Genomic DNA, 72089 nt, shown 5'->3' with positions numbered 1-72089 from the left:
AAAGTAATATAGACATCTGGGTCGATGTGCAAACGCCTCCAGTTCTACCATTATGTGAGTTTTTCTCAACCATGCATGCATATGTTTATGTCTTTGATACAGTTTATTCAAAAATAGTTGACAACTAATTTGTATTGTCAGCTTATTTCGGTTCAAGCAAACATGTCCGGCGCTTGGTAGACAGGACCTACTACTGCCCCGGGGCTCAACTAAACTGCGAGGAGATAAGTCATTATGTTTCATGGCTTGAGGATCTTAATACTGTCAAGACAAATATTTTTCCTGAACTTAGAAATGTTAGTACTCAAAACGTGCGACCAATGGTGATCGTATTGAACTACGGTCACATCTATAATCGAAAGATGGTAAGATTTTAACTATTTGTCCTTAATTAGTGCATCTTTTGCATACATTATTTTTGAAGCTAAACTTTCATTGCTTAGTATATTAATTACTATACGATGTTCTTCAACAGGGACTTCCGATGACAGTTGTGCCTCAGTGGATCGAGACTAAAGGTGACATGTCAATGGTTAGTTTACGGCCAAGATATCCTACATTGCACATGAGTGCATTCAGGATTTCTGAAAGCGAAGAATGCTTAATAGTGAAAGAGTGGAGCAAAATTGTTAACGATCGTAGAGAAGTACTAGGGGGCAGCAAGGAGAAGCGCAACCCAAGATTAGGAGACAGATTCATCTGCATGCTCCAGTATGATGAATCAGGAGAGCTATACATGTTCTATGCTATTCTACCTGAGAGGGAGCAGCAGGAGTAGCTAGCTACTAGTTCATGCTCTTAATTAGTACTTGTCTCATGTCCGTGTCCTGAACTTCGATGTTGGTGATGATTATGTTGAACTCGATGATATCTTTGCTTCTGTTACAAAGTGAATGTTTCCTCTTTAAGCTAGCCAGTGTTGGTGATGATTAGATAGTTAGCGGTAATGACTATGATGATTAAATAGTGGTATAATTAGACGACTACGATGATTTTTAGCTAGCTAGAGTTTATTTATTTATTAATATGCGATGATGATGATGATGATGATGATGATGACGACGACTACAACTCATTATAACATAAAATATTCCTAAATTAAATTGATAACACAAATTTAATTGAAAAATAAAAAATAAAACAAAAACATTTAGTACCGGTTGGTGTTACCAACCGGTACTAAAGGGCTCCCGCCCCCCGGAGCTGGCTTGTGCCATGTGGTTTCCCTGAACCGGTGCTAAAGGGGGGAGGGGCTTTAGTGCCGGTTACGGAACCGGCACTAAAGGGCCTTATGAACCAGTGCTATTGCCCGGTTCTGCACTAGTGGCGGACATCCTGACCAAATCACTTGGCCGTGTCCGGTTCCAGGAGCTACGCGACAAAGTCGGGATCAACGACATCAAGCTCCTTTGACAAGGTTGAGGGGGAGATTGTTGAGTCAACCATGGTCTTCGGACACATGCATGTTGCACCAACCGGCGGTAGCTTCCTTGACATGTAAGGAAGTAGTAATTACCTAGTAGTTTCCAGGAATGTGATGTGCATGTACGTAGTAGTTTCCTAGCAGTTTTCTAGACGTTTACTTGACTTGACCCGGGCTGACCTGTGGCCTATAAAAGGAGATGATCCCATCGGTTGTAGGCAGGCCATTCCAGTGCAATAACAATCAGCCACAAGAGCTCTTCCATATGCGTGTGTTCAGTGTAGAAGCATTGTTCAGCCACTAGTACTAGTAGTCTAGTACGTGAGCTCCGCTCCAACTCGATTGTGTGTGTGTAGCACCCAGTTCGTGTCCTCCTGTGCTAGTATAGCTAGACATCCGGCAGTAGCTCATCTCTAGACTGTAGTTGGGCTAACATTTTAGAAGCATCCTAGCGATATTCCAAACCTTGTAAGCCTCGGCAATCTTTTCATAAATACACATGCGGCCCGAGCAAAGGGTTTAATACTTCTCATCAAATCTTACACGGAGGAGTGGGTTGGCCCGCAGCAGCAGCAGCAGCAGCAGGGTCGTCGTCGTCGGGGAGCGGGATGGGGAACAGCTCCAGGAACTCTTCTTCTTGGAACTGTGACCACGGCTGGCCGCCGTCCTCCTCCAACTGCCTCCACCAGCCGTCATCGGAGAAAGGGAACGGCTCTTCGGGCTGCGGCCCCATGACGACCAGCTCGTCGTAGGAGTAGGGCCACGGCTCCGCCGGCTCCATGATCAGCTCGTCGTAGGGGTAGGGCTCCCGCGCCATGGACGCCGATGGAGATCGATCTCGCGCGCTTCTTCGAGTTGGATTGGATGGTGTGGTTCCTCGATCGATCTCCGGCCCTTTGGCTTCGCGTGGGGCTGCTGTATATATAAGCGGTGAGTCCGAGTCTGGCAAGGAGTCCAACTCAACCAGAAAAAAGGCCCAATATGTGGGCATGTTGCAGATTGAGTGGAGGACGTGCAGAGCCTAAAGCAGAATTTGCAAATTCTTCTCCGTGTCATGACTCATGAGGCTGGGCTTCCATACTATTTGCTACCTCAGCAATACTTACAGGGAATGGCTACAAATCAGTCAGCTGAATTTTTGGTTTGAGGTCAGTCAATTTTTGCACCGTTGGATGGAAAATCAATGGCCCACAGTCTTCTCCAACCTCTGGACACATCTCCTTCCTTCATTCATTCAGAAATCGATTGACGCTGAATTCGCATCAGCTGACTGATGTGTAGCTAAACTGATACTTACACTCTTTGCTAAAAAAAAGCAATACTTAAACTCGGCAAGTTTCTCAAAAAAAGAAAACTTACATTCGGCATATTTCTGAAACAACAAAAAAACTATATTCTGCATTCTTATATTAATAGTATTTTTTTACCTTGCATATATTACCATGTATATGACTCTTTTATTTTACCAAATCACTCCATGATTATAAGACGTGCATTGCACGTACTAGTATTAGTTTAGTTTATTACAGAGGGAGTAACATCAAAACTAATACCACATAAATAAAATATCCCAGACCAAATTTCTCTTCAACTTAAATGTTATTGTTCATATAAATTTTGAGCATCTATATGACTTTAAAGCACACACAACATAACCATAAATCCTTTTAAAGCAGAGAAAAGTGTTTGAAATTCGGGATAGCCCCAAAAAAGACAAAACCCAGTAAGTCGGACAGAGCCTAGCCCATTCTCACCGGCGGCAGAAGAGAGAATGGATGTTCACCATAAACCCTGGCGTCTGGCCAGTTTGCCGGTGCGCATCGATGGGACAGTGCATGTGACTCTGTCAAACTCGTCGACCATGTCGCGACCATGGTGCGCACTGGCCAGGGGCGTGAGGGAGAGATGACTTGCCGAGCATGAGGGGGCGATGGCGACACACATGACAGGAAGGCCCAACTCCTTTATGTAAGTCCCCAATCTCCTTTCTTTAGGTTTTCAGTAGTAATTCTAGGCAAAGGGCAGGGAACACGTATATGCTAGTAGCAGGTTAGTAGGTATATATGAGTTATCGACGACAAAATAATCGTCGTCGTTCCACATGACAGATTTATCCACGACCAAATTACTTATGGACCCGTTAGTGTAGACTAGTTTTGGAGTAGTGCATTGTCTCTTCGAACAATGATACAATAGTACATGTTTGCTTTTTTTTTACAGCAGTACATGTTTGCTAGTTCCATATACACCATAATATGTTACCTTTCATGTCAGTTATAGAGGAAACAACACTTTTTAACCAAGTAGCTAGGTAGGTAGCAGAGAAGAAACCACATGATACAAATTAATTATCCATAGCCACATGCACTACATCACAGGAAAGGTGATGCCGGCGTGCAAATAATCAACACGATCTTCACAAGCTTTAATCGTAGATAGCTCGTCGCTGGCACGTCGCGCCGTTGGTCTGCGGGATGGAAGCGGCTCCAGGCACTGAACTGCGACACTGAGCATGCAGTATATTTCTATGGCGGATTCAGCATCCGGGAGGGCAAGCCTGGAGTCCAACAGATCCCGCATGCACACAAAATTGTTCTTGGTGGCCAACGAGAGGGATGAGAGCAAATCGCCTGGATGAGATCCCATAAATAGCTCCAAAACGAGCACTCCGAAGCTGTATACATCACATTTCTCCGTCACGTTTTCTGTATATGCCAGCTCTGCAATTAATACAAATAAATTAGTGCATATGTTACAACTGAGAAGTTCAAAGTCCATCGTAGTCATTAGATTACATCAATCTTTCCATCTATGTACACATTTTGGCCAAAACTGCAAAAAATGGTAGATAAGGTTTTTAGTTTTGTTTACCTGGGGCAAGGTAGCCTTTCGTCCCAGCTAGCCTTGTGAGATTTTGGCCATAAATATTGAGTATTTTAGCCGTACCAAAGTCAGAGATGCATGCTCTAAATTCTTGATCAAGCAAAATATTGTTGCTTGTTATGTCTCTATGGACTATTGTTGATGAACAATCATGGTGCATGTATGCCAAAGCATGAACCACATCCAATACAATACATATCCGCCTTCTCCAATCCAATTCAATTGCCTTTTCATTGTCCTTCAACATTTTTGCCAAGTCTCCTCTCTTCATATATTCATAGATAAGGAACCTGCCTTGGCTAGAGGAACAATAACCGAAAAGTTGTACGATGTTTCGATGACGAATCTGCACCAATGCCTCAACTTCACGATTGAACAACTGCTCATTTACACAACACTCATCTTCTATCATGTGTATCTTCTTCACTGCAAATATTTCACCTGTTGCAAGTATAGCTTTATAGACAGATCCATATCCCCCGGTTCCTATGCAATGCATGTCGCTAAAATAGTTGGTTGCTTCAACTATTTGCTTGAACACATTTGCCCCATCAAAACTCCAAATAGAGAAGACTTTTTCTTGTGTTACTTTATCATTGTTGGTTTCCTTGGTTTTCTTTCTTTCATGCGAGAACATCAATATCATCACAATAAGAATAAGACATATCAGACCCAGAACAGGAGCTAGTACAAGTATTTTGTATCCTTTCCACTTGCCTCTTACACTATTACAAGGGGGTAATCCATTCACCACACCACATAGCTTCTTATTATGCATGAACCATTGGTTTGGAGCTCGTTGGAAGAGCTTACTATTCGGGACTGGCCCTTCCAATTCATTACAAGATACATCAATGGATGTCAAGCTTTCCATACTTTGAAATGATGATGGGATGGAGCCATTTAGTTCATTATGTGAAAGATTCAGACTTTCTAGCATGCTCAAACCACTAAGTTGGCTTGGTATTGCCCCAATAAATGAATTGTCACTTAAATCCAATTCGTATAAATTGCGCAATGACCCTAGCTCGGCATGGATGTCTCCTATGAAGTTATTGTGATTCAGCTTTAAAAGGCGAAGTTTCAAACAATGCTCAATTGAATATTGTACCGAACCATTTAGGTTATTTGATGACAAATCCAGTAACTCCAGACTGGACAGTGCTCCAATTTCTTGCGGAATACTTCCATGCAACAAATTGTTCGCGAGGCTCAAGTTGAACAATTTTTTCAGATTGCCTAGTGCACTTGGAATCTCTCCTTCAAGCTTGTTTGATGAAAGATCAAGTAACCCTAGTTGAGATAGTTGCCCCATACTTGCGGGTATTTCCCCCGTAAGGTTGTTGTTTGAGATTCGTAGCATCTGAAGATTATGACAATCCCCCCAGAGAAACGATAGTTGACCAAATAGATTGTTTGATCTCATATCCATGTAGACAAGATTTGGATACACCCCCATCTTGGAAATATCTCCTTCTATCTGATTCCTTTCAAGACGAACTCTAACTAGGCTTTTGCAGTTTATCAAACTTGACGGCAAAGGCCCATTGAGATTGTTGTCAAATGCGATTAATGTCTTGAGCATGCCGCCAACACACAAGCTTGGCGGCAAGGGACCAGAGAGATTGTTACCCTCAAATTGTATATGGTTGAGATTCATTAAGGTGCCAATTTCTTGTGGAACATGTCCGGAGAATTGGTTATCATCAAGGAATAATGTATTGAGCTTTGTCATATTTCCGAAGGTATTGGGGATGCAACCCATGAGTTTGTTTTTGTCAAGTTCCAAGTCTTCTAGATTCACCAAGTAACCTAGTTCTCGAGGAATACCCCCTGAAAGTTGGTTCCCCCCTAGGTTCAAGGTAGTAAGCTTTGTCAAGTTTCCCAAGGCATTGGGGATGGAACCAAAGAGTTTGTTTCTATGAAGTTCCAAGTCTTCTAGATTCACCAAGGACCCTAGTTCTCGGGGAACATGCCCGGAAAGTAGGTTATCATATAGGTACAACGTAGTGAGCTTGGTCAAATTTCCAAAGGTATTGGGGATGGAACCCAAGAGTTTGTTTTTGTAAAGTTGCAAGTCTTCTAAACTCACCAAGGAACCTAATTCTTTAGGAACATCTCCGGAGATTTGGTTACGGAAAAGGTACAAGGTAGTGAGCTTGTTCAAATTTCCAAACGTATCGGGGATGGAACCTGTGACTTGGTTGTTTTGAAGCAACAAATGTTCAAAATTCACCAAGAAACCTATTTCTCGCGAAACATGTCCAGAGAGTTGGTTGTCATATAGGGACAAGGTAGTGATATTGGTCAAATTTACAAAGGTATTGGGGATGGATCCCATGAGTGTGTTGTTGCTAAGATCCAACAATTCTAGATTTACCAGGGAACCTAGTTCTTGAGGAATATGCCCGGACAATTGGTTATTATATAGGGACAAGGCAGTGATATTGGTCAAGTTTCCAAAGGTATTGGGGATGGAACCCACTAATTGGTTGTTGTGAAGCAACAACACTTGCAAATTCACAAGATAACCTAGTTCTCGAGGAACATGTCCAGAGAATTGGTTACGATGAAGATACAAGGTAGTGAGCTTGGTCAAATTTCCAAAGGAACCGGGAATGGAACCCGTGAGTCTGTTTGTGGAAAGTTCCAAGTCTTCCAGATTCACCAAGGAACTTAGTTCTGGAGGAACATGTCCGGATAGTTGGTTATCCCATAGGTACAATCCAGTGATGTTAATCAAACTCCCAAAGGTATTGGGGATGGAACCCATGAGTTTGTTGCTGCTAAGTGCTAACTCCTCTAGTTTCACGATGTAACCTAGTTCTCGAGGAATATGTCCAGATAACTGATTACCATCAAGGTACAAGATGGTGAGCTCAGTGCAATTCCCTAGACTTGTTGGAATGGGGCCTGTGAGGTTGTTGGTGGAAAGATCTAACATTTTCAACTTGTTTAGGTAGCCTAGTTCAACGGGTATAGGACCAGACAAGTGGTTGTTTGACAAGTCCAACCCAACGAGACTCTCTAGGTGTTTTATTTGTCTCGGTATTGGACTGGAGAGTCCATTCCCATGGAGCAGGAGGTGGCGGAGGTTTGGCAAGGATGATGCTAAAGCAGGTGGAAAGGGGCCTCTTATCTGATTGTAGGGTAGTCGGATACTCGTGAGAGTATGCAACGCCGTGAAGTTGAGGGCCTTCAGCTCCGCTCTCAGCCGCAACCCCCGTAGAGAGATCTCGGTGATGGTTGCTTGATGCTCGCCACACCTGATGCCGTACCAGCCGCATGGCCGTGTCGTGGTGTTTCCCCAGGATTGGAGCTGGGCTGGGGGGGTCTGTATGGTGGCTTTCCAGGCGAGGAGGGCTCCTGCCTGTTCTTCCAGGAGGGATGGGAGTGGCGCTGCCATGGCCCGGGGAAAGGGAAACGAGGCTAGTAGGAGAGCCAGCGAGACAAGCTTTAGGTGAGGGGAGGTCTCCATGGCGGCTAGTCGTCGCATGGCAGCTGGAGTAGGTTATTGGTTTTGTGCCTGTGAGACTGATCCGTGGAGTGTTCTTATATATTCGTGGAAGAAGAGGCACCAAGAAAGGCTGGGCTCTCGTACTGTCCATGCATTATACACACAGACGTGGAAATTCTGTCCACGCAAAATGAATTCTGGATCTCTGTGAGCTGCGGCGCAGATTTTTTGGACTGGTATTAAATCCCGATGGAGACGGACAAGTCGCTGTTAGTGTAGATCGAGATCGAGAAAAGTCAATTCCCTGCTGAAAAATACACCGCCGATTTATATGACTAGTGACTAGCTAGTGAGTGATATGGTTGGACTCTGACTCGAGGCTAGAATGCCGACGTGCCGACATGCTTCTCGATCGAGTTCATCACCAATGATGGATACGATTGTATTGTACTTTCTCTGTCCTGATTTATTAGTCTCCTTTGTATTTTATGTCAAAATTTGACCAAATATTTAACTAACAAAATGTTAATGCATGTCATCAAAAATTATATCGCTGGATTCGTATTTGAACATAGTTTTTAACGACATTATTTTTTATAAGATGCATTAACATTTTACAGTTAAATCTATGATCAAAATTTGGCACAAAATACAATGAAGACCAATAAACTAGCCCGAAGGTAGTACTACCATGCCCTTATACTATCTGTGTGCTTGAAGACTGTTATTATTACAAGAAAAATAAAGTAGAGTCATATACTATCGGCGTTTCGAAGGGTGCCCGTATCTAAGCTTTCTTTAATTATGTGCTTGAAGCTTTGCTACGTGGCAATTAGTTGACCCACTTTATCACCTATTTTTTTGATATGCGATAATAATAATAATAATAATAATAATAATAATAATAATAATAATAATAATAATAATACAGAACACTCGAGTCCAATCATTTCTCTCTAAGTGGAATATTACAGGGAAAGGGAAAACCTTGAGTTCCAGACCAGTGATGGGGTAAAATAATTATGTTCCTGCTTGTTCCAATACATTCGGTAAAAGTTTGTTTATTTAGGTGTTTTTCACAACCCTCTGGATGATGTGATCACAACCTAATCTATCACGTTGTTCATAAACCGATATAGAAGACATAGGTGGCGTCAAGCAACATGATACTAAAGATTTCATTTCTCCAATGATGTTGTGTGCGCAGTCGGTGCTAATGAGGTGGAGCTGGCCAAAAAATACTAAATTTAAATGGATTATTTGGAAAAAGACAATTTTTTGAAATAATTGAAATTGTTCTATGAAAACAATTGAAATCATCTTTGAAAATTAATGAAACCATTAATTTGAAAAAAGACTAAATATTTATTTATAATAAATTATAATTGGTCTTTTCAAACAAATATAAATCAATCTTTTGGAAAAAATTGAATTGGTAATTGGAAAATAAGTCATTGAAATTAGTCTTTTGAAACAACTGCAATCGGCCTTTTCAAACAACTGGGCTGTCTATTAAGATAATTGAAAGCAGTGAAATAATTCAAATTGATCTCTTGTATAATTTACCGGATTATTCCCTGGGGTTGCATCTGATTCTTTGAGTAATCTCAGGTTCAATTCAATGTGTGGAACACCAGAGCCTCGAATGACCTTTTCCGGCTAGGCTGTCTCGTGACGAATTAGAGCAACCACTCCTGTTATCCGAGTGGACATCCTGGTCTTTGCTCGGTGAATTGAGGGAAGAGCCATAAAACATGAGATGTTCCAGGTTCTCTATAGGAGGTGTTTCGCGGCGTGACACTAATCTTTGTTTCTACAAACACTGCAATATGTAAATAAAAATTATAATAATTAAAAAAATGCGGAAAATGATTTTAACGCTAACCCAACATACCTCACCATTGGTTGTTGGGGGCATTGAGAACGAGCGGCTCTGTCGGGGAGGAAAATTGGTCGGAAAGCCAATGGCGAGGCGGTCGACAACATACATGACGCAACCAGGGCAGGGCGACGCTGAACCGGCGAGGTCAGCGGTCCTAAGGAAGCATCCGGGAAGGACAATGTCGCATTGGAGTCGTAACCGGGGTCGAGAAAGCGTCAGAAGCGGGGCACTCCGGCATCGACGAAGTCGGCGGTGACAGCATGTCGCCGGTGTGGCGGCGGGATGACGTTACAGAATCGGCGGCGAATGGGCGTGTGCTTGTAGGCGGTCTGAGTGTCAGAGTGCCGGCGTGAGGAAGGAAAGGTGGAGGAGAGGCATGGCGGGGGAAGGGCTCTCTCTCTCTCTCTCTCTCTGACCTACTCGCTGATGTGATCACCCAGGAAGTTATTGACGCAGAAGCCGACCCATTGGTTTGGGACGAGCGTCGGCAGAGGCAACTTGTCCACCATCACCTTCTTGTTCTTCCGGTCGGCAGGTTCCTCCTGCGTGTCCGACGTATACCCGCCGCCGGGGGTGCCTTCGGCGCTTGTGCGAGAGAGGGACGAAGGCTCAAGGTTGGCGTCGACAATGACGACGGCGGTGGCGACGCACTAGGGTTGAATGGGGACATTTTATTTTGAGCAATAATAAAGTTTATTAATTGCAAATAACGGTTACATCGACTATAAGGAGAGATACAATCTCATTCAAGGGATCCTAAAACCAATCCCTTCTCTTTGAAAATTTTGCTAACGTAGCAAGTTCGTTGGCAACCGTATTCACTTTCCTATTACAATGTTCAAAGTTAGTAAAAGGAAAACCACAAGCCAAAAAAAGCAGTCATCGAAAACTGCCTCCTGTAGACAGTCCTCCATTCTTCGTTGTATCAATGACTTTCGTATTATCTGAATTAATAACAAGGCGATTGAAGCCCACTTTTGGTGCAAGAGATAGGCCAAATCTTAGAGCCAGTGCTTCAGCTGTGAGAACGTCAGCACACCAACCGATCTTTTAATTTCCACCAACAATAAATTTTTCTTTGTCATCTCTGAGTACATCGCCTGCAGTTCCCCTAAGCAAATCCTCATCAAAAGAAGCGTCCACATTCAACTTGACAAAACCCGTAGGAGGTCTGCCCAATCCCCCTTTTTTACTGGTAGTATTAGGGGACTGAGCATTGACAAAATTTGCTGTTATAGCACAAACCCTCGTAGACGTTTGGATTGCATCTTGAAACTTTCCTTCATGAACCAATTTACGTCTATCCTATCATAAGTACCCGTGGTTATGGCAATCAATTCAGAAATGTTCTCTTGCGAAGCACGTCACGGGAGGAGGCCTCGCTACCACTGGAGACCCCGCCTCCTCCCCTCCACAGGTGGCGCGGGGCGAAGCATCTAGACGGAGGCGCGACGCGTGTGGGGGGCATGGCATCGTGGCGAATGCCATCGGGCAACGCCGCCTGGTCGCGGTGGTTGCGCAGACGGCTCCATGTCCGCGAGGGTGGGTGGGGGGCGTGGGCGGCCATGGCTGGGCGTGCCTAGATCTGGCTCCTGGTATGCCTCCGGGAGGCTCGGGCTCGATGGCCGCCGAGCTGGTTCGGCTCGCGTGGGAGTTCGGCTGGCGGTGGATTTGGTTTCTGCTAGGCCTGTTCTGCGGGAGATGGTTTGGCACCGGATCTGGCACGTGGATCCAGGCGGATGGTGCGGGTGGGGCAATTGTCGGCGTGGTGGCTACTCTGGCCGTGAGCGGCGGCAGGTCGGTGGGTCTGGCTTCGCGGAAACCTTCCCGTGACGCGTCGGCTACACGGTGGTTCTGCGGTCTCGGCTGCAGTGACGGCCGGTCTCTGCTCCAGCGTCGACTCGTCTGCGGGCGGATCGCTTGGCAGATCGACTACGGCGGCGACTAGCTTGTTCCGGTGTCGGCTCGTCCGTAGGAGACCTGTGTCAGCCTTCGATCCCTCTCGGACGCTACTTTCGTCAAAGGGTTGGCCCTCTCCCAGTAGCTTGTGAATTGTAACCCTATTATTTTGGAATACAACTTTCCATTTCCTCGCAAGAAATAAAAACTATGTGTGCGTGCATGTGTTTGAGGTATGCATGTGCCACTGATACACATAGTATGTTGCGTGTTCAAGGAATGAATTAGTGGCATTAGTATAACCTTTCTTTAAAAGAAATAAAGAAGTAAGAAAATAATGATAAAATTTTCACACAATGTACACATAATTGTTTTTTATATAATATGCAAGAATAAACATGTAATTGTAGGTTTTTCTCACAAAAAGAAAGTTGGGATGGGTCTCTTGTGTTGTGATTCTGATGGAATATAATCACTCCGTTCTCAAATATTAGTTTTTCTAGAGATTCCACCAAGTGACTACATACGAAGCAAAATGAGTGAATTTACACTTTAAAATATGTCTACATACATCCGTATGTTGTAGTTCATTTGAAATGTCTAAAAAGACTTATATTTAAGAACGGAGGGAGTACTCATCAAAGATTATGCCAGAACCTGTTATATATATGTTGTGGATGCATGTTGTGTACCCTCATATATGTTTTTTCTTTGAAACCGTGTACCGTCATATATGTTTTTCCACAATGCAATCTGTTTATCGTCGTGGCCTTTTAGCAGGGTGGAATATAACTTCAGACCCGAGCCACCTAATCTGACGCTTCGAAAACCACCTAGGGTTCTATCTCCCTCACTCATACACCTCTCCAATTAATCTACCTAGAAGATGCCACATAAGATGAAAGTTCGAGAAAAACTAGCCTTGTGATTGTTCGTTTTCACGCAAATTAACCAGTTTTAAGAGATTCAAGCAATGTGAAATCAATAGAAGATCGGATGCATCATCCCAAAACAACGATGAAGTATGCTAAGGAATAATGATAATTGCAACTAATTGACTAATTACATCTATCACTTTAGATGCATGCTGAAGGATAATTTTGGACTAGAAGCGATATATTAAAGCCAGATCTCTCGGGTAGTTAGGTGCCGGCATGGTCACCGTCGCCGAACAGTTCTTAGAACTCTTCTTCGTGGGACTACGACCACGGCTGGCCGCCGTCCAACTGCATCCACGGGTCATCCGGCGGGGCCAAGAACAGCTGCGGCCAAGGCACGCCGTCGTCGCCATCATGCATCCACTGTTCCTTGATGACAACACCCTGTTAGATCTGTGGATCGGGTAGGGTAGATTAATCCGGTGAACCTACCTTCTCCTTGCGGCTCGAGGAGCTCTGGTTGCCGGCTATGGAGCCGGCGCCGGTGATGGCAGAGTAGTGGTGGCGGTGCTTCCCGTCAGCACTGCACTAACCCTAGATCGGTAGGGGATGTAGGTGGGGTGTACGGCGTCGCAATGAACCTTGTGATGCGAGCCGCCGGCCCCAACCTCTTTATATAGTGCAGGTGACAGGGGCCCATCACCCATAGTGGGTTTAGCGCCCCCGATCAGGGCGTGGATCTAAGGGCCCGGTGGGCCGTTGGGCTCACACGGTGGAGATCATCCTAACATTCTCCCCCTTGATCTCAACTTTTACTTTTGATCTTATACTTTTACTTTACTCGTTTCATAACAGATCAATACATAGAACATGTTTCATCGTCACAGCTCAATTGCCGATAGAATCATACAGCCACAACGTACCTCTCTGTTTTGACACAAATTCTTTAACCTTGGGCCCTTTATTGTCCGGAAATTTTAGACTATACCATAAAACCCATGTCGACTGTGTGTTCTCCGAACACACTGGGCATAAGCCTTTAATAAGCAGATCTGCAAACACTTGTCTGTTGCTTTTATGCTCCAAGCATTTCAACATAATTCTGGACTTTCTCCTTAACAACGTACAACTTTGTGTCAATGTGTTTGGCACCACACTTGACTCGTTGTCATAGGAGTGAATTACTTAACATGGTTATCGCTGTTGTCAACCATTATCAACTCCGGGTACAGGTCTCCTTAACCATTTTGCCTGTCCCTCAGCCTCATATCAAGCTTTAAAATATCTTTGCATCACATTGATGATAATTGTTTCATTCTTTGGAGCTTTTCCACACAAAAACCTCCAAGTATGAAAGTTAGCGACTATTGTGGATTTCGCTATACTTTCACAAGTCATGTCTTTATACTCACAATCTTTTGAGAGCACTTATTTCTTTCAGCATGAGGCCGATATCTTTGACTCCATTCCAGTGATCTATATATGGACTGGACATTGCCAAAACAACCCGGATATGTGAACTGTGTCAGGGCAATATATTGAGCTTCCAACAGCTGAAGCATATGGTACCATATCCGTTTTCAATCTTTTCTCATCAACTTTTGGAACACCATAGTTTCTAGTTCTATTACCCTTGACTATAAGAACAGGCGTAGGTTTTCTCGCATGCATACTTTAGAGACATTTCTTAGCATGTCCATGTGACATTCCTAATACCCCCTTTTATTCTTTTCTTGGTGAATCTCGATAATTATAATGAGAGACACTCTACCGAGAACATTCTTTTGAACTTTGAGGACAAGAACTTCTTTTCTCCTCATGCAGTAGGTTGACATCACCACTAGCAAGTAGGATGTCATCCACATGCACAGGATTAGGAAATGAATTTCCCATTCTATAACTTTGCACGAATACAATTGTCCTCTCATTTTCTTGAACCCAAAACAACATTTGATTGCTTTAGTCCATAAAAGACTTCTTCAGGCAGTATCCCCTGTGTTCTTTACTTTCATCTGATGTAACTTAGATCATGATATCTTTCATCTGATGTAACTCAGATTATGACGTGCTACCAACACTCATTGTAATCTATTCAGTGCAAAACGCGCAAAAACCTTTCGATTTAAGTCATGTTTTACACCTTTACATATTTCCTTTGGAGTCACATTGTCCTTGTAGACTCTTTACAGCCTACTGTTTTGGCTCCATTGGAAATTACTCATCAGTCCCAAACATCGTTGGGATTCACCAATTTCATTTCATCTCACATAGTCTCTTATCATTTAGAAAAGCAGACACTTCTCAAAGCTCGAATGAGCGCTTGAAATGAGGTGGGATCAACCTCCATTTGAATTTCACTAACATAGACTTTATAGTAATCAGAAGTATCTGATTTTCTCATTCCTTGAGACCATCAGTTTCTCATATGGGGATGTGTTGTATAGGTCATACAACATGCTCCCCCAGATTACTCCATCTTCACTAAAAATGGCGTATCTTTAAACTTTATAATTTGGGTTTATTCTGTTAAAACTTTCTTCTTTATGGCACTTTAAGCACCGTCTTAGTATTCCTTACTCTGCTTTCGGAACTGTAAAAGATCCAGAAATACAACTATTTCTTTTCTTTAGGGGTATTAATATGACCGTCGTACTCCCCCAGACGATCACATTCTTCATCACATTATCTAAAGTATAGGGGAGTTTCATCATTCTTAATTTATCTCATATATCTTTCTCCCCCTCGAAATGTGGCAAGAACTTTTCCGCCACAATTTCGAAAACCATTGATAACTCTTGTGAATTGAGGAAACTTTGATTATCTACTTCATTCATCAGATTACTTCATACGAAATGAAGTTATCTCTTCATACAAAATGAAGTTATTTCTTTATCATTAGTACTTTTGCAAGTCACACTTGCATATCATTCTTATCTTTAGTTTCGTCTGTAACTTTTATTCTCTTCGAATTTATTGAGTGCTTAATGACCGTTACACATAAGATGTACGGTTGATACTAGGAAAGCATAATAGCTACTCCATACTTTTCTCCCAGAGTGGGACACATTAAAAGCACATGAGTCATCATGTCTTTCTCCTGTCATACAGGATAAGTCTGAGAAAATTGCTGCCGCCATACGGGTTACGCAGGGATTTTTCCAGACTTATCCTGCCATGCGGGTTTTATCATAATCATATTTTCCCGCCATGCGGGTAATTCCCTGTAAGGGACATAAATGCCAGAATTGGCTCTTTTGACTGCATATTCAATCATCAAATTTATAAATAAATCCGAATGCTCTTTAACACACATGCTTGATCCGACGTTGGTCAAATTAAACACGCATGTTGCTTGTTGCATCTCAAATTATAGAGAGTACATGAAAGACATTCGTCAACCAAGACTCTCAATGATCTATCTCTTTTCTTTTGAAACCATTCTTTAGAGAGAACATACTATCTCACGTTATGACCTTTCTTGGTCATCTTTCGGGTCACAAGTACCCAACCATTCGCTTTCATGAATGAAAGCATGGATAACTTTTAGTCTGAGAAACTTAGCCAATAATCAACAATAATGAGCATAAAAATAACCCTACGTTGGTCCGGTTAAAAAATATGCACATTAAACTTTTGTAGAACTTCCTTTTTATACTCTAAATCATCGTTGTGGTAGAATTAGAATAAAACTCATTCTTCTACATTAATTCCATATCACCGTTGGACTGAAATGGAAATAATGCATATAACTCATAAACAATGTGATGATAATATTTCTATTAAACAACTTTGCTAAGAAAATAATAATCATTATCAACTTTATTGCAGCGGAAAACTAGCAATATATAGTTCTCAATCTTTATCAAATTTTCTGAAAATTGGTCACTTTGATACAAAATTTATCAGAGATTTGAACTTTTAACTATAAGACTCATTGAATTATAATATTGTCATCATCAACGTTGGTCAGAAAATAACAATACCATAATTAAACTTTAATCAAATATCTTTCTACTGTCATAGCAGAAGCTATCTGAATCTGATTTCACCCACAAGTGAAAAAAACTTCTCTCAAAAAACTGTTCATCCAATTAAATTTTCCCGTTGGTTCCAATTTAATTGGAGGATAATACTTTTTCTTTGCAGCGGAAACTTTCTGAATCTATTCAGAAACAATTCTATACTCTTTTACTCTCTAAGCAATTTCAACCGATTGGTTCAAAAATGCATCAGAGAAGCAACAATTTAATCTTTTACTTTAATTCTATTATATTTTTAAAAAAGCACTTTATTTTTATTTGCAGCGGCAAACACGAATAAGAATTCATGAACTTTTTATTCTTTATAGAAACTTTTCTTTGACCAAATAAAAAATTCATGAACTTCTTTTTTTTTATTTGTAAAATTCATGAACATTTCTTTTTCTGAAAATTTTCTCTTTTTTTTAGAAACTTTTTCTGTTTAATTTTCTATTTACTAAGACAAAATTTTCGTTGGAAAAATTGGCATAGAAAAACTATTTGAAAAACTGCCCAAAAACTGGACTAAAACTATTAAAAATAATAATAATAAATGGCAGCTGGCCCGGCGTGCGGCTGCGGCGTCGACCCAGCGGCCCGCGCGCGCGCCCACGGCGGCTGGCCACGGCCCGGCAGCGGCTGGCCTGGTCCGGCTCCTGCGCCCAAGCTGCCGAGGCCGGCCTCTGCCACTTTCGGTCCAAAAAGGCCCGTGGCACCGGCTAGGGTTAATCGCAGCCACCAGTTGCCATCCGACGGCCACGCGTGCAGATCGGGTGAACAAAAATCGGGCAGCACCCGTCGGGGGAAACCCTAGCCCATTTCCGCTTCGCTCGCGCCGCTCGCCTCCTCTGTTCATTCGAACACGGCGATGGCGGGCCACCTGCAGCGCTCAGCCGGGCCGCCGGCGACGGGGTCGAAGACCACCGCGCCGCGCGGGCCTCGCGCTCGCTTCTCCTTCCTCCCGTTCCCCTTCTCTTTCCTGTTGCAGAGAGGGCGGGGCCGAACTGTCTCCGCGGCCAGGGCCCGAGGCCACCGGCAAGCTATTTCTAGCCGCCGCCGACGACGAACTGAAGCCACCGCGCTGCGCGCGTGACCCTCTGTTTTATCCTTTCCCTTTCCCGTTCCCCTTCTTTCAACCCTCTGTCCGTCTCCACCTCTCATCAGAGTAAATGACGACGGCGAGATGCAGCGCCGTGGCCATCCCCCTCGCCAGCTGCGCGTTCCCCTTGCGGTGAGCGCGCCGCCGTCGAGCGGTTTGGCTGCGGTGTACTTTGCCCCTCGCGGGGTTGTTCTTCGTCCGAACGGCTCGGCTTGCCGATGCTCGTTCGGATCGAGAGGAACCGGCGCGGCCTTGCGGCGGCGCATCTTTGCCGGCGAGCCCAAGGCCCTTCTCCGGTGGAAATTTGCTTTGCTCTGTTCTAGGGTTCCAGAGGAGGTGATAACTTTCTGTGATTACTTTTAAACCCAGAAAATCTAACCCAATCTGGCTGATACCATTGTTAGATCTGTGGATCGGGTAGGGTAGATTAATCCGGTGAACCTACCTTCTCCTTGCGGCTCGAGGAGCTCTGGTTGCCGGCTATGGAGCCGGCGCCGGTGATGGCAGAGTAGCGGTGGCGGTGCTTTCCGTCAGCACTGCACTAACCCTAGATCGGTAGGGGATGTAGGTGGGGTGTACGGCGTCGCAATGAACCTTGTGATGCGAGCCGCCGGCCCCAACCACTTTATATAGTGCAGGTGACAGGGGGCCGTCACCCATAGTGGGTTTAGCGCCCCCGATCAGGGCGCGGATCTAAGGGCCCAGTGGGCTGTTGGACTCACACGGTGGAGATCATCCTAACACACCCCCCTCCTCCGTCTCGGGAGAAACCCACCTCCACAGTGGCACATCGTAACTTGCCTCCTCTAGCGGCGGCTGCAGGAGCTGGTGGCCATCCACCGCAGCCGGCGGCAGAGGAACCCACGCTCCCAGCGGGTCCAAGACAAAGACATCATGACCCTCCTCCGGCGGCAGAGGAGCCCACCATGCCGGTGGCGGAGGAGCAGCGAAGAGATCATAACCCTCCTCCCCCAGCGGCAGCGGCTGGAGTTGGTGGGAATCCGCCGCAGCCGGCGGCAGAGGAACCCACCACGCCGTCGGTGGAGGAGCGGCACGACCCGCAGCAGCAGCAGCAGCATCGTCGTCGTGAAGCGGCCGGACGGGGAACAGGTCCAACAACTCTTTGCGGTTGTCGCGCGGCTGGCCGTCGTCGTGAAGCGGCCGGACGGGGAACAACTCCAGCAACTCTATGGGCTTGTCAGAAGGCTGGCCGCCGTCTTCCAACTGCCTGGGGAATGGCTCTTCTGGCTGCCGCCACAGCTCCGGCTCCGTGATCAGCTCGTCGTAGGGCTCGTGGTATGGCAGGGGACCGCGCCATGGAACGGGATGGTTCTCCTCGGCCGCCATGGACGCCGAGATCGATCTCGCGCGCGGAGTTGGATATGTTGGTTCCTCGATCTCCGGCTCTTTTGGTTTCGTTGGGCTGCTATTGCTTAAATTCATATATGTATGCTGGGCCTGGTCCCTGGATGAGTCCAAGTCCAGCAAGAAGTCCAATGTTTCCCAAACAAAAAAAAAAGTCCAACTCATCAACACATCTTGGCTATGACGAAATAGGCTTTGCCCTGCTATATAGATATAACAACCACCCAATACAACAATGAGTCCAATGCTGAGGCAAACAACACAAACACGCACAAAAGAAACAAAAAGAGAAAGAAGAGAGAAACTAATGTCTACAACGTCCGACCGACGAAAGCGATGATGACCCGCAACCGTTGCACCCACTGGAGAGTTTCCACCTAACTCCCAGCACCTTGAACCTCTACATACTACGCAACACCTTCAGGAAGGATGGCCATGACGACGCTACTGTCCGAACTGGTCCTAGGTTTTCCTCCGGTACGCGGATGGGCGTGGGGAAGGGAAATACCCGACGCCCTTCAGGAAGGAACGGCTGCGCTCACGGGCGTCACCGCGTCGGTGCCGACAAGCTGGCAGGGATTTCTCACGTCCGCCAAACACCCACAACCCTGAACGGTCCGACGTGTTCCACCAATCTAGCCGCCCACCAACATGCGCCACCACGGTCTTGCCATCATTACTGCCGCCTCACCATGGTCAACAAAGCGAGACCAACGAAGCCGATAGGGAGTAGTCAGGAACAAGAGCGGCAGCTTCAGCAGCCACGCAGGAGGGGACAACCTCCACCGCCCTCGGCGGTCACCGACCGGAGGCAACAATAGGAGCATACCAGGCCATTTAGGCCCGGACGAGCCCGAAAGGGGCTCGTGAAGCTCCCGTCCCCGCGCTATAGTAGGTGCGCCGCCATCTCCGCAACCCCCGCACAAGCCACTCCTTCGCTCGCTAGAGCCATCATAGGTGAGATTGGGCTAGGCCCGCCTAGACCCAGATCTGGGCCGGGAGGGCGCCGCCATCAACCACCACGCCAGCCCGTCGCCAAGTAGCCGCGCTGCCGCCTCCTGACCACCCGGAGCAGCGCCGCCTGGGGCAGCCGTCGTCGCTGGAACCACCACAGACCGAATAGCACCGTTGCCAGTGGCCACCACCCGAGCTGGGGCGCCACACACGGGGAATGACGAGGCCGCTGGCGCCGCCGACACCACGCGGGCAGGGCCCGAGGCGCAGGCCAGCGGCGGCGGGAGGAGGGTTAGGGGGAGGGGGCGCTGGGTGGAGGGGAGAGGAGCCCCCGGTCGCCTCGCTTGGGGAGGGGCGACGCGGGGGACAATTAAGATCCTTTCTGGGCGTTGTTCATCCACACATCTTCGTTGTTGCTTTGTATAGTCAGATTTGCTAGCTCTCACCAAAGTCTCATCAAGCTCCTATACCATTTAATTAATAATCAAGAAATAAATGAAGGAATGACCCCCACGTAAAATCAAATGCTCTAGAAATTAGATGAGACTTAGTTAATTCCCATCTAGATAAGAGTTAGTCACACCCTTTTACAATTTGTGATAGCTTCTTGTGCCATCTTTGTGAATTTCAATTTCTGTACCCTCTTTTTGTAACTTTGCCATGGTGTTTATCCCGTTTAGAATGTGCTACCACATTTTACTCCAAGGTTGTTTTTTTTTGAGCATTAGTACAGACACAAGCGCTCATATACACGCGCATACACTCACCGCTATGAACGCACACACGCACACCCTACCCCTATGAGCACCTCCGAAAGACTGAGCCGGCACATCATCTTGAGATTTACGAAGTCGCCGTAGGCGCCTCGTCGTCGACGGAAACGTCTCCTCCCACTGAAAGCGCATCGCCGGAAATCCTGAAATAAATCCATGGTGTTGGATTTTGCCTTGTTTACATATTTTCAAACAAGTTGTCGTCGCCACTGGCATATGCTAACGCGGAGTGTAAATTCAACTAGACATGTTTTTTTTCCCTACCTTCTCGTACGACCGACCTAACTCGACCCGCATCCCGTCCGGCTTGATCACTTGACTTCACCTCTTCGGCGGTTTTGCAAAGATACACACCCACTCACCGAGTAGCACAGATATTAAAGCAACATAGAAGGGTAAGAATAAGAGGTGTCTGAAAGCCTGAGCTTCAAAAATCCACATCCCTCTTGCTGCTTTGCCAGCCAAGTGAACAATCAATCAGCGACCTCTCCTTGATCATTACTGCTTCACATTCTGACTCAGAGTAGAACGTAGACGGTAGATTGAGGAAGGATCATAGGACCTGCCTGGAGTCTTTTACTGCTGCTTGAGCAGCTCCGGTTACACATTCCCAGCCCTTGTACCGCCCGAGGACCGACCGACCCCAAGTAGTGCCCTGTGTGTGTAGTCGAACACACCCACCAGTGCCACCACGCTCAACAGGCCGCACCTGCAAGCGCCACATTGCACAACATTCAGTTAACGATGGTCTCATCGACCATGGGAAACATCATCGCCGCAGCAGAGATGATCGATTGGCCTACCTCTATAGTTCAGCATTTGTAATATGCACCAACCTTCTTGGAAAAGTGCCTTGCTTATGTTCTTGGCACAGTTTACCGACTGCCACGTAGCCCTAGCTGCCTTCAAACACCTCGTCTATTGCAGCAGGATTAAGCCATTCTTCAGCTAGCTGCGGAGAATCTTTAACACATGAATCAGTATATATATTTTGGAAAAGGATGAATCAGTATATGTGAGGACCATCACAAAGTCAACAGCTAGCACGCACGCTCCCCAAATTATAATGGAAAGGGTGTGCCTCAAGATCACCGCACACCTGTCTTTACATCACTTCTGATTGCATCAAGTATTCCCTGCTGCCTATACATCGGGTAAGCTGCTGTACCAGCAAGTTGGCGCTTCCCAGCCAAAGGGAGGCCAACTGAGAAAAACCACTCTCATTCATTAGAGACCTCGCGACCTACAGAGATGCGCACGCAAAGATGTGTGTGGTCATACTATTGTACTGTTGGAACACAACTTCCTCCACGTCCTCCACGCCACCCGCACGCCCGAATCCTGCGCCCACGACTGGCTCGTCCCGCACGTAGCTCACGTCTCCTTAGGACTAGCTAGATCAGTTGTAACCTTATCCTGCCGTTGCACTTCATGTATATATATGTGTAACTTGTGAAGTCATAATCAATACAGAGAGTTTAATCCTTCAACTTGGTATCAGACGCGAGTTCTCCCTGAGACCTCACCATGTCCTCCTCGGCGCCCACCCTTCCCGTGGCCATCAACGCTGCTCCTCCTCCGCAGGGCACCACAGTGCCCCTCCCCGTCGCCTCAGCGCCGCTGCCCGATACCACGGGGCCTCCTGCCCCAGCGCCCCTGCTACGACTCCTGCTGCCACGACGTCCCTGCCCGTGGCCACGGCGCCCCCTGCGACGGCGCCGCTCGCGGTCACCCTCCTGTTCACGCGTCCTCCGTCCGCCGATGCCTCGTCTTCCTACGGCATCCCCAACATGCACCAGCTCAACATCGGCCACTTCCTCGACTTCAAGCTGGACTTCACCGCCGGCAACTTCTCCAAATGGCGACAGATCTTCAGGTGCGTGCTCTCCATGTACGATGCCGAGGGGCACGTCGACCACTTCTCCGAGCCTCTCCAGCAAACCGTGGCGTGGCGCCACGCCGACGTCACCATCCTGCTCTGGATCTACGGGTCCATCTCCGACGACCTCTACGATGTCATCAAGTCGCTGGACAAAACGGCGCACCGCGCTTGGAGCCAGCTGACTCACTTCTTCCACGACAATCAGCCGGCCCGCGCGATCCACATCGGGGCCGAGTTCCGCTCCACCACCCAGGGCGACCTCCGCGTCGGCGAGTACTGCCGTCGCCTGAAGGCCCTTGCTGACGCCCTCGCCGATGTGGACGAACCGGTCACCGACCGGTCCCTTACTCTGCAGCTCATCCGCGGGCTCTCGCGCCGCTTCCACGTCCTCGCCTCGGTGCTCCCCCTCAAGGTACCCTTCCCCACCTTCATCCAGGCGCCCTCGCGCCTCCTTCTCGAAGAGATCTCCCTCGACGCCCGTGATCGCACCGAGGGGGCCACCGCCCTCACCATCAGCACCAACGCCGGCGGCCTCCCCGGCAACTCCTCTGGCGATCGCGCTCGGCCCACCGGCGAGGGCAACCCTGGCCGCGGCGGCTCCTCTGATCGCGCCCGTGGCAATGGCCGCGGTCGTGGCCGCCGTCTTGGTCGCGGCAACGGCGACCGCCACCCACAGCAGCAGCAGTTCCCCGGCGGGCAAACGCCGTGGATGGGGTACTTCGCGCCCTGGGGCGCGCCTTTTCCTCCTCCTGGGCGTGCTCCGTGGGTGCCCCCGCACGCCGCCGGCATCCTCGGGCCCTGCCCCGCTGCCCCGACGCAGGCATACCCCGTCTTCTACCCTGGCGCGCCGTCCTCCTCGCATGCGCCACCACCACCGTCGCCCGCTCCTGGCTCGTGGGACAACTTCAGCATGCTCAACTCCGCCATGAGCAACATGTCCCTGCAGCAGCCCGGCGCCGCCGACTGGTACCTGGACTCTAGTGCCTCCTCACATATCTCCGGGAACGCAGGTATACTCACTCGGCTTTATGATGTTTCAGCTCATCATCTTCCTCCCATTATAGTAGGCAACGGCACCATCATGACTCCCTCTTCCCTCGGCTATGCCTCTCTCCCTCCCACACCCTTTCATCTCAACCACGTCCTAGTCTCTGCCAACGTGGTCAAAAACCTAATCTCTGTTCGTAAATTCACTACTGATAACTCATGCTCAATCGAATTTGACCCCTATGGCTTTTCTGTGAAGGACCTGCTCACTCGGAGGCTAATCATGAGGTCCAGTAGCTCCGGCCCGCTCTACCCGTTCCTAGGCTCCGGCGCCACCGTCCTCACCAGCACCACCGCCGGTGATATTTGGCACCCCCGCCTCGGTCATCCCAGCCGGGCTACTCAGACCTCGTTGCAGTCTTTTATTTCCCCTTCATGTAATAACGTGCCCGCACCATCTCCTACATGTGATGCATGCCAACGAGGGCGCCACACTAGATTACCTTTTTCAGCATCGCTTTCCTTTACTAGTTTCCCGTTTCAGTTAATTCACTGCGACCTCTAGACGTCGCCTATATCCAGCTTTTTTGGTTTTAAATATTATCTTATAATAATGGATGACTACACTCATTTCTCCTGGTCTTTTCCTTTACGTAACAAGTCTGAAACGGCCTCCGTTCTTGTACGATTTTGTCGCTACATCCTCACGTAGTACCACTCCCTTGTCCATTGCATTCAAAGCGACAATGGGGGCGAGTTCGTCAACACCGCCCTTCTCACTTTTCTCTCCGACCGAGGCATTGTACTCCGTCTCTCGTGTCCGCACACTTCTCCGCAAAATGGGAAGGCCGAACGTGCCATTCGCTCCACTAACGACATTCTTCGCACTCTCCTAGCTCAGGCTCACACGCCACCACCATATTGGGTCGAGGCTCTCCACACGGCTACCCATCTCCTCAACCGACGACCATCTCGTGTAGTTCACAACCTCACGCCTTACTTTCTCCTACATGGCGTTCACCCTAGCTACACCGACCTACGCACCTTTGGGTGCCTCTGCTACCCTAACCTTGCTCCATACGCCGCCCACAAACTCTCACCCCGATCCACCCCGTGTGTGCTTCTCGGTAGCCCTCCCGCGCATAAAGGCTACCGCTGCCTCGACCTAACCACTCGGCGTGTTTACACCTCTCGGCACGTAACATTTGATGAGACAATTTTTCCCTTCCAATCCACGCTTTCCGCACCCGATCCCACCACAGAAAATCCCAGCGCCCGTCCACCTCGTCCGCCGCCCTTCCACACCTCGGGATCGCCCCCACCTACCTCGTTTCCCACCAGCTCCAGATCCTCCTCGGATCACGCGCCTATCCACAATAGCCCACCTGTCTCCCCCGCCCCCGCCGCGTCCCATCCTCCCACCGGCCCGCCCCCAGCGCCAGCTCCGCGGACCCCACCCTCGCATGCCGCTCCCACCTCGCCCCCTTCCCTTCCGCCACGCGGCTCCACCCCACGCGCCGTGCCCCACGACCGCATGCAATCCTTCCCTCGCTGCCTTTTTCCCACGTCCAGCACCGCTCCATGCAGCACCTCGCCATGCAGCACCTTGCTCCCACCGCGCGCCGTCGCCATCGCACCCCCACAAAGCCCTCATCCTATGCGCACGCGCGGCAAGTCTGGCTTTGCCCTTCCTAAAACTCATACTAATCTCATCGTAGATATCCTCTCCCCCATCCCTCCAACCTACCGCACTGCCCTAAAAGACCCCCGCTGGTATGCCGCTATGCGTGAGGAACATGATGCACTGATTCATAATAAAACCTGGTGTTTAGTGCCGCGTCCTGCAGGTGTGAACGTCGTCAGCGGCAAATGGATCTACAGGCACAAGTTCAACGCCGACGGCTCTCTGGCATGCCACAAGGCTCGCTGGTCCTGCGTGGGTTCACCCAGCGTGAGGGCGTCGACTACACCGAGACCTTCAGCCCCGTTGTCAAGCGATCCACCATCCGGGTCGTCCTCAGCCTCGCCGTCAGCAGCTCGTGGCCAATCCACACCAATTGGACGTGAAGAACGCATTTCTTCACGGCCGGCTCGACGAGGTTGTCTACAGCGAGCAGCCTTTCGGCTTCCTCGACGCCGACCGCCCGGATCATGTCTGCCGTCTCCAGCGCTCCCTGTACGGCCTAAAGCAGGCCCCCCGCGCCTGGTTCTCGCGGTTCACGGCGCACCTCGTCGCCCTTGGCTTCGTCGCCTCCCGCAGCGACAGCTTGCTGTTCATCCTCCACCGCGGCGACTCCATGGCGTATCTGCTCTTATACGTGGACGACATCATCCTCACCGCCAGCAGCAACGCTCTCCTTCGCCACGTCATCGACTCTCTGCACCAAGCCTTCGCCATGACCGACCTCGGCGAGCTGCATCACTTCCTCGGCGTCAACATGCAGCGCTCTGCTTCCGGCCTCTTCCTCTCGCAGCAGCAGTACGCGCTCGAGGTCATCGATCGGGCGGGCATGCTCACCTGCAAGCCGATCAGCACGCCCCTCGACGCCCGCGCCAAGCTGTCTGCCTCAGAGGGCGCGCCCGTCGCCGACCCTACCCTCTACCGGAGCCTCGCCGGCGCGCTCCAGTACCTGACTCCGACGAGGCCGGACATCACTCATGCGGTGCAGCAGGCCTGTCTCTTCATGCACGATCCACGTGAGCCGCACCTCCAGCTCGTCAAGCGGATCCTGCGGTACGTGCATGGCACCTCCCACCTCGGTCTGCGCATCCACAGCTCTGCCCCGACACACGACCTCGTCGCCTACTCCGACGCCGACTGGGCCGGGTGCCCGGACACCCGCCGCTCGACATCCGGGTTCTGCGTCTTCATCGGGCCCAACCTCGTCTCTTGGTCCTTGAAGCGTCAGAACACGGTGTCCCGGTCCAGTGCGGAGGCCGAGTACCGCGCGGTCGCTAACGTCGTCGCCGAATCGTGCTGGCTTCGCCAACTCCTCACCGAGCTCCGTCGACCGCCACGCCGCGCCACCGTTGTCTTCTGTGACAACGTGAGTGCCGTGTACCTCTCGAGCAACCCGGTGCAGCACCAGCGAACAAAGCATGTGGAAATCGACCTGCATTTCGTCCGCGAACGGGTCAGCATCGGCAACGTCAAGGTTCTGCATGTTCCCACTTCATCTCAGTTCGCAGACATCTTCACTAAAGGACTGCCAACGGCCATCTTCAACGAGTTCCGGGACAGCCTCAACGTCCTCAGCGACCCCGTTTCGACTGCGGGGGGGGGGGGGGGGGGGGGGGGTGTTGGAACACAACTTCCTTCACGTCCTCCACGCCACCCGCACGCCCGAGTCCTGCGCCCACGACTGGCGCACGTAGCTCACGTCTCCTTAGGACTAGCTAGATCAGTTGTAACCTTATCCTGCCGTTGCACTCCATGTATATATATGTGTAACTTGTGAAGTCATAATCAATACAGAGAGTTTAATCCTCCAACTTGTACAATACTGAACCAAGGTTAAAAAATCTGGCTAAAGATATTAGATATTCCTGTAATCCGCTGGAACTAAGATACAGACCTGCAAATCAAAACGACATTGTCTCCATTATAAGTGCAGACTGAAAGCAGTTTAGGAAGCCCATAGCTGTTCAGGAAATAACCATTTCCACTGAAGAGCTTTCGGCAATTCAATCGCATCCTGCTTATTAATAGGGAGAAGTACCAGCGTTATTGACAGAACATATAAACTGAGAAATGCATGGCTAGGCCATGCATGGCCAGTCCTAATTCTAAGCTGTCACTGGACTGGACAGTTTGTGAGCTTGCATGTTCCAATCGAGCTAAAATGAATGGATTGAACGAGTGCACTTTCAGGCAAAAGACAGCAAACATGACTGAAACTATGGCGAGCATAAGAAAGACGTTCGAGCTATGGCGCCAAGCAGGAGCAGTTCACCTTGAGCACCCTTTCTGGGACCCTCCATGAGAGATTAACATGCTAGTCTAGCCTTCCGCTAGTTTCTTTGCTGATCTTTTCAGCTTTCTCTTTTTTTCTTCCTTGATCGCTAGATCGAACACCACCTTTGTTTTTCCCGCCTGCTTCCTGCTATGATTTCAATATATGCCAGCCATCAGCTGGTCCGTTCAAAAAAAAGAATGGGGAAATTTGAAGCTCAGGTTTTGGTTGACAACAACAAGAGATAAAGATGAATTGATGAAAGTGGAAGGATCCGCTTGCACAATCAGTATAGACCAGTAAACGAGTACATTAATTATTGAAGGCATTACAATCAGACTAGAATAGTCTGTTTACAGAACAAGACATCTTATAAAATTGATGGAACATTTCATTCGATTCAATCCATACAATATATTGTTCTACGGTACATTAAGTACCTTTACAGATAACTAATAATACCACCAGAAACTAGTATATAGTCACAGTAGTACACACTACACACACCAAAGCACAATTTATTCTCCAAATTATGAAGTACTAACATACAGATCTTGAGCAGTTCAATTGCACATGAAGCGGGCTCCTCACGCTGCATCGTCATTGTTCTTCTTCATGAGGCGAGCCCAAGCTATAGCCACCCGCACATAAACCTTGTCATACAGCTTGTCAATGATCTGAAAGTAGGCAATCGCACAGGTTCTCCTCAGTAACATGGCGCAAAACACCACCCAAAGGCCGACCACAAATCCTATGCCCATCCCAAGGTAGAGATAGGAGATATGATCTGCATCTTCATGATCTGCACTTTGCTTTGCATCAGTTGTACTAGTAGAGCAGTTCTTGGATAGAGGGTAGCCACATAGACCGGGGTTGCCGATGTAGGTAAAGTTCAGGTTGTCGAGAACCTGCAGCTGTTGCCCGGATGGTATCACGCCTGATAAGTTGTTGTATGACAAGTTCAAGTGGCTCAGAGAGGTTAGATCCGACAAACTTGATGGGATTCCACCAGATAACTCATTGTAGGATAGGTCCAAGGACTCCAACTGCTTCAGATTCCCGATCTGGTCTGGGATTTTGCCGATAATGTTACATGACAGATCAAGATTCACCAGTTGCATGTAGATTCCATAGGTATAGTCACGTGTTTGGTCTTTTGTGGTGACTGTTATGCTCTCCTCCAAATCGTACTTCGCATCTTTCTGAGATACGACTATCATTGCTTTCAAGTTTGACAATGACCATGGTATGCTTCCTGATATATTGTTACGGGCCAAGTCCAAATAATTAAGACTTTCAAGGCAAGTAAGGTTCTTTGGAATACGACCACTAAACATGTTTGATCTCACCCTCAAGATTTGCAACAGTGGCATTTTTTCTGGTAACCACTTTGGCAATATTCCAAAGAACCTATTGAATGAAAGATCAAGGAATACCAAATTTTTGGCACTCTGAAGAAATTTAGGGAATTCACCAGAGAGATCATTGTTGCTCAAGTCAAGACTAACCATGACAGAACCAAATTGACCCGCAGAGTTTGTGTTGGATACTGAGGAATTGCTATCTGACTCCATCCAGCACTGCATAACATCTCCTGTTAAATTGTTTCCTGATAGTTCCAACCGTCGCAGTTCAGTCAATTGGCATATAGATGATGGAATGGTGCCTGTAATTTGATTATTTGCCAGCAACAACTGCTCAAGCAGTGGAGCTTTTAGCTTTGATGGCAATGACCCTGAGAAAGAGTTTGAGGACAGATTCAAATATGATATATTTACAGGGAGCCCTGGAATTTGACCTATAAGCATATTGGACCCAAGATATAACATTCTCACTGACATGTGTTGTAGATTTGCCGGTAAGGAACCACGCAACTTGTTTCCCGATGCATCCAAGAATTTAGTTCGGAAAAATGTCACCCAAAACCACTCAGGAATGACATCATCCAAATTTGCATTTCGAAGACAAAGAGAATAAACATCAGTCTGCCATCTAATCCACTCCGGAAAACGGGGCCCCACTAGGCATGACCCTAAGTCTATGGACTTTAGTCCAAATGGAGGAACCCAGTTTTGTTCGATGTCTATTTTCAAGGAGTTGCCTCCCAATTCCAGATATTCTAATTTAAATAAGCTTGAAAAATGCTCCTTCATAAGCACACCATCAAGTTTATTGTTGCTGAGATCCAACACTGTCAAGTTACCAAGTGCTCCAACTCCCATTGGTACAGTACCAGTTATCATGTTTTGACTGGCTGAAATAACACTAAGACTGGTCATGTTCCCAATCCAGATTGGTAGTTTTCCGGTTAGATTTGTATTATACATTGACAAGACTTGTATTTTACTCCATGAGCACCTTGGAAGTCGATCCATGAATTCTCCTATGCTTGCATTAATGTTGTTATAATCTAAATTCAGCACTTCCAAATTGCACAAATTTTCTAAGTTGCTCGGTATCAAACCCACAAGACCATTCCCACTGAAATCAATGACTTGAAGGGCTGTCATGTTTCCTAGTTTTTCAGGAATAGGTCCATGCCACTCGCAATAGGAGAGGTGAAGCTCCTTAAGGCTTTTCATATCCCAGAAGAACCAGTTTTGCTCTAGTGATGTGTTAAACCAGTTGTATGATAGATCAAGGACTTGAAGATGTGTGAGGTTTGATTTTGAACTAGCAGGCACTGTATTGGTAAGGCTAAGACCACAATATTGTAAGTAAAGCACCTTGAGAGAAGAAAGCGGGTTTACCACGTGAACCCAATCCCGCACATCGCTAAGGTCCGCATAGCTCAAGTCAAGATAAGTCAACAATGAAAGACGTGACAACCATGCAAGATCTACTGCTTGCAAAGAATTGTTATCCCCACCAACATCAAGATATTTCAAATTTGAGAGATTACCGAGTTGGGAAGGTATTGTCCCACTAAAATCTGACATCGAGAGGTTGAGATACCTTAGATTCTCCAGAGAGCCCATGGACGCAGGTATGCTTGCGCCATTGAAGTCATTCCAACTCAGATCAAGATACCTCAACTGTTGCAAAGCAGCCAAAGAGGAGCTCATCTCATCTCTTTCCAGTTTCAGGCTGTTGTACTTGTAGCCATTTTCGTAGGTGTTGCGGAGGTTGAGCTTCATGACATGACCTGTTCTGCTGCTGCACTGGACTCCCTCCCACTGACAACAATCTTCGCCATGCCATGACGAGAGACGGCCAGTGGGGTCGAGAAGGTCTGCCTTGAAGGACAGAAGCGCATCCCGCTCCCTGGTGATGCAGGTTCCAGTCCCACCTGATACCCTCGCTTTAGCAAGGGAATCAGACGGTGTAACATGGAAAATCAACAGGCAAAGTATTGCTGCGGCTGCTCGGGCGAGATGCCCAAGCTCAACAGCCATATTGTTTGGACGAGCTAGAGAACAACTAGTGTATGTGAATGGCAACGGGATGGGAGAGGAGCTGATCTTGAGTTCACCAACAAGCGCAATATATGTATGGTCTATGGTATTTTCCAAGTCTTGGTCTTGGTCTTGGCGTGCATACTTTTTCTTATACGGGAAGCTGTGGCTAGAGTTTCTACTGAGTAGGACAATCAACCATGCAATGCACGGCAAAGGAATAAATAAGGACCTAAAAAATTAGGCACCAGAGTCGTTCAAGGAACAGACCGTGTTCCTTTTTGTATTCCTGGGATCAGGAATGGAGTAATTTCCACTTGGTGGGTTTATCATTTATTAGTGAGCCATGTGATTCTCTTTTTATATATTAAATTTCCCTGAGTTATAAGTTTGACAAGAAACTCTAAAACTGCATACACCACATGAGAAAGCACAATTGAACAAACTTTACTGAAACTATTGAGCTGATGCGTGACCTTTCACTAAACTGTGATGCTCAGAAAATGAACAGGCACATCATGCAACTGATTAGGAGCGTGTGATTATATGTATGGTCCACAGTGTGTTTCAAGTCTTGGTCTGGGTATTTGTCTTGGCATGCATACTTTTCATTCACCGAAGCACAGAAGTTGTGGCTGTAGATTCTTATGATTGGGACAATCGACCGTGCAATGCACACCAGAGGAACAAATGAGGTGCTCAAAAATTAGGCACGAATGAATGGATGCCAGTGGGATCAGGACACCGCCATTCCTATCGAAGACTGACTCAAGAAACAAAAATGGAGTGCCATGGTTGTATCACCTATTTTAGCATTATGAAGATTTCTCAAGCGCTTGGCTGTGTTGGAAACTTTTTTACAAATAAATCTATAGGCTACATATAAGACCGTTCCTTGCTTTTTTCAGAAAGAAAGTAACTCGAGAGCAGATGTCGTGCAAAACCGGTAAAACCAAATGGTAAATATGTATTCTACGCACAAAAAAGGTATACCATCTCATCATTCGGCATTTCCTTTGTAAATAAGGTCCAGAACAATCAGGTTGCCTCAACCAACAAGGTGAAACATACTTATAAGATGATGATGATTAGGACAAAGTATGTTCCAAGTCTTGGTCTTGGTCTTGGCATGCATACTTTTCTTACACAGAAGTTGTGGCAGTAACATCCTCTTGCAGTTGCACCACTCCACGATCCAGCACTCTATATCTACTGCAGCACGAGCGCTTACTAATTGCAAGATTATTAATAGCTAGAAATTACCAATTTTCAGTAGCATCTTTCAGATTAACACCTCGCCTTGAGAAACTGAACCCAAGTAGTCAAGTAGCACCGCTAGTTACCACGCTCGGCGGCAGCATCATTTCTTGTCAGACCTTGTTTCCCACCAACTAATTAAAGGAATCTCTCATTCAGGAGTTAATTGATTTTTTTTTTTTGAAAAGGGGGACTCCCCGGCATCTGCATTAGAGTGATGCATACGGCCATCTTATTAACCAAATAAAGCAGTGCGAACATGGTTTCAAGGTCTCCAAAAGTAATGAAAAAGTAAAGAAAGCTCACACAGAGCCAAAACGGGCTAGAAACACCAACTAGCCATGAAAAGATGCCACAACCGGCTGGCTAAAATTAGGTAGGTAAACTAAATGCCTATCCTATTACATGACCGCCATCCAAACCGGTTGAAGATATACCGAGCTACCATCTCCCAGCGGAAAGATCCAGTAACCAAATGCTCCCTGGCCTCCGTCGGGGTGAGTAGCGACCACGAATGGATCAGTGCCGTAGTTCGGAATATAACCTGCAAAAAGTGGATACATGATATTCTGTTAAAAACCAAATCATTTCTGCAAGTCTAGATAGTCCACATCAAAGCGCAAACACCAACCCGAATGTGTCTCGCTAAGTCAGACTCAATCCCATTAAGCCATGTCTCAAATAATGCGTTAACAGAATTCGATGGATTGATATTAAAAGCAATGTGGACCGTCTGCCAAAGTACTTTGGCCAACGGGCAATCAAAAAAAAGGTGTTTGATTGTCTCATCCTGATCACAGAAACTACACCTAGTAGGTCCTGTCCAATTATGCTTTATCAAGTTGTCCTTGGTTAAAATAACTTGTTTATGGACAAACCACATAAACACTTTTATTTTCAAAGGAACTTTGACATCCCAAACATGCTTGGAGGTAGGAATGGAGTTCGAATTTATAACATCAATATACATTGATTTAACTGTGAATACTCCAGACTTAGTCAGTTTCCAGCGTAATTCATCGGGTTGTTGAGAAAGCTGGACCTCCATCAGTCTCCTAACTAGACGGAGCCATTCTTCCACTACCGGAACAGGGTGCTACCCCGACGGCCAAAACAATGCCGACGGCCACCGTCGGGTTCCTCGGAGATATGCCGACAGCCTGGTCCTGGCCGTCGGCGTATCCAGGCCGTCGGGTTAGACGGAGCTAAGCCGACGGCACCCGTCGGCATAGAACGGTCGTCGGCCTATCTGCAAGTACGCCGACAGCTGCCGTCGGCTTACAAGGGCCGTCGGCATAGTGGTGGGCCCGGCGACTCCGCTGTTGACGGGCGGCTAACGTCGTCAGAGCTATGCCGACGGCCGAGGCGGGGGGCCGTCGGCATAGGTCCGCACGCCACGTCACCGATCCGGGCCGCACCGTCCAAAACATATGCCGACGGCTGCCGTCGGCATACCTGCCACGTCAGCGATCCGCGGCACGCCGCCCGCCGCCTAAAACCTGGCCGTCTCTATGCCGACGGCATACTTTTTTTCATATATATTTTTTAAGCTTTTTTATGTATTATTATATCAACTAACATGTAGCATGTTAAATATAAACATACATATGAATATATATGTAGTTTGTATTTTTTTCATATATTATGAATATATATATAGTTTGTATTTTTTTCGAGCACGTTAATAATGTGCGGTCATGTTCTTTTGAATATAGATCATTATATTTTATTAAAATCAAAAACAGCTATGCCGACAAAAGTTTTGTGGCGGTTGCAAACGCCCGACACCCGTCTCCAGAGTGTGACCCCCCTCACGTCCGCGGTGTGCCCCCCTCATGGACGGCGCCGGCACCTGGAGGGGGGAAATGGACGCGTCGGGTCTACACGGTGGATGTAGCTGTGGGTTTGGCCCGGATGTTGCTCCCGGGTGTCCCTATGGGCCGACCTGACACAACCAGGTGCAGAGGTCCACTGGTCAAAGCCCGTCCGTGGGAAGTAAAAAAGGCTAGATCTCGTGGTCAACCGCTCCACGGTTAGGCGGGACGGGGGCCCTGGGGGGGGGGGTAGCAATGCCACCGGAGCATCGTACCGGACCCTCATACATGCGAGGTGGTGTTGTTGCATGTTCAAAGAGGCGACACGCATCTCAGGGGCGTGGCCCCCCTAACGGACGGCGCCGCCGCCGGCACCTGGAGGGGGGAAACGGACGCATCGGGTCTACACGGAGGGGATGTAGCTGTCGGTTTGGCCCGGATGTTGCTCCCAGGTGTCCCTCTGAGCTGACCTGACACAACCGGGTGGAGAGGTCCACTGTTCAAAGCCTGTCCGTGGAAAGTCAAAGGACTAGATCTCGTGGTCAACCGCTCTAGGGTTAGGCAGGACAGGGGCCCTGGGGGTAGCAATGCCACCGGAGCGTCGCACTGGCCCCTCATACATGCGGGGTGGTGTGGTGGCATGTCCGAAGAGGCGGCACGCGTCTCTGGGGTTTGGCCTCCCTCACGGACGGCGCCACCGCCGGCACCTGGAGGGGGAAAACGGACGCGTTGGGTCTACACGGAGGGGATCTTGCTGTGGGTCTGGCCCGGATGTTGCTCCAAAGTGTTCCTATGGGATGACCTAACACAACCGGGTGGAGAGGTCCACTGGTCAAATCCCGTCCGTGCAAAGTCAAAGGGATAGATCCCGTGGTCAAACTCTACAGGGTTAGGCGGGACGGGGGCCCTGGGGGGTAGCAATGTCACCGGAGCGTCGCACCGGGCCCTCATACATGCGGGGTGGTGTGGTGGCATGTCCGAAGAGGCGGCACGCATCTCCGGGGCGTGGCCCCCCCTAACGGACGGCGATGACACGGTAGTAGCCATTCTGCGGTAACGATGCGGCGTGAATATTATTAAATACTCAGAGCACGATAAAATCATGAGTTTTTTTGCACGACGTGGGCACATGTGCTATAGGAACGATAATATTTTTTTCATAATTTTTGGTGATGGAGAAGTATCCGAAAAATTCCCTCCACGCGGATTGCCCTTCGCGCGTCTACGGCTGTGGCCGGCGGCCTCCGGGGGCTAGCATGCCGCCAAATCTTGCGTAGGCGGCCTCTCATAAGTTTGGAAGTGTTGTGGTGGTTGCAAACGCCTGGCACGCGTGTCTGGGGTGTGCCCCCCCTCACGGACGGCGCCGCCGCTGGCACCTGGAGGGGGGAAACGGACGCGTCGGGTCTACACAGAGGGGATCTTGTTGTGGGTCTGGCCCGGATGTTGCTCCAAAGTGTTCCTATGGGCTGACCTAACACAACCGGTGGGGAGGTCCACTGGTCAAAGCCCGTCCGTGCAAAGTCAAAGGGCTAGATCCCGTGGTCAAACGCTACAGGGCTAGGCGGGACGGGGGCCCTGGCGGTAGCAATGCCACCGGAGCGTCGCACCGGGCCCTCATACATGCGGGGTGGTGTGCTGGCATGTCCGAAGAGGCGGCACGCGTCTCCGGGGTGTGCCCCCCTCACGGACGGCGCCGCCGCCGGCAGCTGGAGGGGGGAAACGGACGCGTCGGGTCTACACGGAGGGGATCTTGCTGTGGGTCTGGCCCGGATGTTGCTCAAAAGTGTTCCTATGGGCTGACCTAACACAACCGGGTGGAGAGGTCCGCTGGTCAAATCCCGTCCGTGCAAAGTCAAAGGGCTAGATCCCGTGGTCAAACGCTACAGGGTTAGGCGGGACGGAGGCCCTGGGGGGTAGCAATGCCACCGGAGCGTCGCACCGGGCCCTCATACATGCGGGGTGGTGTGGTGGCATGTACGAAGAGGCGGCACGCATCTCCGGGGGCGTGGCCCCCCCCTAACGGACGGCGATGACACGATAGTAGCCATTCTGCGGTAACGATGCGGCGTGAATATTATTAAATACTCGGAGCGCGATAAAATCATGAGTTTTTTTTTGCACGACGTGGGCACATGTGCTATAGGAACGATAATATTTTTTTCATAATTTTTGGTGATGGAGAAGTATCCGAAAAATTTCCTCTACGCGGATTGCCCTTCCGCGTCTACGGCTGTGGCCGGCGGCCTCCGGGGGCTAGCATGCCGCCAAATCTTGCGTAGGCGGCCTCTCACAAGTTTGGAAGTGTTGTGGTGGTTGCAAACGCCCGGCACGCGTGTCCGGGGTGTGCCCCCCCTCACGGACGGCGCCGCCGCCGGCACCTGGAGGGGGGAAACGGACGCGTCGGGTCTACACGGAGGGGATCTTGTTGTGGGTCTGGCCCGGATGTTGCTCCAAAGTGTTCCTATGGGCTGACCTAACACAACCGGTGGGGAGGTCCACTGGTCAAAGCCCGTCCGTGCAAAGTCAAAGGGCTAGATCCCGTGGTCAAACGCTACAGGGCTAGGCGGGATGGGGGCCCTGGGAGTAGCAATGCCACCGGAGCGTCGCACCGGGCCCTCATACATGCGGGGTGGTGTGCTGGCATATCCGAAGAGGCGGCACGCGTCTCCGGGGTGTGCCCCCCCTCACGCCTCACGGACGGTGCCGCCGCCGGCACCTGGAGGGGGGAAACGGACGCGTCGGGTCTACACGGAGGGGATCTTGCTGTGATTTTATAAAAAGACTGCAGCGCCTTTTCATCACCGAGGAGTCTGCCAAAATGATGAAGTGGCACAAGGAAGGGAAAAGGTACAATCCAAAAAAAAATTGTACATCCATCAGGAGGTGAAGCATGGAAGTCATTCGATATAGAGTACCCGGAGGAAGCAGCCGAGGCTGGGAATGTCAGAATTGCTATAACAGGTGATGGGTTCAATCCATATGGTATGTCGTCTAATCCATAGAGTTGTTGGCCCGTATTTGTTATTCCGCTCAATCTCCCTCCCGGCGCCATAATGCAACGCAAGACCATGTTCCTGTCGCTTATAATTCCGGGGCCTGAATATCCGGGGAAGAATTTGAGTGTGTTTATGCAGCCGTTGGTGGATGATTTGCACCATTCTTGGTACTTCCCGAGGTTGACATACGACCGGCATCTGCAGAAAAATTTCTTGATGAAAGTTTGGCTACAATATTGCATGCATGACTTTCCCGGTTATGCCTTGTTCTGCGGATGGTGTACAAGTGGAAAGATGCCTTGCCCAGTGTGCATGCAGGCCTTGATTTTCATTTGGCTGAAGAAGGGTGGCAAGTATGTTGCATTTGACCTGCATCGACAGTTCCTCCCTCCAGACCATCCTGATAGGGAAGACAAGAAGAACTTCACAAAAGGCAAAGTTGTCCATGAAGTAAACGAGATTCCTACGTTTTCTGGTGCGGATGTGCTTGCTCAGCTGAAAGCTCTTAAGCCTGCCGGTGAAGGGAAAGGCAAAGGCAAAGGCAAAGGCAAAGGCAAAGGCAAAGCCACAGGCGAATACGAGGGCGAGGGCAAAGGAAAAGGTAAAGGGAAATTTTTTGAAGGATATGGTGAGACGCACAACTGGACTCACATTACCCCCTTCGCGCAGCTTCCCTATTTTAAGGACCTCAAACTTCCATACAACATAGACGTGATGCACACCGAAAAGAATGTCGCAGAGTCCCTTTTTCGCACGATCCTCAACATTCCTGATAAGACAAAGGATAATGTTAATGCTAGAGTTGATCAACAGAATATTTGTGATAGACCACGTCTACACATGCAGCCTCCCACAGGCAGTCGAAAATCTTGGTTCAAGCCAGATGCTGACTTCATACTTAAAAAGGATCATAAGATGGAGGCATTCAAGTGGCTGAAACACGTCGTGAAGTTCATTGATGGTTATGCGTCGAATATAAGTAAGGGGGTCAATCTTTCAATGGGCAGAGTGACCGGGCTCAAGAGTCATGACTATCATGTATGGATTGAGCGGATTATGCCGGTGATGGTTCGGGGCTATGTTCCCGAGCGTGTCTGGCGTGTGCTTGCGGAGTTAAGCCATTTCTTCCGCACGCTTTGTGCTAAAGAAGTATGTCCTGGGAAGATAAAAGAAATGCATAAGAAGGCGCCGGAGTTGATATGCAAGCTAGAGAAGATCTTCCCGCCAGGCTTCTTTACTCCGATGACACATCTCATTTTGCACCTCCCGAACGAGGTATTGTTGGGGGGCCCTATGCAGAATCGTTGGCAGTACGGCCCTGAGAGACAGAACAAGCATCTGAGATAGAAATGTGGAAACAAAGCTAAGATTGAAGCTTCCATAGCTGAGGCAGTTATCCTAGAGGAGGTGGCAGACCTCAGGACAGCCTACTATCTGGACCATGTTCCCACGTTGCACAATAAGGTGTCTCGATACAATACAGAAGAACCCAAGTATAAACCCAAGTTGCCTCTATTCATCGGGCAAGGTGGTAGGGCTGGATGCTCGAAACCTTATCTCATGCCACGAGATGAGTGGGAGGATGTCATGTTCTATATCTTGCACAACATCAAGGAAGTTGAGGATGAGTGGATGAGGTAATACCTTAGCACCATTCTTTGAGTCAATTCGTTATGTTCACTTTGCCTAGTTCTTATACTGCTTTTCTTATTGTAGTTGATTCGTTGAAGAAGAATGGACGGGAATGCTGCCTCCTACTGAAGCGGAGGCACTTGCTCTTCTCCAAAAGGGTGCTGATGGAAGGAAAAATTTTGTTGCGTGGTTCATGGAGAAAGTAATTTTTCACACTTTCAATTAAACTCATGCACCCTATAATTTCAATTAAACTTGTAGGGAAATGATCCGACCGAATCAATGGATGAAGAATTGAGATGGGTTTCTATGGGTTTTGATCCTGTCGTCATGACATGCGAAAAGTATGATGTGAATGGGTATTGCTTCCATACAGAGGAGCACCAGAACAGTCGGCCTGATCCCAAAACCATAAATACCGGAGTCTTCACTGAAGGAGATAATAAAGTAGATTACTACGGAAGGGTAGGAAAAATATACGAGCTTACATTCAAACGTGGCCGCGAACACCTAAGTCTCACTGTGTTCAAATGCCGATGGTTCGACCCCAAAAAGGGTCTGAGACATACGCCTTCTGTTGGTTTAGTTGAAGTTAAACCATCAACCGTCTATGCCGGAGCTGATCTCTTTATCGCCGCTACCCAGGCCACACAAGTATATTATCTGCCTTACCCATGCCAGAAAGAGTACCTAAAGGGTTGGGAAGTTGTGTTCAAGGTGTCGTCGCATGGTAAGCTACCGGACTCGAACGATGATGATTACTACAACATAAACCCCATGACATACGAGGGAGTGTTATATCAAGAGGAACATGATGACGTGGTCCGAAACAACGAGGATGATGACTTGGGTTATGTTGACCTGGACCCAAACGACGACGACGCACAGATTGATGGTGAGGCAGTTGTGAATCAAAGAGACATAATTATGCTTGAAAAGTTAAATGAAGATGCCGACGATGAGGAAGAGCCTCCACCTCCGTCAGACAACGAAGAAGATATGTGTGATAGTGATGATGAGACCGGTCCACAAATAGATTACAATAGTGATGATTCATATGGGTTCTAGAAAATGTAAGTTCTTTTAATGATCATTACAATAGTATGCTTAATGTGCTCTTCTGGTATTAATGTTTTTCCTGTATGCTTGTTTAATTGATATCCTTACTAATTGTTTATTCTCTTCTCAATGCAGGTTTGCTAATCATGGGCAAGTCCAGTGGCGCCAGTTTCCTTAGTAAATTTAAAGGACTTACTCGGAGTGGACGAGCCCACAAGGTTCCCTCCCGACTACGCGAGGATGACACCTCACAGGAAGGTGGAGGGGTCGGGAGAGGAGACCCTAGAGGAGGAGGCGGTGGGGGGAGAGCCCTAGAGGAGGAGGAGGTGGGGGGAGAGGCAACCAGGGCAAAAAACTCCGGGCCGTGTCCGAAATAGGAGGGTCTTCTTCGATGCCCTCCTATACACAGGCACCTTCTGAGTCTGAGGAGGAGGAGTATGTTCCTGATGGCGAGGAGGAGGGTGAGGAGGAGGAGGCCGAGGAGGAGGGTGAGGAGGAGGCCGAGGAGGGTGGAGGGGAGGTCGATCCCGAGTTTGTTGGGTTTCGTAGTAATTTCAAAAAAATTCCTACGCACACGCAAGATCATGTGATGCATAGCAACGAGGGGAGAGTGTTGTCTACGTACCCAACGCAGACCGACTGCGGAAGCAATGACACGACGTAGAGGAAGTAGTCGTACGTCTTCACGATCCAACCGATCAAGCACCGAAACTACGGCACCTCCGAGTTCGAGCACACGTTCAGCTCGATGACGATCCCCGGACTCCGATCCAGCAAAGTGTCGGGGTAGAGTTTCGTCAGCACGACGTCGTGGTGACGATCTTGATGAACTACAGCAGCAGGGCTTCGCCTAAACTCCGCTACAGTATTATCGAGGTATATGGTGGCAGGGGGCACCGCACACGGCTAAGGAATAGATCACGTGGATCAACTTGTGTGTTCTATGGTGCCTCTACCTCAGTATATAAAGGAGCCAAGGGGGGAGGGGGGCGCCGGCCAAGGGAGAGGGCGCAGGAGGAGTCCTACTCCTTCCGGGAGTAGGACTCCCCCCCAATCCTATTCCAACTAGGATTCCCCGAGGGGGAAAGAGGGAGAGGGAGGCCGGCCACCTCTCCTAGTCCTAATAGGACTAGGGGAGGGGGGAGGTGCGCAGCCCCCTTGGGCTGCCCCTTTCTCCTTTCCACTAAGGCCCATGTAGGCCCATATGGCTCCCGGGGGGTTCCGGTAACCTCCCGGTAATCCGGTAAAATCCCGATTTCACCCGGAACACTTCCGATGTCCAAACATAGGCTTCCAATATATCAATATTTACGTCTCGACCATTTCGAGACTCCTCGTCATGTCCGTGATCACATCCGGGACTCCGAACAACCTTCGGTACATCAAAATGCATAAACTCATAATGTAACTGTCATCGTAACCTTAAGCATGCGGACCCTACGGGTTCGAGAACAATGTAGACATGATCGAGACACGTCGCCGGTCAATAACCAATAGCGGGACCTGGATGCCCATATTGGCTCCTACATATTCTACGGAGATCTTTATCGGTCAGACCGCATAACAACATACGTTGTTCCCTTTGTCATCGGTATGTTACTTGCCCGAGATTCGATCGTCGGTATCCAATACCTAGTTCAATCTCGTTACCGGCAAGTCTCTTTACTCGTTCCGTAATACATCATCTCACAACTAACATATTAGTTGTAATGCTTGCAAGGCTTATGTGATGTGTATTACCGAGAGGGCCCAGAGATACCTCTCCGACAATCGGAGTGACAAATCCTAATCTCGAAATACGCCAACCCAACATCTACCTTTGGAGACACCTGTAATGCTCCTTTATAATCACCCAGTTACGTTGTGACGTTTGGTAGCACCCAAAGTGTTCCTCCGGCAAACGGGAGTTGCATAATCTCATAGTCATAGGAACATGTATAAGTCATGAAGGAAGCAATAGCAACATACTAAACGATCGGGTGCTAAGCTAATGGAATGGGTCATGTCAATCAGATCATTCAACTAATGATGTGACCTCGTTAATCAAATAACAACTCTTTGTCTATGGTTAGGAAACATAACCATCTTTGATTAACGAGCTAGTCAAGTAGAGGCATACTAGTGACACTCTGTTTGTCTATGTATTCACACATGTATTATGTTTCCGGTTAATACAACTCTAGCATGAATAATAAACATTTATCATGAAATAAGGAAATAAATAATAACTTTATTATTGCCTCTAGGGCATATTTCCTTCAGTCTCCCACTTGCACTAGAGTCAATAATCTAGATCACATCACCATGTGATTAACATCGATAGTTTACATCATCATGTGATTAACACCCATAGTTCACATCGCCATGTGACCAACACCCAAAGGGTTTACTAGATTCAGTAATCTAGTTCACATCGCTATGTGATTAACACCCAAGGAGTACTAAGGTGTGATCATGTTTTGCTTGTGAGAGAATCTTAGTCAACGGGTCTGCTACATTCAGATCCGCATGTATTTTGCAAATTTCTATGTCAACAATGCTCTGCATGGAGCTACTCTAGCTAATTGCTCCCACTTTCAATATGTATCTAGACCGAGACTTAGAGTCATCTAGATTAGTGTCAAAACTTGCATCGGCGTAACCCTTTACGACGAACCCTTTTTTTTCACTTCCATCATCGAGAAACATATCCTTATTCCACTAAGGATAATTTTGACCGCTGTCCAGTGATCTACTCCTAGATCACTATCGTACTCCCTTGCCAAACTCAGTGGTAGGGCATAAATAGACCTGGCATACAGCATGGCATACTTTATAGAACCTATGACTGAGGCATAGGGAATGACTTTCATTCTCTTTCTATCTTCTGCCGTGGTCGGGCTTTGAGTCTTACTCAACTTCACACCTTGTAATACAGGCAAGAACTCTTTCTTTGACTGCTCCATTTTGAACTACTTCAAAATCTTGTCAAGGTATGTACTCATTGAAAAAACTTATCAAGCGTCTTGATCTATCTCTATAGATCTTGAAGCTCAATATATAAGCAGCTTCACCGAAGTCTTTCTTTGAAAAACTCCTTTCAAACACTCTTTTATGCTTTACAGAATAATTCTACATTACTTCCGATCAACAATATGTCATTCACATATACTTATCAGAAATGTTGTAGTGCTCCCACTCACTTTCTTGTAAATACAGGCTTCACCGCAAGTCTGTATAAAACTATATGCTTTGATCAACTTATCAAAGTGTATATTCCAACTCCGAGATTCTTGCACCAGTCCATAGATGGATCGCTGGAGCTTGCATATTTAGTTAACACCTTTAGGATCGACAAAACCTTCTAGTTGCATCGTATACAACTCTTCTTTAGTAAATCCATTAAGGAATGCAGTTTTGTTTATCCATTTGCCAGATTTCATAAAATGCGGCAATTGCTAACATGATTCGGACAGACTTAAGCATAGATACGAGTGAGAAACTCTCATCGTAGTCAACACTTTGAACTTGTCGAAAACCTTTTGCGACAATTATAGCTTTGTAGATAGCAACACTACTATCAGCGTCCGTCTTCCTCTTGAAGATCCATTTATTTTCTATGGCTTGCCGATCATCGGGCAAATCCATCAAAGTCCATACTTTGTTCTCATACATGGATCCCATCTCAGATTTCATGGCTTCAAGCCACTTTGCGGAATCTGGGCTCATCATCGCTTCCTCATAGTCCGTAGGTTCATCATGATCTAGTAGCATGACTTCCAGAAAAGGATTACCGTACCACTCTGGCGCGGATCTTACTCTGGTTGATCTACGAGGTTCAGTAGTATCTTGTTCTGAAGTTTCATGATCATCATCATTAGCTTCCTCACTAACTGGTGTAGGTGTCACAGAAACAGTTTTCTGTGATGTACTACTTTCCAATAAGGGAGCAGGTACAGTTACCTCGTCAAGTTCTACTTTCCTCCCACTCACTTCTTTCGAGAGAAACTCCTTCTCCAGAAAGTTTCCGAATTTAGCAACAAAAGTCTTGCCTTCGGATCTGTGATAGAAGGTGTATCCAATAGTTTCCTTTGGATATCCTATGAAGACGCACTTCTCCGATTTGAGTTTGAGCTTATCAGGATGAAACTTTTTCATATAAGCATCGCAACCCCAAACTTTAAGAAATGACAGCTTAGGTTTCTTGCCAAACCGTAGTTCACACGGTGTCATCTCAACGGATTTAGATGGTGCCCTATTTAACGTGAATGCAGCTGTCTCTAATGCATAACCCCAAAACGATAGTGGTAGATCGGTAAGAGACATCATAGATTGCACTATATCCAATAAAGTACGATTATGACGTTCGGACACACCATTATGCTGTGGTGTTCCATGTGGCATGAGTTTGTGAAACTATTCCACATTGTTTTAATTGAAGACCAAACTCGTAACTCAAATATTTTACCTCTGCGATCATATCGTAGAAACTTTTATTTTCTTGTCACGATGATTTTCCACTTCACTCTGAAATTCTTTGAACTGTTCAAATGTTTCAGACTTATGTTTCATCAAGTAGATATCCCCATATCTGCTCAAATCATCTGTGAAGGTCAGAAAATAATGATACCTCCTGCAAGCCTTAATATTCACCGGACCACATACATCAGTATGTATGATCTCCAACAAATCTGTTGCTTGCTTCATTGTTCCGGAGAACAGCGTTTTAGTCATATTGCCCAAAAGGCATGGTTCGCAAGCATCAAGTGATTCATAATCAAGTGATTCCAAAATCCCATCAGCATGGAGTTTCTTCATGCGCTTTACACCAATATGACCTAAACGGCAGTGCTACAAATAAGTTGCACTATCATTATTAACTTTGCATCTTTTGGTTTCAATATTATGATTATGTGTATCACTACGATCGAGATCCAACGAACTATTTTCATTGGGTGTGTAACCATACAAGGTTTTATTCATGTAAACAGAACAACAATTTATTCTCTTACTTAAATGAATAACCGTATTACAATAAACATGATCAAATCATATTCATGCTCAACGCAAACACCAAATAACACTTATTCAGGTTCAACACTAATCCCGAAAGTATAGGGAGTGTGCGATGATGATCATATCAATCTTGGAACCACTTCCAACACACATCGTCACTACACCCTTAACTAGTCTCTGTTTATTCTGCAATTCCCATTTCGAGTTACTAATCTTAGCAACTGAACTAGTATCAAATACTGAGGGGTTGCTATAAACACTAGTAAAGTACACATCAATAACATGTATATCAAATATACTTATGTTCACTTTGCCATCCTTCTTATCTGCCAATCACTTGGGGTAGTTCCGCTTCCAGTGACCAGTCCCTTTGCAGTAGAAACACTTAGTCTCAGGCTTAGGACCAGACTTGGGCTTCTTCACTTGAGCAGCAACTTGCTTGCTGTTCTTCTTGAAGTTCCCCTTCTTCCCTCTGCCCTTTTCTTGAAACTAGTGGTCTTGTCTACCATCAACACTTGATGTTTTTCTCGATTTCTACCTTCGTCAATTTCCGCATTACGAAGAGCTTGGGAATTGTTTCCGTTATCCCTTGCATATCATAGTTCATCACGAAGTTCTACTAACTTGGTGATGGTGACTAGAGAATTCTGTCAATCACTATCTTATCTGGAAGATTAACTCCCACTTGATTCAAGCGATTGTAGTACTCAGACAATCTGGGCACATGCTCACTAGTTGAGCGATTCTCCTCCATCTTTTAGCTATAGAACTTGTTGGAGACTTCATATCTCTCAACTCGGGTATTTGCTTGAAATATTAACTTCAATTCCTGGAACATCTCATATGGTCCATGACGTTCAAAACGTCTTTGAAGTCCCGATTCTAAGCCGTTAAGCATGGTGCACTAAACTATCAAGTAGTCATCATATTGAGCTAGCCAAACGTTCATAACGTCTGCATCTGCTCCTGCAATAGGTCTGTCACCTAGCGGTGCATCAAGGACATAATTTTTCTGTGCAGCAATGAGGATAAACCTCAGATCACGGATCCAATCCGCATCATTGCTACTAACATCTTTCAACACAATTTTTCTCTAGGAACATATCAAAATAAACATATGAAAGCAACAACGCAAGCTATTGGTCTACAACATAATTGCAAAATACTACCAGGACTAAGTTCATGATAAATTTAAGTTCAATTAATCAGATTATTTAAGAACTCCCACTTAGATAGACATCCCTCTAATCCTCTAAGTGATCACGTGATCCAAATCAACTAAACCATAACCGATCATCACGTGAGATGGAGTAGTTTTCAATGGTGAACATCGTTATGTTGATCATATCTACTATATGATTCACGCTCGACCTTTCGGTCTCCGTGTTCCGAGGCCATATCTGCATATGCTAGGCTCGTCAAGTTTAACCTGAGTATTCCGCGTGTGCAAAACTGGCTTGCACCCGTTGTAGATGGACGTAGAGCTTATCACACCCGATCATCACGTGGTGTCTGGGCACGACGAACTTTGGCAACGGTGCATACTCAGGGAGAACACTTCTTGATAATTAGTGAGAGATCATCTTAAAATGCTACCGTCAAACTAAGCAAAATAAGATGTATAAAAGATAAACATCACATGCAATCAAAATATGTGACATGATATGGCCATCATCATCTTGTGCCTTTGATCTCCATCTCCAAAGCATCATCATGATTTCCATCGTCACCGGCATGACACCATGATCTCCATCATCTTGATCTATATCATTATGTCGTCACATGGTTGTGTCGCCAACTATTGCTCTTGCAACTATTGCTATCGCATAGCGATAAAGTAAAGCAATTATTGGGCGCTTGCATCTTATGCAATAGACAGACAACCATAAGGCTTTTGCCAGTTGCCGATAACTTCAACAAAACATGATCATCTCATACAACAACTTATATCTCATCACGTCTTGACCATATCACCTCACAACATGCCCTGCAAAAACAAGTTAGACGTCCTCTACTTTGTTGTTGCAAGTTTTACGTGGCTGCTATGGGCTTAAGCAAGAACCAATCTCACCTACTCATCAAAACCACAACGATAGTTTGTCAAATAGACTCCGTTTTAACCTTCGCAAGGACCGGGCGTAGCCATACTTGGTTCAACTAAAGTTGGAGAGACAGTCGCCCGCAAGCCATCTATGTGCAAAGCACGTAGAGGGAACCGGTCTCGCGTAAGCGTACGCGTAAGGTTGGTCCGGGTCGTCTCGTCCAACAATACCGCCGAACCAAAGTATGACATGCTAGTAGGCAGTATGACTTGTATCGTCCACAACTCACTTGTGTTCTAATCGTGCATATAACATCAACATAAATAACCTAGGCTCGGATGCCACTGTTGGGTTTCGTAGTAATTTCAAAAAATTTCCTACGCACACGCAAGATCATGTGATGCATAGCAACAAGGGGAGAGTGTTGTCTACGTACCCAACGCAGACCGACTGCGGAAGCAATGACACGACGTAGAGGAAGTAGTCGTACGTCTTCACGATCCAACCGATCAAGCACCGAAACTACGGCACCTCCGAGTTCGAGCACACGTTCAGCTCGATGACGATCCCCGGACTCCGATCCAGCAAAGTGTCGGGGTAGAGTTTCGTCAGCACGACGGCGTGGTGACGATCTTGATGAACTACAGCAGCAGGGCTTCGCCTAAACTCCGCTACAGTATTATCGAGGTATATGGTGGCAGGGGGCACCGCACACGGCTAAGGAATAGATCACGTGGATCAACTTGTGTGTTCTATGGTGCCTCTACCTCAGTATATAAAGGAGCCAAGGGGGGAGGGGGGCGCCGGCCAAGGGAGAGGGCGCAGGAGGAGTCCTACTCCTTCCGGGAGTAGGACTCCCCCCCAATCCTATTCCAACTAGGATTCCCCGAGGGGGAAAGAGGGAGAGGGAGGCCGGCCACCTCTCCTAGTCCTAATAGGACTAGGGGAGGGGGGAGGTGCGCAGCCCCCTTGGGCTGCCCCTTTCTCCTTTCCACTAAGGCCCATGTAGGCCCATATGGCTCCCGGGGGGTTCCGGTAACCTCCCGGTAATCCGGTAAAATCTCGATTTCACCCGGAACACTTCCGATGTCCAAACATAGGCTTCCAATATATCAATCTTTACGTCTCGACCATTTCGAGACTCCTCGTCATGTCCGTGATCACATCCGGGACTCCGAACAACCTTCGGTACATCAAAATGCATAAACTCATAATGTAACTGTCATCGTAACCTTAAGCGTGCAGACCCTACGGGTTCGAGAACAATGTAGACATGACCGAGACACGTCTTCGGTCAATAACCAATAGCGGGACCTGGATGCCCATATTGGCTCCTACATATTCTACGAAGATCTTTATCGGTCAGACCGCATAACAACATACGTTGTTCCCTTTGTCATCGGTATGTTACTTGCCCGAGATTCGATCGTCGGTATCCAATACCTAGTTCAATCTCGTTACCGGCAAGTCTCTTTACTCGTTCCGTAATACATCATCTCACAACTAACATATTAGTTGTAATGCTTGCAAGGCTTATGTGATGTGTATTACCGAGAGGGCCCAGAGATACCTCTCCGACAATCGGAGTGACAAATCCTAATCTCGAAATACGCCAACCCAACATCTACCTTTGGAGACACCTGTAATGCTCCTTTATAATCACCCAGTTACGTTGTGACGTTTGGTAGCACCCAAAGTGTTCCTCCGGCAAACGGGAGTTGCATAATCTCATAGTCATAGGAACATGTATAAGTCATGAAGGAAGCAATAGCAACATACTAAACGATCGGGTGCTAAGCTAATGGAATGGGTCATGTCAATCAGATCATTCAACTAATGATGTGACCTCGTTAATCAAATAACAACTCTTTGTCTATGGTTAGGAAACATAACCATCTTTGATTAACGAGCTAGTGAAGTAGAGGCATACTAGTGACACTCTGTTTGTCTATGTATTCACACATGTATTATGTTTCCGGTTAATACAATTCTAGCATGAATAATAAACATTTATCATGAAATAAGGAAACAAATAATAACTTTATTATTGCCTCTAGGGCATATTTCCTTCAGAGTTGTGGGGTGACTTGCCACCGGGTGCTCCGCAGGGGTGGCTGCGTGGTAATGCCGGACTACCTACACCACCTTCTATCGAGGAGCACAAGTGGCTCATTGAACCTATGGGGACAGAGTAAGTGCCTCTCAATCATATTTTCGACACATGACAACATTTTCTTATTGTACACATGGCAATCATTTGATTCTTTTGCAGAAACTGGATCCTTCGCGGAAAGGGTCGTAAACCGAACGGCCTTATCACTGTCCTGTGGAAGGAGTTTTGGCCTGGCCTATTCTGCCCGTGGCCAGACAGGGACCCGCAGCTGCGGGTTTTGGCCACGAGCTGGGCCCACTACGAGGCTTACAGCAACGCGGAGTACCGGACGGCCGCTAAGGCCGTGATCACCAAATTTTGGGTAAGTTCTCTTCTGAATCACTTGTCTTCAGTTTCGTTCATAGTTTATCATTGAATCACTCAACTCATGCCTTGTTTGCTTCTGGTTTATGCATGATTGCAGCAACTCTATAGAGTTCTTGACGAGCACAAGGCCAGAGCCGACGTGGTCTTGCTTGCGGCTGCGAAGAAGAAAGCTCGTCAGTTGCAGTACGAGGTGCGCTGGGTTGCCGTCTCGCAGTACTACCACTACTACCTGCACCAAAAGATGACCAAAACTCAAGCGCAGAAGCTACGACTTACCTTGAGCAGGGAGCAGTTCATGATGGTAACTATTACTAACTTTTCATTGTTTCAAGCAGTCAACTATATGTTTCGTGCTCACATGTCATGCTTCCAAAATTTGCATAGGTTGTTCCTCGTTGGTGCTATGGAAGGCATGACGGATGGGCGAGTTTGGTGGATAGGTGGCTCGGCGCCGATGCAGAGTTTGCTGCCAAGAGCATCAAGGCCCGGGCTAACCGTGGAGCCGACGGGACACACGGCCAAGGAAACAGGAACCACTGGGGCTTCAAGGCCATGAAGGTATATCTATGTGCATGATGCATTTTTGTTCTTCTTTACCGTCATGTTCTTATGTATGGCTAACTTCTATTTGACGTTGTAGGAGGACAAGTTGAAGAGGCCGCTCTCAGACATGGAGTCGTGGAAGCTAGCCCGCGAGCGGAGTCATCGCAAGGAGGGCGAGAGCCAGTACTACGGCAAGACCGAGGAGCACCTGGGGTCTTACATTCATCACTATCAGGAGTTGCATCCGGATGTTCCTGTTGCTGAGGTCGCCCAGTCTCAGATCAACGACACAGCGGTGGTGGCCATCCAGGGGAAGAAGAATGGCCGGTATCCGTGTTTCGACGGCTTGATCACTCCTTCGATCTCGTACACACAGCTTCGGGCTACCAACCCGAGCCAGTTAGAGAGTACGGGGCGTTCACACACTCCCTTAGCCCACCAGCATGTTGTAAGTACTTCCTCTTTATCTTTTTCTATCTAGCATTCTAAGTTTATTTTCAGCATTGCTCACTTAGAAACAACCTAAATTATGTAGGCATATAAGGAGTTTGTCGAGCATAGGAATCTCGAGGTGCGGGAGTACTTGAAACGAGTGAAGGCAAACGATGATTACAACCGTCAGATGATGACGGTTAGTTTTGCCCTCTTAAAACCAAGCTAAATTTTTGCACTTTCATTCCTTCTGATCTTCTAGTTTGCTTGTTTAACTAACATTCAGGCTATGTTGGCGTCTTGGAGTAACCGCACGGATCCACCACAAATGGGACCCCCACCACCACCTGCGGGAGAACCCCCACACGTGCCCACGTTCGATGAATGGGTGGCACTAGGCAGTGATGGTCCGGTTAGTACATTTGCCTAACTACTGGCAAACTAGTTCTCGTTCATTCAACACTATCATATCATATTTACCGTTAGAATCTTTTCTGAAACATGTAGGGGACCGGTGGCTCGACTCCTGCTCCGTCGACCCCAGTCACTCCGATCTGGCAGAGCGGTGGTGGTCGCGATGGCGGTTTTGGCGGAGGTGGTGGTGGTTTTGGCGGAGGTGGTGCTTTTGGCGGAGGTGGTGGTTTTGGCGGAGGTGGTCTTGCTTGATGATTCCGTGCATGTGGCCATCGTGCCATGCCTTTCATATTCCTGCTTTTACGATGTTTCATGTCTTGCACTACTTTTTTGTTCATGAACTTCCGTCGGTGATGATCTTTAGATGATGTGATGAACTTGAGTATGTTTAGATGATGATGGTGAACTTGAGTATGTTTAGATGAACTTGAGTATGTTTAGATGATGAATTGTCATATTTCTGCATAATTTCGTATTGTTCTGTTTTGAAATGCTGTCAAATGAATTGGAAAAGAGAAAACAGGGGAAAAAACTATGCCTACGGCAAAGCCGTCGGCATATATAAGCCCAGGAGTTACCAGGGCTCGCCACGTGGCATATCTATGCCGACGGCTTTGCCGTAGGCATATCTGGAAATCTATGCCGACGGCTTTGCTGTAGGCATAGCCCTGCTGCCAGGAGGAACCAGGAAACGACACGTGGCAGAGCTATGCCTACGGCAAAGCCGTCGGCATAGATTCATCTATGCCTACGGCTTTGCCGTAGGCAGCCCTGCCACCAGGAGTACCACGGGTTGCCACGTGGCAGAGATATGCCGACGGCAAATCCGTCGGCATACCTCTGCCACGTGGCGTTTCGTTATTCGTCAACGCTTTTGACGGCGCCGTCCGTTGCCGTCAGACGAAAAACACTGCCGACGGCTAAACTATGCCGACGGCTGACGTCAGGCCGTCGGCATAGGCTCCTATGCCGACGGTCTAACAAGACTACGCTGACGACATCTACGCCGACGGGCCTATGCCGACGGCAACCGTAGGCATAGATCTATGCCGACGGCCTAGGGGCCTATGCCGACGGCCCGTGGCCGTAGGCATAGTCCGCGAGTCCGGTAGTGTTCCCAACGATTGCCCGCTAGCGTCCGTCAGAACTGAATATTAAGGGGGATAGATTGAAATACCGATGCGACGAACACCTCATGTCGTTGAACAATACGGTACAAAGACGGATATTGGATGGCCAAGGGTGTGTCACCGAGCCAAGTATCCTCCCAGAAACGTGTACTAGTGCCATTTCCAATAACAAACTTTATCCTATTAAACAAAGATTGTTTAACTTTCATCAGTCCTTTCCAGAAAGGTGAATCGGTCGGCCTGACTGTAACCTGGGACAAAGTTTTTGTCTGGAGGTACTTGCTGCGAAGGATTTGAGCCCACATGGCATCATTCTCCATTGAGAGCTTCCACAGCCACTTGCTAAGAAAGCATCTGTTCTTAACTTCTAGATTCTCAATACCGAGACCCCCTTGGTCTTTCGGTCTACAGATGATATCCCATTTAGCAAGCCGATATTTTCTTTTAAGCTCATCACCCTGCCAAAAGAAACGTGATCGATAGAAGTCCAGTCTCTTCCTAACACCAACTGGGACCTCAAAGAACGATAGGAGAAACATAGGCATACTGGTGAGCACCGAATTTATCAGGATTAATCAGCCTCCGTATGACATGAGCTTACCCTTCCAGCAACTCGGTTTCTTCTCAAATCGGTCCTCGATGCACTTCCACTCTCTGTTTGTCAGCCTACGATGGTGGATTGGAATACCTAGGTAAGAGAAGGGTAACTCTCCCAACTCGCACCCAAACAATTGCCTATAAGCCTCATGTTCGTCTTTGGCTCGACCAAAACAGAACAGCTCACTCTTATGAAAGTTAATCTTTAACCCGGTCAATTCTTCAAATAGGCATAACACAAGCTTCATATTTCTCGCCTTGGCCAAGTCATGCTCCATAAAGATAATTGTATCATCAGCGTACTGAAGGATGGATACACCTCCATCAACAAGATGAGGTACCAATCCACCTACTTGACCTTTTTCCTTAGCCCTTCCTATCAGAATTGCTAACATATCCACCACAATGTTAAATAGGATAGGAGACATCGGATCTCCTTGTCTTAGGCCTTTATGTGTCTGCAAGTAATGACCTATGTCATCATTAACTTTAATTCCCACACTACCTTTTTGCGTAAATGATTCCACCTGTCGGCGCCAGGCTTCATCAAAACCTTTCATACGCAATGACTGTTGGAGGAATGGCCATTTGACCTTATCGTACGCTTTCTCTAAATCCACCTTAAAAATTACTCCATCTAATTTTTTGGAATGGATTTCATGGAGCGTTTCATGCAGGACGACCACCCCTTCAAGGATATTTCTGTCCGGCATGAAAGCAGTTTGGGACTATTGCACCACAGAATGCGCAATCTGTGTGAGCCTATTAGTCCCGACCTTGGTGAAAATTTTGAAACTAACATTGAGGAGGCAGATCGGCCTAAATTGCTCAATCCTCACAGCATCCGTTTTCTTAGGAAGCAGTGTGATAGTTCCAAAATTCAATTGAAATAAGTGAAGCTGTCCAGAGAACAGATCATGGAACATAGGTAGCAAATCCCCCTTAATAATGTGCCAGCACTTTTTATAGAACTCGGCTGGGAATCCATCCGGACCGGGAGCCTTATTATTTTTCATCTGTGCAATAGCATCAAATACCTCCTTCTCTGACAACGGGGCAACCAGAATATCATTTTCGGCAGCCGATAACTGAGGCACATCCTCAGTCCTGGACTCGTCGAGGGACACACAATTATCCTCTGGAGGTCCAAATAACTGCTTATAATACTCGGTAATATATGTTTTTAGGTTATCTTGTCCTAAAATAGTGCCCTCATCTTGTTCAAGCTGAAAGATACGCTTCTTTCTGTGCTTACCATTAGCTATCAAATGAAAGAATTGAGTATTCGCGTCCCCTTGGACCACTTTGCGGACTTTAGCACGCAAAGCCCACTTCAATTCTTCTTCGCGGAGCAGTTCTTTCAACATCTTCTCCGCCTGAGTTTTAACCTGAAGCTCAGCTGGCATTAAAATCATGGATTCGGCCTTTATGTCCAGAGCCTGTATAAGAGAAAGGAGTCCTTTTCAATCTTATACACACCACTGAGGTGCTTAGCCCAACCTCGTAAGAAACTTCTCAAATGCCTAATCTTATTCTGCCAACGCTCGATCGTAGTCCTACCTCCTGCACCTCTATCCCATTCCCTGGCAATCAAGTCCAAGAACCCCTCGCGTTCGAACCATGACATCTCGAAAGAGAAGTTGTTCTTGTTACCCACGTGGTTCGGCTCCCCTGAGTCTACGAACAAGGGTGTGTGATCGGATATTCCCCTCGATAGAGCTTGCACCATAACCAGAGGGAACTTTTGTTCCCACTCCACGCTCGCGAGAACTCGATCAAGTTTTTCATAAGTCGGGTTTGGCAGAGCATTAGCCCAGGTAAACTTTCTACCAGAAAGCTCTATCTCCCTCAGATCCAGGCTTTCAATAATGGTATTGAACATAAACGACCATCTGCCGTCAAAGTTATCATTGTTCTTCTCCTCTCTCCTCCTAATGATATTGAAATCACCTCCAACTAAAATTGGAAGCTGTTCTGACCCACAGATTCGAACAAGGTCCGCCAGAAACTCTGGTTTAAGCTCGGGTTGTGTGGCACCATAGATCGCCACCAAAGCCCAGTTGAAACCATCTATCTTAGACCTGACTCGAAACTTCACCGCGAAGTCGCCCATCACTACACTTCGGACTTCAAGCGAATCGCATCTCACACCGAGTAAGATACCACCCGATCTTCCTCGCGGAGGGAGGCAGTGCCAATCGAAATCAATACCACCCACAAGAGAGGAAAGAAACTGGGGCGCAAAGTTATCTCTACCAGTCTCTGATAGAGCAATGAAATCTAAACGCTGCTCTAAGGATGCCTCAACAAGGAACCTTCTTTTAGCCAAGTCCTTCAGACCTCTGCTATTCCAAAAGATTCCTTTCATATTTCATCATGGAATTTTTTAGTGGTCCGAATCCTAGCACTCCTATGAACCGCGGAATCGGGATAGATCTTCCGTTTCCACTTGCGCTTTGGTTTACTAGGCTCTGACGCTCGGTCCTCATAACCGGGTTCAATTAAACTACCAGTATCATTCTCTAGGGGCACATCATCGTCCTCAGACTCATGATTGGGGGGTGCTAGATCCGCACACAGATTATCGAGCACTCTAACCCCTAACGCACCAATCTCATCATCATTCATTGGTTTAACCGCTGCAAGATTACGAATAGTCTCTAAGGCACGCTCCGCCTCCAAATCTAACAGATCATTCACCGAATTGGTAATCTCACTATCCGTAGCACCTAGTGAAACTCCTAATTGGTTTGCATTATTTATAATCTCCTCATTAGAAAAATGTAATAAAGAATTAGAGATGTTGACGGACATACCAGAAGATAATGCAGCATCCTGAAGCTTGGCCGCCCTCATAGCGCACCGCTGCTGCATATCATCCACCTCCGGGAGCTCGTGGATGCGAGCACTCTTCCGTCTTCCCGTCGAGACGGGGTCTGGGATCCCGCCAGAAGCGATAACCTCCTCCCTAGTAAAGCCTGGCGCTGAGTCCCTCAAAGGGTCAGCCGAGGTTACCGGAGAGGGCGGCTGCGGGCTCCCAAGCCCCTCAGACAGGTGCCCCACGCCGGGGTCCGCGGCCATGGGTACAAACGGAGAGGGGATAACATGGGCCGCCTGCCCGCGCCCTCCTCCCGCCCCACCCGCTGGCGCAAACGGAAGAGCCATCGGCGAAGGAGAGACGGTCCTCCTGACCGCCTGGGACGAAGGAGGGGCTAGGGCCACCTGCCCCAGCCCCCCTCCCAACACCGCTGCTGGCGTAGGCGTCGCCGCTACAACCGGAGTAGCGGGGGCCGAGGCTACCTGCCTCGGGCTCCCTCCCCCGGCGCTGGCCGACTCCAACGTGACCGACCTCACCGGCGTCGGGAAATGGAGGGGGGAAGTCAAGGCCTCCTGCCCCGAACCCCCTCCCTCCAACACCAGCTCAGCGGCAGCAAACCGCACCGGAGCCTCGACCACAGGAGGAACAAGGGAAAGAGAAGCAACCTCCGGCTCCCCCACCCCAACTCCATCCAGAGTCCTTGCCGATGGGGCCCTCACCAAGCGTCCAGGCACAGAACCGCCAGCTCCCTCAAACTCCAACAGAGGAAGCGTGTGCTTAAACATATCATCAGAGTCTACCCGGTCACTCCAAAGTCTGAGCGGCGCAGATGCTGGATCAAAGGACCCAAACCGCAACGAAGTCATAGGCACCGAAGGTGATGCTGCCGGCTCAACCCCGGTCCCATCCCCGGGCAACTGAGCATCTGGGCGAGAGCCGTTAGACCCCTCTCGTGTGGACTCATCAATCTGTGCCCCATTGGCTCCCGCACCGCCGTCTCCCTCGTGCATATCAACATCATTCCCATTAACTGCATCAGCAAACAGATCAGTGTCCTCAAACTCAATCTCGAGCGGGAACACCTCTCCCCTATAAGTCCAGTTGACCACATCAGGCACGAACTCAATATCCAGAATACTGACTAAAAGCCAGGCCACCCCATGAGCCCGGGTAAAAGCCATATCAACTCTCTCCGTCTTCCCAACCATCATACCCAAACTGGCCATAACTCGAACATCCTGCAAAGGCTTAGACGGGGCCCCTACAAACCGCAACCAGACCTGCGTAAGCGGCTTTCCCTTAGGCTCCACCTTCTTCCACTCGTGAAACTCCAGAATGCACGAAGTGCCAGGAACTCTACACAAACCAAAGCTCAACTACCGCTGCAAGTCATCCACCGTGGGGAAATCAACCTTAAAAACCTTTTTCTCGAGACCAACCAGCTCCCACCGAAAGTCCCCCCACTACTAGAAATCCCCATATTTCCGACGGTGAAATCTAATAGCCGAAGGGTTGTCGGCCTTGACAGTAATAGCCGACGGTGGTGATAATGGCCGACGGTTTTTGTCAACTCACATGTACGACTGGTAATAACCGACGATGTATTGCATTTACCGATGGGGAAAACCTAACCCTCGGATATCCAATTTAATGCCCGACGGTATGAGTTGAATGGTGTTAGTTGAATGTCTGCCAAGATACAAAAGGTCATATCGTAGTTGTTGCACATAGTATGTATTCCATTCACCAGGATTCAAATAATGTGCCGCGGTTACATTATTGTGTCGTTTACAACCAGACTAGAATACATAGGTTGTTTATAGAACAAGCCATCTTACAGAATTTATGGAATATTTCCACTCGATGCGCCTTTATAGGTACCTAATAATAGCACGAGACTAGTACATAGTTGCAGTACACACACCATAGTACCACTTATTCTCACAAAGTACTAACATACATCTCTCAGCAGTTCAGCCGCACATGAAGCAGGCTGCTCACACTGCGTCGTCGTGGGTCTTCTTCATGAGGCGAGCCCAAGTTATAGCCACTCGTACATAAACCTCATCATACAGCTTATCAATGATCTGGAAGTAAGCAATCGTCCAGCTTCTTTTCAGTAACATGGTGCAAAACACCACCCAAAGGCCGACCACAAATCCTATGCCCATCCCAAGGTAGAGATATGAAATATGATCTACATCTTCATGGTCGACACTTGGCTCTGCATCAGTAGTACTAGCAGAGCAGTTTTTGGAGAGAGGGTAGCCACATAGACCGGGGTTGCCGATGTAGATATCAATCTGGTTGTCAAGAGCTTGTAGCTGGGGCCCGGATGGTATCATGCCTGATAAGTTGTTGTATGACAGGTTCAAGTAGCTTAGAGAGGTTAGAGCTGACAAACCAGATGGGATTTCACCAGAAAGCTTGTTATAGGATAGGTCGAGGGACTCTAGCTGCTTTAGAGCACCAATCTGAATTGGGATTTTGCCAATCAACTGATTACTTGATAAGTTCAAATTGGTGAGCCCAATCAGCAATTTTATCTCCTCTGGAATCTGTCCTGTTAAACTATTACATGAAAAATCAAGATTCACCACTAGCCCGTATATGCCAAAGGTATAGTCACGTGTTTGGCCTTTTGTAATGACTGGTACGCTCTCCTCAAAATCACTCACCTCTAAATCATTCTCCTCAAAATCATAGCCTAACCTTTTCCGAGATATGACTCTCATTGCTTTCAAGCTTGATAGTGACCATGGTATGCTTCCAGAAATATTGTTACGGGCTATATCCAAATGATAAAGACTTTCAAGGTCAGTAAGGTTCTTAGGAATATGACCGCTAAACATGTTTGATCTCACCCTCAAGATTTGCAACAGTGGTATTTTTTCTGGTAACCACTTTGGCAATATTCCAAAGAACCTATTGAATGAAAGATCAAGGAATACCAAATTTTTGGCACTCTGAAGAAATTTAGGGAATTCACCAGAGAGATCATTGTTGCTCAAGTCAAGACTAACCATGACAGAACCAAATTGACCCGCAGAGTTTGTGTTGGATACTGAGGAATTGCTATCTGACTCCATCCAGCACTGCATAACATCTCCTGTTAAATTGTTTCCTGATAGTTCCAACCGTCGCAGTTCAGTCAATTGACATATAGATGATGGAATGGTGCCTGTAATTTGATTATTTGCCAGCAACAACTGCTCAAGCAGTGGAGCTTTTAGCTTTGATGGCAATGACCCTGAGAAAGAGTTTGAGGACAGATTCAAATATGATATATTTACAGGGAGCCCTGGAATTTGACCTATAAGCATATTGGACCCAAGATATAACATTCTCACTGACATGTGTTGTAGATTTGCCGGTAAGGAACCATGCAACTTGTTTCCCGATGCATCCAAGAATTTAGTTCGGAAAAATGTCACCCAAAACCACTCAGGAATGACATCATCCAAATTTGCATTTCGAAGACAAAGAGAATAAACATCAGCCTGCCATCTAATCCACTCCGGAAAACGGGGCCCCACTAGGCATGACCCTAAGTCTATGGACTTTAGTCCAAATGGAGGAACCCAGTTTTGTTCGATGTCTATTTTCAAGGAGTTGCCTCCCAATTCCAGATATTCTAATTTAAATAAGCTTGAAAAATGCTCCTTCATGAGCACACCATTTAGTTTATTGTAGCTCAGATCCAACTCTGTCAAGTTACTAAGTGCTCCAACTTCAAGTGGTACAGTACCAGTTATCATGTTAGCACTGACATCAAGAACACTGAGACTGGTCATGTTACCAATCAATGTTGGTAGTTTTCCTGTCATATTATTATCACACAGTGACAACACTTGTATTGTACTCCATGAGCACCTTGGCAACTGATTCAAGAACTCCCCAATGTTCACATTAAAATTGTTGTAATCCAAATATAGCTCTTCCAAGTGGCACAAATTTCGTAAATTGCTTGATATTAAACCCACAAGATCATTGTAATCAAAATCTATGACCTGAAGGGACGTCATGTTTCCAAGTTCTTCAGGAATAGGCCCATGCCAGACACAATGGGAGAGGTGAAGCTCCTTAAGGCTTGTGAGATCCCAGAAGAACCAGTTGTGCTTTAATGACGTGTTAAACTGGTTTCCTGATAGACCAAGGACTTGGAGATGTGTCAGGTTTGATTTTGAAGTAGCAGACCATGTGTTGTTAAGGCCACAATTTTCTAAGTGAAGCACTTTCAGAGAAGAAAGCATGTTAACCATGTGGAACCAATCCTGCACAGGACTGAGGTTCGCATTGCTCAAGTCAAGATAACTCAACAATGATAGACGTGACAACCATGCAAGATCCACTACATCAAGATAATTGTCAGACCCACCAACATCAAGATATCTCAAATTTGAGAGATTACCAAGTTGGGAAGGTATTCTCCCACTCAAACTTGACGACGAGAGGTTGAGGTACCTTAGGTTCTCCAGAGAGCCCATGAACAAAGGAATGCTTGCGCCATAGAAATCATTCCTACTCAAATCAAGATACCTCAACTTCTGTAATGCAGCCAAAGAGGGACCCATCTCCCCTCTAAATGAGAACATTCTGACGGCGCCATCGGCTTCGTAATTGTCTGTGTTGCGGAGGTCGAGCCTGATGACATGGCCAGTTCTGTTGCTGCACATGACCCCCTCCCAGCGACAACAATCTTTGCCATGCCATGATGAGAGACGGCCAGCAGGATCCAGAAGGCCATCCTTGAAGTACAGAAGTGCATGCCGCTCCCTGCTGATGCAAGTTCCAGCCCCACCTGATATCCTGGCTTGAGCACGGGAATCAGATGATGCTACATGGAAAATGAACATGCAAAGGATTGTTGCAGCTGCTCGTCCGAGATGCCAAAGCTCAGCAGTCATAATGGTCAGACGAGGGAGGGAACAACTAATGGATGGGAGTGAGAACGGAATGACCAGAGAGGGATTGGCTGATACCACTCCACGAGCACAATATATGGTCCAGGATATGCTACTCCAAGTCTTGGTCTTATGCAGAAGTAGTTAATTAATTGCTCTGAGACTTTCTTTGGATTATGACCCCCTACCATGCAATGCACGGCAGAAGGCTGGTTGTAATGAAAGTATCATAAGTAGTATCATGCATATCAACTAGGCAAATTTGATGAGGTGTCATAGAATTAATTAAAAAAAGGATTAAGTATCATATTATGATACCGTATCATATTAAATATTGTGTTACTATGTGTCATGCATGTCAATAAATAAAGTCATCTATGATACTATACACTACGGATGTAGTACCATATGCATGATACTCACCATTACGGCCAGCCGAATAATAATCAAGGAGCTCAGAGGTGCTAACCAATGGATGAGCATGGGACCATGGCACTACGAAGATTAATCATCCTATCAAAGACTCACTCAACGAAATGATCGACTTGAGCACCACCAATGGATGACCATGGGCCCTACAAACAGATCGAAATGGAGTAATTTCCACAAGGTCAAAAATGCTAGTGGCAGTAGCACTATCATCCTATTTTGATTTGGCTGTCGCTCACTGCTAGGTTGCATCATTACTCAGCAATCTTCTTTTGAAAAGTAGCATGGATCAAAGGGTACTACGCTCAGCGTGAGCCCAAGTATCGTATCACCGTGAGCTACTACGCTCAGCGTCTACCATGGGACCAGGGTGCTACCATTTTGACGAAAGGATCACTCAACAAACAGACCGACTTGAGCACCACCAATGGATGGATGACTGGACTAGGGCACTACAAAGTACAAACGGATTGACACGCTTAAACACGCTAGTGGCAGCAGCAGTAGCGTCGAATCGAAATTGTACTAAAAAGATACCACCACGTCTACAGTTCAGCTGTTTACCTACAACACAACAGATAAGAAATTCACACAAAAAATCGTTTTTTAAAAGCAAATCTGCTTGATTACTTAACGGTTCGTGGGTAAACCACCCAGGATACAAACACCCACATGGGCAGGTACATCAGACGACCACTCCAGATGATGGTCACACACACACACACGGCCAATGCCGGCTAGCTCATGTGCTACAGAATTTGCACTCCGCCTACAAACAGAAATGGAGACCTCCGAAAACCATATTTTTAGTTGGTATTTCATGTCCTCGATCAGGGCTGCATACGGCGAGGAGTCCGCACCTAGAGTCCAAATAGGAGCATCCTATTTCAACAGACTGAAACATATGCTAGTGGCATTAATAGTACAATCCTAATTTGATTTGACCGTCAGTAGTACATCAACAGTTAAGCTCTCTGAATCAACACAGCTGGAAATCACGTACGGAGAGCCCTAGTCTTTATCTTTATCTTTACCACGAGTACCGCTGAAAATCATCACTCGACCGTGAGCCAACTGCGTTCCCCTAGGGTTCCTCCTCCCGTTCCCCCCGCCACCGCCGGCCGCCCTCTCCTCCCGCCGCCACCAGCCGCCGGCCGCGCGCGTCGCTCCCCTCCTCCGCCTCCCTATCCACTCGCTCCCCCCCCCCCCCCCCCGCTCCCGGGCGACGGGCGGACCCTGCGTCCTCCTTTCCTCCGGCCCTCCTCCCCGTCCTTCTCCCCCCACCGCCGCCGACGAGGTCTGGGCCCTTTCGGGCTCCATCTGGGCTAGGGTGGGCCGGCGGCTCGGTGCATGGCGACACTGCTCCTTGGTGTTGGTGGCGAGAAGGCGGTGGTCTGCGGGCGGTGGCGGCTTCGTCGGCCGGTGAGCTGCAACGCGACGGCAGGGGCTGTCCAGACCCTTTTGGGTCCGGCCGGGCCTCGGCGCCTGGTAGGCCCCTTGTCCGTGCATCCGGTCAACTCCGTGGCGGCGGTGGTGGATGTCCCCCCATGTCGGCTGTGTTGCAGATGCCCCCGAGCCCACTATCTCTTCTCCCATCCTCCAGGTCTCGTGTCGGCGGCCTCAGGGAGATGGCGGAGTTGGTTCGGCGACCGTGGTGGCACATGTTGGTGGGCGGCGTGCTAGGCGGTCCACTATGGATCGTCTGAGGTGGTGGTGGGAGTTTTGGTCGGGAGTAACCCCTGGCGGCTCATCCGGCCCTGGCGCGGCGACGCCTGCGGGTGCCGCCGAACCTTCCTGAAGGGCATCGGGTACACCCTCCCCCACTGCCCCCCCCCCCCCCCCCCCGCGCGCGCGTACCGGGGGAAACCCTAGGACTAGTCTGGGCAACAGTGGCGTCGTCGTCGCCTCCTTCTTGAAGGTGTTTCTTGGTACGCGTCGCTTCGGAGTGCTGGGTGCGTGGTGGTACTTCTCCGGAGGGTGCAGCGGTTGCCGGCCATCTTTGTTTTGTTGATCTGCCGTTGTTGGCATTAATTTCTCTTTCTTTTTCTTTCTTTTTCCTTTGGGCTTGTTTGTGATGCGGCCCTAGCGAGCTGGTTGTACCGTATGATGCTTTATCTATAAAGCGGGGGAAACCCTTTATTGTAATCGTAACCTAATATTACAGGGAGGATTGTTTGGCAGGATCGAACACGGGACCTCCTGGTTTATGGCTAAGGTGCTAGGCACTCACCCTAACGGGGTTATGTTTTGAAAAGCAGCGCTATTCTATACATGTACAAAGGACATTCCTGATAAAAAAAATTGGAAAACCAGCGAAAAATAGGAGGTCCGAGGGAGGATTGAACACGGGGCCTTTAATTTGTAGGCGAACGTGGTAGCCGCTCAACTAGATCGAGTTTGGTGACAAAATCGCTAGGCCATAAATATACACAGAACATTTTTTAGGTGAATATTTTTTTAAATGTAATTTTTTAACTAGCAACCAAATTCCGAAATATTTAAAAAAAAGTGAATTTAAAAATCAGATATGCCTAGGAAGGCAGAACCATGCATCAGTAGACAACTCATAGCCTTGGATACAAATATATTCAGCTACACAATATATAGTATCAAAGAAGGCATTAATATCATTGTTAATCACATTCTCTTGTATGGCATTCTAACAAATCATCTAAAACAATCAAGGTAGGAGTACATGTTTAACTACAAACATTTCATGAGCGACATTGCATCAGAATATACTAATAAATTTAATTAGGGGTACTTTTCAGCAACTCTAATTGAAAGTAACTTTTTTATATGAGTGTTATCAGTCCCTAAGTGCCATCATGTCATTTAAAGATGTACGAAATAATCATACAAATAAGTACATGTGTTAAAGAGTGAAGTATTTTTTTTTATAGTGTGTGCTCCTACTGCTTTACATAACCAATCAACTTTGAATATTTATGCTTCCAATCTGTACAAAACAACATAAATAAATTTGGCACTTACAATACTTGGAACGAAAAAAAATGAAAATATGCAGGATGGTGCTGCTTGGTCTCAGGCTGAACTACAATCACCTGCAGCCACTGCAGTAACATCACGGTTGACACCACCCTTGTGACTCTGCTGTCACCATTGGTGATCTGACACGATAAAATGAGTGTAAACAAAGTAACTCCAATTTGGACTATACAGATACTTAGGACTGAGAAACATCATAGAAAATGGGAAGGAGCAACCAGTAAGTTGGTCAAACATCTACGACAAAAGAGATTAACAGTAGACTTCAGAACCACATCATTCTTGAGGAATTAAGATCCGTCCTGAAATTTAAATGGAATGGACAGACTGTAATAACATTGTGGGATGTCTGAACTTTTATATCTTTCTTCTAAAGTAAACCGTGTTCATGAGTAGCTTTCGCTCATACTTATATAAATCAAGGAAGCCTGCACCAAAAGGTAAAAAAAAAAGAGGGTAGGACTATTAGTAGAGTCTAGGAAAGGTTTGAAGAAAACAAGCCTTGTCATGCTTCGCGTAATAGCAGACAATGGACTACTTAAACTACAAAATTGGCTACAAATCAACATTGTCAATTTATCTCACCAATATAACATCTCCTGACAGTACTCAAATTATAACTCTGATATAACCTGGCCTGATAGTACTCAAACTACTATGCTGTAGTATTTGCATCGAATCGTGTACACACCTTTTTTTCTCTAATTACTATGTTGTAATATTGGCATACTACACACTATCCATTGTTATTATTGCAACACATTGCCCGTGCTTTGCTAAGGAAGCACAATAGAAACAATACAAAGCTAATTTGACGTATGACTAAATACTACCAGGATTTCTTATGGATCCACATGCTCTATTAAAGTCGATGGTTGAGATTGTATGATATCTGCTTAATTACCCTGGACAATATTTGGATAAACTTGTATTATATTTTTATATACTGGCCGATTCATTCATAAAATGGAAGGTGCATGGTTTGTCCTCCTTAGTGTTGACACCACCAATTCCTTACTGTCCGTTCATCAGTGCTGCCACCAATTCCTTTGTGTCCCTTCTCTCCTCGAGTGTCATGGTTACAAATGCGTGTATTACTTACTCGCCATTCTTGTTCTTGGACTAATGCAGATTGTTATAAGATAAGACGGATCTAGCTGTTCAGATATTTTGAGAAAAAAATCGACCGTGATCTGATTGGAAAATTGATCAGATTAGTAATGTATGTGTATGATGAAAGATGCAAGAGTTGCGTGTCCAACCTATCATCCGTGGCCTGTAGGCGTGTAGCAATGCACCATCAGCTGCACGTAGGTGTAGGAGGCTATGGAACAGTCGCGACAAGGAGCTTGCAGGTCGGGGTGCCGTGAGAGCACCAGACCCATCAGAAATCGAACTGGGCAGAGGACGGTGGGACGGGGGATGCTATATCGCGCGGGGTACGCAGCAGAGCCGATTCGCCGATAGGGGCGTTGTGTGCCGTGGAGCTGGCCGGCGGCGGGGCAGGGGCGCGATGGGAGTCAATTCCAAACTGGTACGTCCACAGACAGCCCCGATCGGAAATCTGTCATGATGGTATGTCAAAGTTACGTGCAGAAACAGTCCCGAGCGGAAAAAGTCCCCGTGCGCCATCATTCCATTGGTAGGAGCCACGAAGATGGAAAGTTGTGATTCTGTTGAGGACGGTTCGTTTGAGATGGACGAGACTTGCCTGCTCCCCCCTCGTGTGCCCATCCGTGCTTCCGCATACGTGGTTTAATTTAATTGGAACAAAATAAGACCCGGCCCCACCCCCTTAAAATCAGGGGGGAAGATGATTAGATTAGAAAGGAAAAAAAATAGACAACTATAGGATAAGATGGGAGCACGGATGGGAGCATGAGGAGGGATCAGGCAAGCCGGATCCGTTTGGGATATGTGAGATGGTCGGTTAATTGGGTATGTTAGGAAAAAGAACAATGATAAATAAATAAAAACCATAAATGGGAGGTGGGGTTTTGTCAAAAAAAAATCGGTGAAGAGATGACGGAGGTGGATCGATCGATGGGGAGGGAGGCTAGCGAACAAATGAAATGAGGTAAATACTGCCCCTATAGTAGTAGAGAGATTTGAAAAAAGGTGGATTTGGAAAGAGTGTGTTTGATCGGCATATGTTTGATTGCAATGGAAATAGCGAAAAGATTTGATTGCGATGCGATTTCATAGTTGTTGTTTATGGAAGTTTTTTGTGATGCGATATGTTTTGGATGGAAGCTTTTAAACCCACCCTTCGATATGATTTGATTGGCGTCTTATATGGAAGGGTGCGATGAAAATATGGAAAGTTTGGTTTGGTTTTTTTTTTGGCATGGGACGTATGGGTCTAGTGATGAATTAAAACCGGTTTTGGTTTTCAGAGGGAGGGGGGAAATCGGTGGGAGGGAGATCGCTTGGTGGGGCATATATCGATCTCTTGGGGTATACCAACGAACGACGTACAAACTAAGACTAATATTCTGAATATTGTTTTATGCTGCGGGTTGTTTGAAAATACCCAAAAAGAGAGTTATAAACACACACACTTGCTTTTTTGTTTGCAACTCATAGACTTGTTTATTCAGTTCCGAAATTATTTGGTTTGGTTGTGTGGCTATATTGTTTAGCAAGTTATCTGATATTTGTAGTAATTATGTGATTATGAAACATTACCATGTATATTACACATGACGTTTGTCCAAATATATGATACTTGGTGTTTGGTAGACCAAATAAAACTTTAGCTTACGGTGTGCCCAGGCTTTGAAAATTCGCTAGCTCCATCATTGATTACTTTATGCCCATGGCAACTATTACCGTATATTCAGGGAAAACACTCATGTGACCTTTTTATATGATTTTCACTACTTACATTAAATTTTTTTACAAATTATTGTACTACTCACGTGGCATTCTAAACAGCTTTTGTAAAAAAACACAAGGCAAATCTTTTCGAATTGAGGGATAATTAAGATGGAAGCTTTTAAATATTCAATGTACATATGGCATTTTAAAAAGAAAACTCACATCATCCCAATTCTTATTGGTTTTCCTTCTTTTTGAAAGTAATGACAAGTCAGTCTTTAGCTCGGTGTCAATTGTAGATACCAGACCATGGCAAATCCAAAAAACATAAATTGTACTAGTGCAAATGTTTTGTACAGTTTTTCCCGTGTGACTTCTAAGCGTGTATGGTTAGTACGTCTTTCTTAGCATGGCAAATTAAGATTGCATGTGCGCTTTGTTTTCGTTCTCTCTGTCACTTTTGTTTGGCATTTTAAATCTTTTTGTTCCGTACGCTTAGTTCTTCGTTACTTGATGGCAAATTTAGTTTTTCACTTTTTTTTTGAAAAGGAGGATGTATCCCCGGCCTCTGCATCTGGACAATGCATGTAACTAATTTATTAATTATTCACAAAGTCCTTACAGAGGTAATACATCAGTAAACCTAAAGTCACCATCTTGACAACACCTGTCGCTACTCCTATCCCCGTGATGGAGGGGTGCCAAATGTCAGAGTCTAATACCAAACAGACATCACACATGTAGATTATGTGAATTGCACGATGTATTGCTCTCGTGCATAGGCATGTATATATAATGTACAAAGGTGGGCCACGGACCTCAACTATACAAGGAACTAGGAGGCGGGCCCAATACACAATATGCACATAACATATATACTCAACACCCCCCCGCAGTCGAAGCGGCACCGCGGCTGACGCAAAGACTGGATCGGAACTCTTCAAATGACGTCGTAGGCAAGCCCTTGGTCATGATATCTGCAAATTGTTGGGAAGTAGGGACGTGTAAAACACGAATATGGCCAAGGGCCACCTATTCCCGAACAAAGTGAATATCCAACTCAATATGCTTGGTCCGTCGATGATGCACCGGGTTAGCGGAGAGGTAGACCGCCGAGACGTTGTCGCAGTAGACCACCGTGGCACGGTCAACAGGGCAAGAGAGCTCCTGAAGCAGCTGGCGAAGCCACGAACACTCGGCGACGGCGTTGGCCACTGCACGATACTCAGCCTAAGCACTGGAACGAGAGACTGTAGTCTGCCGCTTGGACGACCACGAGATGAGTGAGGGTCCAAGGTAGACACAATAGCCCGAAGTGGAGCGACGAGTGTTAGGGCAGCCCGCCCAGTCTGCATCGGAGTAGGCGGTGAGGGCGGTGTCGGTGGAGGCGTGAAGCGTGACGCCAAGATCCATAGTGCTACAGATATAGTGGAGAATCCGCTTGACGGTAGCCCAATGAACGGCACGAGGAGCATGCATATGAAGACACACCTACTGCACGGCATACTGGATCTCCGGTCGAGTCAGAGTGAGGTACTGAAGAGCACCAACGATAGACCGATAAAAAGCAGCATCCGAAGCAGGAGAACCATCCGTGGCAGAAAGCTTGGCCTTCGTATCAACAGGCGTGGCGGCGGGCTCGCAGTTAAGCATGCCGGCGCGCTCGAGGAGCTCATGAGCATACTTCCGCTGATGAAGGAAGAAGCCATCCGGACGGCGCACCACCTCGACACCGAGGAGGTAGTGCAAAGGACCCAAGTCCTTGATGGCGAACTCGGCGCGAAGACGAGCCATGAGCTGACTGAGGAGACCAGTTGTACATGTCGTCAGGATGATGTCGTCGACATAGAGCAGCAAGTAGGCCGTGTCAGAGCCCTGATGATAGACAAAGAGCGAGGCGCCTGAGCGGGTAGAGCGGAACCCAAGCTGGTGGAGAAACGCCGCGATGCGTTGGTACCAAGCGCGTGGAGCCTGCTTGAGTCCGTACAAGGACCGTGAAAGTAGGCACACGTGGTCGGGAAGCACCGAGTCAACAAACCCAGTGGGCTGCTGGCAGAAGACCTGCTCCTCGAGGTGACCATGGAGGAAGGCGTTGGAGACGTCCATCTGGTGCACCGGCCAAGCACGGGAGACCGTAAGGTGGAGAACCGTGTGTATCGTGTCGGGTTTAATGACTGGAGCGAAGGTGTCGGTGAAGTCGATGCCAGCATGCCATCGGAAGCCACGAACGACCCAGCGCGCTTTGTAGCGATCAAGGATACCATCAGGACGGAGCTTGTGTTTAAAGACCCACTTACCGGTAATCACATTGGCGTGCCGGGGACGGGGAACAAGCTGCCACGTCCGGTTGCGCAACAGGGCGTCAAACTCCTCTTGCATCGCAGCCATCCAGAGCGGGTCACGAAGAGCGGCTCGAATGGAGGACGGCAACGGCGACGGCTCAGAGGCGGACGCCGCATGGACGTAGTCATCCGAGGCGTAGCTCAAACTCGGGCGAAAAACACTCGTACGGACGCGGGTGACCGGACCGGCCACAGGCGCCGAGGGGGCCTGGGGCGCCGCGGGCGCCAACGTCAGGGGCGCCGGGGGGGCCGCGGGCGCCAACGTCGGGGGCGCCGGGGGGGCGCGGGCACCGAGGGCGCCGCGGGCGCCAACGTCGGGGGCGCTGGGGGCACCGTGGGGGCCGCGGGCGCCAACGTCGGGGGCGCTGGGGGCGCCAGCGCCGCGGCTGTAGGAGGCGTCGCATGCGGAGGGCGCGCCTCAAAGCCAGGCGGCGGGCCAAGAGAGGCGCGAGCGCCCTGCGAGAGGCATCGAGGAGCCCGTGTCACCAGTGGCGGGAGGAGCAGCCGGGGGTACCTGGTGAAACGGAAACACATACTCATCAAAGTAAACGTGTCGGGAAGTGAACACACAGTGGGACATGGGATCGTAGCACCGATATCCCTTGGAGTTGGAGGGGTACCCGATGAAGATGCAAGCGACAGATCGAGGTGTAAGCTTGTGAGAAGCAATGTCGGCAGTGCTGGGATAGCAAAGGCACCCAAAAATACGCAAGCCATCATAAGATGGGGGCGTACCAAAGAGAAGATGGTGAGGTGCGTAGTTCCACCGTGGGCGGCAGGGTCTAATGTTAAGGAGAAGTGATGCAGTGGCGAGTGCGTCCGGCCAGAAACGAGGCGGCACGTTAGCATGAAACAGGAGCGTTCGAACGCAGTCGTTCAGAGTGCGAAGGACGCGTTCGGCTCAACCGTTCTGCTGTGAAGTATACGGGCATGTGAGACGAAAAACTGTGCCGTGATGCGACAGAAAAGTGCGGAAAGCAAGGTTGTCGAACTCTTTTCCATTGTCAGTCTGAAGAGCAAGGATGGGACGCCCAAACTGCGTGCGGACATAGGAGTAAAAAGCCGTCAAGGTAGAGAGTGCATCCGACTTTCTGCGCAAAGGAAAAGTCCACACATAGTGAGAATATCAAAAATGACCAGATAATATAAATAGCCCGAGTTATTAGGAACCTGAGAGGTCCACACATCGCTATGAATCAACTGAAAAGGAAAAGAAGCAATGGTGGTGGAATTATTAAATGGCAGGCGAACGTGTTTGCCGACTCGACGGGCATGACAAGTGTGATCCTCGATCTTATTGCAAGTGAAACTGAAACTCTTAAGAATATGACGAAGTGTGATGGGGTTAGGGTGACCTAAGCGAGCGTGCCAGAGATCAACTCCAGCGGAGAGAGCGACCGGTGCGGTGGTGGTGGATGAGGGCGAATGCACCGGATATAGCTCGTCGGGACTGTCACATCGGTGAAGTACCATCCTGGTTCGAGCGTCCTTGACACTAAAACCAAACTCGTCAAATTCAACAGTGACAGGGTTTTCACGAGTGAAATAACGAACGGAGATAAGATTCTTAATAAGATGAGGAGACACAAGTATGTTAGACAAAGATAAAGGCGTAGAAGTAGAAGGAAAAGAAGTGTGCCCAACATGTGCGATAGGAAGTGTGGAACCGTCGCCGACAATGATGCGGCGGTCGGTGGAGACAGGAGTGAAGGAGGCAAGATTACTAAGATGAGCAAACATGTGAGCCGTAGCACCAGTGTCCATGTACCAATCACCACCTCCAGTGTAGTTATTCGGCGTAGGAGCGGCATGCAGCCCGGTGCGGAACACCGGGTTCCAGGGCGCCGGTGGCAGGGTCGGTGAGGGAGACGGAGGCGCCATGGGGAAGCCGTAATCGCCGCTTAGCTGCGGCGGTGGGTACTCTCCATACGGCCGCGGAGCCGCGTAGTATGCATGAGGTGCAGGAGGGGCGGGAGGCCCGTACGGTGTGGATAGTAGCCCCGGCGGCAATTACGGTGCTGGGTAGGTCGGATGATCCACCGAAAAAACCTGCTGGCCCGCTGACGACCCCACCAATATCCGGAAGACATGTACGCGGGCGAAGCTCTGTACGCCCCGTACGTGGAAACGAGTGCGTGGGGAGCTGCATCGGAGGGCGCCGGCGGCAGGGCGATGACGGACTGGCTAAAGAGCGCCGGCGGCGGAGCCGCGACAGAGGGTGCCGGCGGCGGGACGGCGGTAGCAGCGGCGGACGGTCCGGTTGACGCCATTGCTGACGATGTGCCTTGCTGCATGGCGAGTGACGCCATTGCTGACGATGTGCCCCGTGGGCGACGCGCCTGGTTGCATCGCGGGCTGCATGGCGCCGTACACGTAGCGATGCATGGCACTGTATAAAGCTGTAGGCGCTGCTGGCCCCGCGGGCGACGCGCCGTATGGCCCTGCTGGCGATGCGCCTTGCTGCATGGCGGGTGACGAGCCGTATGGCGGGCGAGGCGAAGCTAGCAAGCGGGCGACGCGATGCTACACGGAGGACTTGAGAAAGCAATCGGATTTCAAAGAACGAGTTGATTTGTGGAATTGCTCACGTACTAGAAGTACTGTTACTAATGCCCAATAGTTTGACTGGGTCTTCACGTGGAGCTGGCGATGCGGGGCGTTGTGGGGATTGCCTAGCGATGCAAAGCGCGGCTAGCAAGTGTGAGCGGTGCGGTGGCAGTACGGGTGCGGCCGCGCGGGAGGGAAGCAGGCGGACGGCTCGAAGGGAGCGGCGGCCTGCGGATGGATGCAGCGGCGCGGGAGGAAGGGGACGCGCGGCGGCAAGGAGGAGCGGCGGCGGCCGGCGCAGGAGGTGCGCACGGGCGGTGGCGGCGTGGCGGCGGCGGCGCGTGAGGAGGTGCGCGGCGGCGGCAGCGGAAGACTAGGTTTAGAACCTAATAACTGATATCATGTAGATTATGTGAATTGCACGATGTATTGCTCTCGTGCATAGGCACGTATGTATAATGTACAAAGGTGGGCCACGGACCTCAACTAAAAAAAACTAGAAGGCGGGCCCAATACACAATATGCACATAACATATATACTCAACAACACCAACATCTAATTAACATCTAATGCCGGATGCCCCATCCAAGCCATATACCTGGACTGGGTTACACACCGGTCCGGCGCACTTTCACTGGGCACCACATGCGCATGCTGCAATGGTCGTCATCTCCTTCACCCACCTATCCATCCTCAGATCAGATACTGACGCATCGACCTTGCCAGGCCTCTCTGTCATGGATGGCAAATTTAGTTTTTATGTGCCTTCCCTGGACTTAGCATTGTTTTGTCAAACCGGTATGGCTATGCATCATGCAAATTTATGCTCTCCTATCATGGCAAATTCTATGTTGTACGATCGAGCAAACCTGCCGTCCTAAAATATTGATCTCTCCCTGTTGTAATAAACTACAGTACGATCGAGCAAACCGCTACAAGCCGGGTGAGGTGAGATGTGCGCAGACGTCTAACTAGGTAGC

The 72089-nt window shown here is 47.8% G+C and overlaps 4 protein-coding genes across 4 annotated transcripts; all 4 read right to left on the bottom strand.

Annotated features, from left to right (window-relative positions):
- Positions 1 to 1645: 1645 nt before the first annotated feature.
- Positions 1646 to 7852, bottom strand: LOC125550165 (uncharacterized). Its single transcript, XM_048713091.2, has 2 exons — positions 4295 to 7852; positions 1646 to 4143 (listed from the first exon to the last, which is right to left on the bottom strand). Exons 1-2 carry the CDS (start codon positions 7800 to 7802, stop codon positions 3791 to 3793), a joined length of 3861 nt encoding a protein of 1286 aa, XP_048569048.2. The 5' UTR covers positions 7803 to 7852; the 3' UTR covers positions 1646 to 3790.
- A 19894-nt stretch (positions 7853 to 27746) lies between these two features.
- Positions 27747 to 30956, bottom strand: LOC125550166 (receptor-like protein EIX2). Its single transcript, XM_048713092.2, has one exon. It carries the CDS (start codon positions 30847 to 30849, stop codon positions 28042 to 28044), a length of 2808 nt encoding a protein of 935 aa, XP_048569049.1. The 5' UTR covers positions 30850 to 30956; the 3' UTR covers positions 27747 to 28041.
- A 1551-nt stretch (positions 30957 to 32507) lies between these two features.
- On the bottom strand, positions 32508 to 56265 carry LOC147974322 (uncharacterized). The gene is made up of 2 exons (XM_087517402.1): positions 55056 to 56265; positions 32508 to 32650 (listed from the first exon to the last, which is right to left on the bottom strand). Exons 1-2 carry the CDS (start codon positions 56263 to 56265, stop codon positions 32508 to 32510), a joined length of 1353 nt encoding a protein of 450 aa, XP_087373528.1.
- Positions 56266 to 56957: 692 nt separating this feature from the next.
- LOC125554476 (receptor-like protein EIX2) lies at positions 56958 to 60007 on the bottom strand. Its single transcript, XM_087517400.1, has one exon. It carries the CDS (start codon positions 59962 to 59964, stop codon positions 57055 to 57057), a length of 2910 nt encoding a protein of 969 aa, XP_087373526.1. The 5' UTR covers positions 59965 to 60007; the 3' UTR covers positions 56958 to 57054.
- Between the last annotated feature and the right edge of the window lie 12082 nt (positions 60008 to 72089).

This window comes from Triticum urartu, chromosome 4A (assembly GCF_056163025.1).
Source record: "Triticum urartu cultivar PI428250 chromosome 4A, HENAU_Tu73, whole genome shotgun sequence".
NCBI classification, from domain to species: domain Eukaryota; kingdom Viridiplantae; phylum Streptophyta; class Magnoliopsida; order Poales; family Poaceae; genus Triticum; species Triticum urartu.
The sequence above is the reverse complement of the archived record's forward strand: the minus strand, read 5'-3'. Positions and strand labels throughout refer to the sequence as shown.

Excerpts from the sequence above, each read along its gene's own strand:
- LOC125550165 (XM_048713091.2), bottom strand. The coding sequence starts at position 7,802 with ATGCGACGACTAGCCGCCATGGAGACCTCCCCTCACCTAAAGCTTGTC. Across the intron at positions 4,144-4,294 it reads GAAAGGCTACCTTGCCCCAG|AGCTGGCATATACAGAAAAC; the intron begins GTAAACAAAACT and ends TATTAATTGCAG.
- LOC125550166 (XM_048713092.2), bottom strand. The coding sequence starts at position 30,849 with ATGGCTGTTGAGCTTGGGCATCTCGCCCGAGCAGCCGCAGCAATACTT.
- LOC147974322 (XM_087517402.1), bottom strand. The coding sequence starts at position 56,265 with ATGGTTGGGAAGACGGAGAGAGTTGATATGGCTTTTACCCGGGCTCAT. Across the intron at positions 32,651-55,055 it reads GGATGCTGCATTATCTTCTG|GTTATATTCCGAACTACGGC; the intron begins GTATGTCCGTCA and ends CACTTTTTGCAG.
- LOC125554476 (XM_087517400.1), bottom strand. The coding sequence starts at position 59,964 with ATGACTGCTGAGCTTTGGCATCTCGGACGAGCAGCTGCAACAATCCTT.